Below are 71173 nucleotides of genomic sequence, written 5' to 3'. Positions count from 1 at the left end.
CATAATAACTCAAATCGAAAAAAAAAAACACACCTTTCCTTTTGGCCTTGATCCTGGTGCTGGTTGAAATCCCTGCTCCCTCCAAGCTCCTAGAAAAGAATATAAAAAACCTGGTCAGTTCCAATTTCAACCACAGAAAGAGGCTCACACAGTTGTTGCTTTAAGGCTCAGTGTGACTAGGTCAAGCCAGCAGAGTGCAAAAGATGACAGCCACTCACTCTTCACTGCCCTTGCCCTCGCCTTCACGCTCCTGTGAAGCCAGAGAGTTTTGATCCTGGTCTGATCCACACAGCTCCTCCACAGAGCCTTTGGGGGTCACGCTGTCCAGCTGGCTCACCACCAGCTGGTTCAGGTTGTCGGGGTCCGACAGCCATTTCACCAACAGACCCAACCCTGAAGAAAACAGCCAACATACTAATCCTACAAGCACTGTTTGTCATGATATAAACACTAAAATCAGGAGGCACAATTTTTTACATTTCACAATATTATAGGATTGTAATGAGTCATGTTTTTGAATCCTCTTAACACAGCTCCAGCTAGTAATAATAGATTCTGGAGTTTTAAAAAGGAATAGAACATTTTCCAAAATATGCTAATTTGCTTTCGTGCCATGAGTTAGAAGCAGCTGGTTATCTTAGCATAGAATTAAGACTGAAAACAGCTCGTCTCTGTCCAAAGATAACAAAATCCACCTACCAGTACCTCTAAAGCTCACAATACATACATGGTACAATACATCATGATATTAGGCAAAAAATCAGGATTGTCAATTTAACTGCATTTATATACCCTGTATAATTTACCAACTGCTCCAATTTCTTGAAAAGACTGAATTATGTGTCTATTAGCAAAAAATTAGAAATGATCGGTTTCTAGCTGCCAAGATGCACATAATCTCTCAACTAAAGCTGTAAAAAGCACTTATTGTAATTGAGCTAAATGTATAATTGCAAAAAACCGACTGCACAGCAAGACTCCCACGAGATAAGACATGTTATGTGTTACTAAAAAAAGAGACAAAAACCTAAAGGGAATTGGCAAGTGACCGCAGAAGAGTGCCTTCCTTTTATGCAGCCCAAAATTAATGCCCTAAACTCTACAATGCCAAAGACAAAAAGGGATTACATACAATACACACTTGTGAAAGAAGTTCTGGGAGGCTTAGCGATTACATAAAAGTGTATTCCTGCGGAGAGAAAATGTAATGCTTTCTTACCCTTTAAAGCAATAACCTCATTTAAGGCACAGCGGTTGACTTCTAGGTCACAGAGAGATTCGGGTAAAAGGTTACGTACTAGGGCGTCAGAAAACTGTCGGAGAACTGCGATCTCCTCTGCTCTGGAGCTGAACAACAGCTCTCTGAAACAGAAACCAATCAAGAGGGGATTATTACAGCCCTGGATCATAGATGTTTATCACCACACATATCTGACAATTACTCCATCTAAATCTTAATGCGATATACCATTCATCATAAAAACAACCATTAGGGTGTCATTCTAAGTATAGTCTTGTAAAAGTTGGGTAAATTATTCACAGGTGATAAAAAATAGAGGTATCTTTAGAGATCAGACACATTACTGAGTGCAAAGTGTAACTGAAGCAGCATGAATTGTGAGAGAAAGTACGTGTAAAGTCTCACCTGTCAGACTGCTTCGCATTATGCAAATGTTGGGTCAAAATACGAACGGAGCCCACGATGGCCTGGCAAACATCAAAGTCTTTGGCTCGCCCAATGATCCGGTTGATTACAAAGTCAAACTCTCTGCTGAGCACCTGGTGCAGAGGCTGGTTCTTGCATGGCTCAGGAAGGCCGTACCAAGGCAGGACCAGCTGAGCGTAGGCACACTCAAACACTGAGGAGAGCAGTTACACAGGAAAGTTAACACCAAACACCCCCGCTCTCCCCCTAAACATCAAAGTCAAGGACCGCAGCGACTTTAAAGCTTATTTGGTGAAATTCAAGCTCTTTTTTTTTTTTTTAATACTTTCTTCTTAGGTCAAGAACTCCTGTCCAAACTATTCAATTCAAAACTCAGCACAAATATCCATGACAGGATTGCCCTCTGAACTGAAGATGGGTCCCTCTAGAGAGCATGTTTTATTTACAGCAACATAACAGTATTTATACATCATACAGAGGAAAGCTGAGAAAAACAGCTTAGAGCGCTGATGTGGGATTTCACACAGTCACTTATGTCTGTAGACCATAAGATTTTTTTTAAAAGCTTTGAATTATTCATATTTTCAGTGACTTAAGGCATACATAGACTTTCAATGAAAAAAGGCACAAAAACGGGTTAGAATAAAACCACTTCACATGTAAATAGACTATTATTGTTTTACATTTTTCAACTGTGTTCGTTTGTATAAATAGGGAAATAACATTTCTCACAACCTAAAGCTGTTCTATAATAATATGTTGCGTGATTTGGATTAAAGAGTTGTACATTTCTATATAACCTTTAATATATAGCTGAGTTTGTGTTGGCAAAATAGATGTTATGTTTTGGGGGTAAGGAGAGTTTAAAAAGGTGCAAAGACAAAAAGGAATGCATAGATGATTCCAAAGGGTTACCGGGTCACGCATTTGAACGTGAGTGCTATATTTAGGTCAACCAGTGGTTTTTAAGGTCTGACTTGAGGAATTGAAATACATGTTTAAAGACACTTATTCTAAATGAGCTGTGATATCAATCATACAGACTGACACAAACCAGTTTAAGAAATGCTGCACAAAATAGATGCAAAGTAAACACAGTTGATAATGAAAACCATTTCCTGCTTAACACATCGCAGCCATCTATTGAGGTTTTTTTCCATCCTTTCACGTCTTTCCTTAAAGCCCTGTACTTGCTGCATGTAATGTCAGCTCCAGCTGCTGTGTCTATGCAAAACTGCCCTTTTCAATTGTGTCAAGTCAAAACAGGTGTACCGACACAGACAGTCAAGAGCAGAACATGGATTTGGTTTAAAACATTTTCTCACATCTACATTAAAAGGGGTTTGTGAACTGCAAAGACAAATGTGTTTACGCCACTGTAAAACACATCCCTCACCTTGCCGTAGAGACATCTTTACATTTTGATACTGAGAATCCAGTGGTTCAGCCTGTATGCTGCTTCCTCCATCTGTCAAGTCACCAAACAGCTCTCTGTCAACAGTTTCCTGGAAAACACAAAACTATGAGTCAACTAAAGTAGACCTACCAGGGAGTGCTAAACAGGTGACAGAGTAAGGTATGTAATGAAGAAAACAAGTTCTTCATGCCTCAGTATAAACCAATGCACCTCAGGCAGTAAGATTGATAGGCTAACTTTTCAATATTTGACTACTTTTGCATATCACACAGCTCAGGGGTTTTTAGTAGCCTGACCTGTAAACACGGCAGACAGGTTAGATTACTCACATAAACTCTGATTTAAAAAAATATAATATTACGTATGTCACTTATTACATGTCACCGAAACACGACTAAGTTTCTGGTCATGTAGCGCTCGTAAAAGCAGCCTTTCCGATAAAGGACAAAGCAAAAAAAATATGTATTTAATACCTGGAATGGGTTTTCCTTTGTCTCTTCATCAGTTTGAGTGCTGCACTCTCGTGCACTGTTTCCGAATAACAGTGGAGTAGAAAAACAAACGAGCAAACATAAAAAGTACTGAGTCACTGTGCAACCACAGTCTAAAAAATACCACATCAAACCGAGGGTTACGGCGATAGAGAAGCGCCATAGATACATCTTCTTTTCTTACAAAAGACTCTCCCTAATCTCTCTGACTTTAAGACGATGTGTGTTCCACATGGACAGAGGTGGATTGTTCACCCGCATATTTAGCACCGTGAACTACACGCCTGATTCCTCGTAACCTAAATTGAAACTGCGAAAAAAGTAACTTTATTAAACTGGTTAAAGCTGAACTGTGATTGGCTGCACGGAGTGCGCGTGGATGCCATCTACAGGTAATAGCTTTACCTGAAAACAGGAAGCTCTGAGGAACAGGTGGTCCCATTTAAAGGCAAACTTCTTTAACATCAAAACTCTGCCACACAAATTTTGTATGTGAAATAATGTATAATTTGTCCTCTTTGGCCAAAAATTATTATTTAAATGAAACCACCTGAAAAAAGATTAGAGGGGAAACCACTGTTAACTTAAAAACATCTGAACTCACAAGATACTCGTTGTTTTGTAAAAGGTCTCTAGCCCAAAAGGTTGGAAACCACTGGTTTTATATCTAATATTAATATAAATTAATAAGTAGTGTTAAATTGGTATTGAATTAATTAATTAGGGTTATTATTATTGTACACATTCTTCATACTTTATACTGTAAACATTTGTACACTTCATCCTCTTTGTTTCAAATACTGTACATTAAAAAAAACATGTATAACTTATTGTTATTGCACACTTGTCCATTTCATGTTTATGATTCTTGACATTTGAGGTAGTGCAGTCGTTTCTATTCTTTTCTCTTACCATGATTTTTGTTATGCACCAAAACACCAAGGCAAATTACTTGTATGTGAAAACCTACTTAATAATTTAAGGAAGGAGCAGATAGTAAATTACCACAAGGTGACGCTAACACTGCTCTTCAACAACTACTGAGGAGTAGAAATTTGACAACATACGAGGCAGCAAAGCCAACTACAGACAACTGCCAAAACGTATGCCTGTAAAAGAGGAAATGATGAATATACACCGTGAGAATGACAGTAAATACACAACACACAATTAGGAAACCCTCATGGTTATGGATGTATTATGGAAAACTTTCAGACAGACCTTTAGGTGTCTTATTACATTTATCCCTACAATGCTCTTCACATTATAAATGTATCTGTTAAGCAGAATGGCTGGAATACTACAAGCACATACTTTGCGAAACATGTCTAAATCAGTTGACACAGTGGACCATGAAATCCTGGTTGCTCGTTTGCAGCAGTGGGTGGGCGTCAGTGGCACAGCACTGGAATGGTTCAGGTCCTACCTGTCACATCGGACTTTCTGTGTCGGCCCTGATGACTCGGTGTCCTCCACTGCTCCTCTCTCATGTGGGGTCCCACTGGGCTCAGTGCTTGGCCCTCTTTTATTTTCTCTCTATCTACTCCCACTTGGTTCTAGTCTCAGGAAACATGGCATTTCTTTTCACTGTTTGCAGACAACAGCCAGAGCTACGTCACCCTCAAAAAATCTGATTCAAGCTCTGTTAACCCACTGCTACAATGTTTACAAGACATTAAAGCTGGGATGTCCTTACATTTTCTAGATTTTAATAAAGAAAAGACCGAAGTCATGGTCTTTAGTGGCAGTTCCAAGACATTGGAATGGGCTATCTCTGCACATTAGACAGGCCTCCTCTCTGTCTCATTTTAAAACTCTTCTTTAAAACCAACCTCTTTTCTTTGGCTTTTAACACCAGGTACAGGGTTGATCTTATGTGTATACATGAATATTTTTACCATATGCTGGCAGTGCATTTTTAGTTATTTAAATCTTTCCATTTTTTTCTTTTTCTTTTATTGCTTTAATCTTCACATTTGGTACCTCATATTTTTTATTGTGCTTTTACTGTGTTATCTATTTATTCTGTATCATTGTTTTTGTGCAGCACTTTGGAAACCTTGTGTTTGTTAAACTTTTGCTATATAAATAAAGTGGATTGGATTAAATCAATCAAACTATCAAAAACCCTACTGCCTTGTGTGGTTTGGAAATTACTGAGGTCATGACCCAGTGAATTTATGACGCAATTCAGTCTCACAGCTGAAATTACGCAACAGGCTGCCTGACAGAAGGCTTTTAATGTGAAGTGCTGAATCTCCAGTGATCCACAGACCTCCATGTGTAAACATTGACTATATTTAAAGGTCCTCTAAGCGATGTCATGCAGCAAACATCTCCTCACTATCAGCTAGAAGCCTGTCTCCTGAACACACTAAAAACGCGGCCTCTGTAGACAGCCCAGGGTCCACAAAAGGCAACAAAAACATGAAACTTAAACAGTGTACCACCCAATAATCGACAATTTACTGCTAATACCCAACACCAGTGTACTTTTATCTAAGTAACATTTGGAACAAAGGACTTCTAAGTGATTATTTAAGTGTGATATTGCTACATTATTATTAAGTAAAAAATCAAAGATCTGAATACAGTATTTTCTGCTACAACACCTCAAAGTCAAACACAAAGGAGTAACAGCAGGTGTTTCTATTTGCAATATCAGGGACGTTCAGAGTAAGGGCTTAAGGATTTACTAAAATGAATTTAAATGTTTTTCACCTTGTTAATTTGAAAATGTAACTCTCCCTGACCTTAATCTTTGAGACCCTTTTCAATCACTGTGTGTCACACTTTGTGGTTTGGTCTGCAGTTATCTACATAGGTTTTCATGTAAATGTAGACTTATTTACGCATTTTTAAATTATCAATAAAGATGTTTTCAAGAGTTATGGCCTCTCAATACTGAGAAATATTAATAAATGTATAATTGCAGCCTACTACTATACTATAAATAAACACTATTAAAGACGGCACTTGTCTGACTTGTTAACCCCAACTTGACCTCTAGGAAGCACAGACAGACACACACAGATTCCCTAATCCTTGTTAAAGTTGTAATGGAGCAGCTGTTGAAAGAGGCTTGCTGATTTTCAGGATTAACTATGTGCTACCTGCTGAGAGGGACTTTTGGGGATGGAGAGGTCAAAACAGTATTAAAAACTGATTTCTCAGGTCATCGGTTACGTCCAAGACTTTCAGAATCACTGAAAGATTAGACTAGACCCTGCTGAGTAAATCATGTAATCTAAAAGTGTTGCTAAAATAAGTCTATGTCCTCCGTTCAAGTGTGCAAGACACAGTGACTACATACTTAGTTCACAGGATGACCACACACACATTCATCTCAATGTAATAAATGTCAGATTCAGAAGTGGTATTTCACTCCTACTGTAAGTAGTAAGTCTAATAGACACTCACACTAAATACAGTGAGAAACATTCATCTGTGGTGTCAAGAACACAATGGTTTAGCGCCTTCGTTAATGATTTTGAACTTTTCATTTTAAGCATAAATCGCATGGGAAAAAATATGACAGAAATAAACATTTGATGAGCAGTTAAAGTGAATTATGTTTCAAAGCTGGACTAATATTTTAGACCTTAACATAACATATTCTCATAGACTTTATTTATGTAGGCACACTTAGGGTAATTATAGTTGCAGTGACTTAAGAGGATTTCTGTAATGTTAAAAGGCAGCCGTAGACACAGAACTTGGTTGTACTGACAATTTTGCCAGGTGGCTCTGTGACCTCATATTTTGATAGACTACAATTTGCTATTATAATTTAGAATGACCAATAAAAAGTTCATTTTCTGTCCTGTCGTGTGTAGGCTACAATCATGCGTTGCTTTTACAACAGGTCAGCATCAGGAGGAATTTAATGTATGGCATCCCTTAAAATACACATCAACACCAGCCTAAAACCTTACTATAAACCCTAGGTGTCCTTTGCTTCTTTACTGTAATAAACAGCTAGAATTGAGTTTTTACGCACTTTAATTTGACAAGAGCTCTACAGATCACTTGACCATTATAATAAATAACTAGAGCAGGTGTGTCATACTAGTGAATGTTCAAACAGCTCAAGGTTAAAGTTATCAGTCACCAGTTGGGAGTCAGAAGACACTTGGCAAGAGATGAAAGTAAATTTAGAAGGATGGATTAATCCACCTTGCAACAGATAATGGTAAATAGATAATAGTGAATGGTAAAGCTTGCAACTTCCTGCGTGTCACTTTTCTGCAAGTATGGCTTGGCTAAAATATTGTCAGGTCAACTTCCTCAGCTGATTTTGGCTCACCTCCAACTACAACCTGAGAGCCCTCTGCAACTCTATGCTTACATTTACATAGGACGCTGCCAAATGGATTCGGGACGCAGAACGTGAGCTGTGACACTCGGCCACTCTGTCTGTAAGGTTACCCTTTATACTTTCTATCACAGAAACCAGGAAGGAGATTCACTCAGTAGGTTGTTTATTTCTCTTATTTCGGCAAGGTTCCTGTGTTCAGGGAATGACATTCTGGTAAGAGGCAAAACAAAAAAACATGGGCCAACAGAAAAGCGCATAACAGCTTCCCCCTGTGCAACTAGTAGAAAATACTAGTTGGTCCCTATAAATATAGCCTGGCATTTAATTTCTTCCAAAATGTACAAGATATGTTACAGTAAAACTTCACAACATGAACATACAAAAACACCTTAGAGGACTTTCTTAAGCTCATCATACAAGACAAGCACAAAGGCGCCACCCATGCCTCTGAGCACATTAGACCAGGCTCCCTTGAAGAAGGCCTTGGGGCCCTCATCACGTGAAATCTTCTTCCAGCAGTCAATGGTGCCAGTGTACATGATGTCGGCTGGGGGGGGGGGGGGGGGGGGGGGGGGGGGGGGGGGGGGGGAGAGAATTACAAAAGATTTCACACGTTTATTCTAGCATCCGCAGCAAAAACAGAAAAATCTACTTTTGATACTTTGCGTGCATTTATTACCTCCTTTGCGTCCAGACTGCATCATCATACGACGACGGACAGTGTCGAAGGGGTAGGACACAAAACCAGCGCATGCAGTCACAGTCTGAGCAATCATCCAGCTTATAAAAATGTGTGTGTTCTTGGGGTCTGGAAGCATGCCTGTAAGAAAAATCAGGAGGGTTAACAAAAGTCTTAAAGGCTCCAGTGAGACAAGGTACTCAAGCTTTTCAATGACTGATAATGAAAGCTCACCCTTTGCTGTGTCGTAGACGCCAAAGTAAGCAGCTCTGTAGATGATGATGCCCTGTACTGACACGTTGAAGCCTTGGTAAAGACCCTTGATGCCATCAGACCTGAAGATCTTCACCAAACAGTCTCCCAGGCCTTTGAACTCACGCCCCTGTCCGGATTTGCCAACATCAGCAGCCAGACGTGTTCTGGCGAAGTCGAGGGGGTAGACAAAACAGAGGGAAGTGGCTCCGGCAGCACCACCAGAAGCTAGGTTACCCGCAAAGTATCTCCAGAACTGTGTGCGCTTGTCCACGCCATCGAGGAAAATCTTCTTGTACTTATCCTTGAAAGCAAAGTTGAGGGCCTGAGTGGGGAAGTATCGGATGACGTTGGCGAGGTTCCCTCTCCAGAATGAAAGGAATCCCTGCTCTTTGGGGATGCGGACGACACAGTCCATAATGCCCTTGTACTGTGTGGCAGCTGTAATCTGTTTGCTGGCATGCTGTACCTGTAATTAAAAGTAGAGATATAGTCATTAGAGGTTATAATATAAAGGCAGGATAAGCAGATCAAGTTTGACATCAGCCTATTTCTTCATCAGTGTGAATGAACCTGTTAACCCTCTAACTTGTCATATCATGACCCCTATGTGTCTGTCTGAAAGACACATTACTATCCATGTGCAACTAGTAGGCTACAACTCTGATGGCATCCATTCAACAATTCACAGCCCCTCCTGCTGCTGCTGCTGCTGAGCAGAGGCCCAATGCAGCAATGGAGTGCCAAGACGCAAACCTTGCTGTGACCTTGGCTGGTTTTTGACAAGCCAAACTAAAGACCTGTCATGGAATATACGCATTTTTCAACACCATAATCACGGTAGATGGCCCTGTCTGGCTTTTATAACACTGCATTATTTGCTTTGTAAGACAGCAGCTTACTGGCTGTGTAGCATATTACGTAACAGGTCTGATGCGCCTCATTACTTGTCTGTGCCTGCAGCAAACTCTGGCAGAGCTGCTCTTCACTGTATTTACACTCCAGCTTCTACTTTTAACAAGGCATCAGCTTTACATGATGTCCTTTACGACGACGTATCATTAGGCCTACACCTTGTTAAATTTACCCTTCATCCCTTTGAAATCACTGAATGAAAATGCTGCAAATTAACAACTACAGTTTTGCATTGCACACACGAGCACGATAGGATCTAATTACAGCAGCAACTAATTAAGCAACTAATTAAAATGATTCTGTTTGCACTCGCCTGGAGAAGAAGCTTGACTCTCTCGATGGGGGCTACAGCTGTTTTGGAGATGGCAGCGGCGATGCCACCAGCCAAGAAGTCCTTGGCGAAGGAAATAGCTGTCTCACTCATCCTCAGATGTTATCAGACACAGTCCTGTTACTTTAGTCGGTGGGGTTTGCCAGTGGAGTTGAAATGGCCGACTCCTGACTCGAAGAGAGGGGATTTAAGAAGACTGAACGCGAGAGAAACCGTGAACTTCGACTCTCGCGTCTGATTGGTCAGCTGTTGGAGAAGTGGGCGGGGTCGACTGATGTCCTCTGATTCAGATTTGGTGCTCAAGTAAACTCACAAGACCAAACAGTTTAACTATTCTATTTAATTAGTTGTCTAGATATCCCGATTGAATCACATCTCAACAGAACTGTTCCATTGTTTTAAGTTTTTTGGAACACATTTGGCTCAAAATCATGTCAAATGTCCCTTTGAAGCAGCTTTAAGGCTATGGTGGATAAAGGTCATCCCATCTGTTCATGTCCTTTAGTTGTCACTCACTTTCCCACAGTATGGAGGTGGACATTATTGAATCAGCTGACTGATCCAACCATACTAACTAAATATCAAGTCGGCCTGATCGCCCCAGAAGCGTTGCCTTTTATCATAAATAATCATTAGACAAACGGAAATTCATTGAAAAAAAGGTGCACTAGTAGCAAAGTGCAGACAGGTTGTTTTAACTATAGGTCAAAATGGAGTCATTCACTGAAGTAAAAAAAATAAATAAAAAAAAATGAAGAGATAGGAAAGTGGTCCTCAACAATGAGGACTCAAGGTTAACTCACATTATAAATATATATAAGACGTACAAAAATATACAAAAAGAACACCTTTGGAGCGAAAGTTGTCTCAATGAAATTTTAATGTTTTATGCATGTCTTTCATCACAATCAATGTTAGTACATTTAAGTGATTGATCATACTCAAACATAAGAAGCATTAACATTTATCCATTCATCATACATTACAAATAGAATCTATCACACCATATGGCACCATTTGATATCAATAACTGAAATGAGCCCCGAAATCAAAGGTTAATGCTCAAGGCACATAATGTTGGTTAAAAAAAGTTATGGAAAGACATGAAGGGTGAGGGAACATTTCACTAACAAATAATACCATCAGATGAAATAACAATATTTCTGAAAGAGGTAGACCGTTGCTGACAGGACATCATTTAAATAGATGGTAACGCCTTCTATGAAGACCTGAAACCTGAAATGTTATTTAATTATCATAGACACAACAAATATTTCAATTTGCTGGTCAAGTGTGGTCAGGGGTGGGCAAAAAAATCGATTCACATTTATATTGCGATTCAAGCTCTACAGATTCAAAATCAAATCATAGAATTCCAAAAATCAATTCATATTTATTTTTTTCCCGTTTTGGATACTATCACATGGGAAAAGTAACAGCATTTACATACTGTGAATCGTTTTTTAAAATTGAGAATCATTTTTGAATTGAAAACCGATTTTTAATCGAATCTTGAGCCTAAAAATTGATAGTGAATCGAATGTAACATTTTCTGAATCCCGCATCCCTACAAGATATCTTCTCATGTCAAGTTTCACCAGCGGTTTCTGAAAGACGACTCCCCTGACCCAAAGTTCCTGTTTTTCAAGTAGCGCTTTGCGTCTTCCAGCTCGTACGGCCCGAGGCTCTGGTCGACCCCCGGTGCAAGTTTGTAGCTCAGGGGTGAGACGATGTACCCGTTGCGGTAAAGGCAGCCCTGCTTACACATCTCGAAGCAGGTGAAAAGAAGGCCAAAGTAGGGAACAATCTGTGAGGAAAGAGGTTGGGAGATAGAGATGAGTTTCTTTCAGTGTGATGCTACCAACACTTTGTGTGAATAAATTGACCATAAATCCACACAGAGAAGGTTGTGGTCTGATTTGGGTATTACCAAATAAAAAATGTAATGTGTCTACAACTTATTTTCTTTCAAGTTGACAGTTGTGGTGAAGGAAAAAAAAACTGCTCATGACAAGGCCTTCACTTTGTAAAACAGCGTCCAACTATTGAGACATTTGCAGCTGAAATTGGAGAGTGGAGCATGTTGTTCCAGAGACAGACTTTGCTCACCTTGCACGTGATCTATGAATTACACACTGAACATTGCTTTCCATCCCCCCCCCCACCCTGTCCTCACTCTCCCTTTTGCGTAGGCCATGGGTTAACATTCTCCCAGTCATAAAGTCACTCATGTTCCTGAGCGTGTGCAGTTATTTTAGTTCCAAGATAAAGTAGACAAGTGCTTTTGATCGAGAGTACAATATATGGCAGAAATATAAATAATAATAATAATAATTATTATTATTATTATTATTATTATATTAAACAAGTGAAAAGGTACCTTTATTGTGTTGGCAGTAAGGCCATTCCACAGTGAGAGGACACCCTTGTTTTTGACAACCTGTATGAAACAGTCCACCATTCCACTGAAATGGACGTCAACTCCACCAAAATGGGGAAGACGGGCACTCTGCGCCTGAGAAAAGAAGAAAAGTTCAAATGAACAGCAGTGAATCAGAAAAATGTCATTATGTGTACAGATAGAACGCATTGCAATTTAGAGGAAGGTTTAATTAAGTTATAAATCAGCAGTGTTTTGCCAATTAGTGGTGTACTGATTGGACTTTTATGGCTATGAACCTGCTCAAATTGGCTAAATGTAATATTTATTTATTAAATAAAATAAGCAACACTGCTACAAAATGAAATATAGGGACAAGAGAACCATATAATAAACACAACGTTTAGTCTTTTCAAGGGTAAAGTAAAAAAGTTGAGGGTGGTAAAAATTAGGGTTGCAAAATTCCTAGGAATTTTCAAAGTTGGAAACTTTCCATTGGAACGACCAGGAAGATATCAGAATTAACGGGAATTAATGGGCATAAATTAAATACATAACCCATCACTATGAACCTATGTTTGTTAATTGTAAAGCCCACTTGTTTTTGATAGGCTGGAAGCAATAGACAGTGCTGATGGTTAGATTAGCATTCATATAACCATAACCATAGTAAATTAAAGGCAGCATGCTAGCTACCTTAAGATGAAGGTCAATGGTTTGTGCTACTACTCAGTCTACTGAATCCCATTGCACAAATCATTTCTAGAATCTAAATTCTACAGCAGATTGAAGCTGATTGAAGACAGACTGAAGACAGTACTGGATTTGAGCTCTAGGACTACATCCAGGCTATGGTTTTAATTGCTGACAATAATAACTTGTATTAGAATCTATTAAAGTTCTACTGACAAGAAACTCAACATGTGTATTCTCTGTACATGCCTGTCTGCTTATTACAAAACAAAATGTTTATGTATAAGATGGAATTTGTATGAGTTACCCAACATTTCCAGTTAATTCTTGTAAATTCCCATTAATTCCCATAATTTCCCATTAATTCCCATAATTTCCCATTAATTCCCATGAAAGTTTCCAAATTAGAATGTTTCCAAAATTCCCCAGCTTATCTTTGCAACCCTTGTTAAAATACAGTCACACGGGAGATGAAAACTTGGGAGCAAACCTGGTTAACAGTAAGATGAAACTTTATAAAAAAAGATATATAATTATGTGAGTTAACAGCATATTAAAGGTTAAACTGTAAGAGACAGTCACGCTGACAACTCTACAGGCTGACTAGTGTGTGACAGAGGAAATGTTTCTTTAGAAGTTTCAAGGTTCCCAAAGGGAACACATGCGGCCATTGAGGTATTAGATTGTTCAAACAGCTAAATTTGTCGAGGAAACTTTAAGTTGGCCCGTGAGTTAAACAATACTTAGCTACCCTAAGCTTCTGCAAACATCCTCAGCTGTTTCCCTATCATCTATTCTCTGCCGGACTTTTAATGTTTAACTGTTAAACACAGACAAGAGCTGAATCCCCAAGTTAAATCATTATTGTTCTTTGTAGTAAGGTGACATGGTTGTGATGGTTTAGTGAACTGGACATATGCAACTCTTACCTTGCTTGCTGCTGTCTGATAGTAACCGGCTATCTTTAGAGAACTTATCTATAGCTTTAGAAGACCTGGGACACATTCACATTCCCAGCTGCTGTTGAACCTTGAGGTAGCTAATAATAGGCTGATAAAACCGGATGTAGTATTCTGTCCTTTGCTGCGCCATTGTTATTCCCCATATGTCCTCCCCAACATGCAGCAGGCATTTCAAACATCACTTCACGGGAAAGGAGTGCAGACCAATGCTATAAATAGCCATAGCAGTTAATAATTATTTTGAGGGTCAATTTAAAAACTGCTAAAGATATAAAACATTTTAAACTTTCCATGTTCAAAAAACATTGAGTGATCCAGAAAGGCAAAACTTAATTTAGGTACATGCCCAAGGCCTCCCCCCCGTGGACTAAATGTAGTAATACAGCCAACACAAATGACCTATACTGTAAATCTGTTGTGTTTACACTTTTTTCCCAAATAATTTCAGCCAAGAATGATGAGAAACACTTTTTTAACGTGTCATAGTAGATACATTTAAGGAGGATTAGTTAATTTAATTAACACCTATTACTACTAATAACACCTATTAAATAATTTCCTGCATAATAATAATAGTAATGTATTCTTTATTAGTCCCGCAAGGGGAAATTACAATTTACACTCTGTTGTTATTACACACAGGCCTGAATTACATACACATGCACTAATGAAGAGATGTCCGAGTGAGCCCATGGAAAGGAGCCCCGAGCATCTCTCCAGCTAACAGTCCAACACCATACTTTGGTCCGTTCAGGGATTGAACCAGCGACCCTCCGGTTCCCAACCCAACTCCCTGGTGACTGACTGACACCCTATGCAGTTGTATTGTCACGTAGAGTGATCTTTAGAAATCTTGCAAATTTATACTTCCCTTTAAAAGATCATAAACATTCTTAATTGATCATGAGCCTACTGACCATTAGTTGGATAACTGACTAGGAGAAGCAACGTGAATGTTGATTTAATGGGTTTCTCCCTAAAAAATAACCTACATGGAGAAAGCTAAGTGTTTGAGGGGTTAATTACCTGCATCTTCCGTTTCACTGTTTCAAAAGGGTAGGAGAGTGTTTGGGCCACTCCCGCTGCGAGGCAGCCATTAATGAAGTTCTGAAGGGGAGTGAAGCGAAAAGGAGGCTCCTGCCAAAGTTTGTCCAAGTTCATGTAGACTGCATAGCATCCTATGGAAAAGGGAAATGCACCTGTACACAAATGAAGTGAACTGTAAGTTATAGTAAAATATATCATTCATGAAATGTGTGCTGCAAATGATGGGAAGACTGCAGACAAAAACTCTTGTCAGGAGGAAGATAAATATCTTTGATGAGTGGATATTAAATATTTTGAAATATTAGAACTACATGAGTGCTAGGAATATGCAAACACACCCAATAAAGTGAGGGAAAAGCCCCTGTAGAGAGCAAGCAGCCCTTCATTACTGTAGATCTTTGAGAGTGTGTGAGCTACACCGATGTATGTGGGCTGTCTGCAGTTCTGAACGATGAGCCTGGTCTCTGCCACCTCCAGAGGGTACGTGGTCAGGGCAGCAGCAATACCAGCCAGTCCGCCGGCGAATATGGCTTTCCACTGAGAGATGAAGCCCAGTTCATCCATGTGAAGGTGGACTATCCTGGACACAGAAGATGGCAAAATGAAGTGTACAGATTGCATTGATCAGAAAGTGAATGATTCTGTCCTTTGTCTTGGTTAGTTTTTTGATTTGCATTGATAGATGATCTCATGGAAAGTTCCCCATGCCAATCTCTACGTATGGTGAAGGGCATGCGATGATATGGGGTTATTTTAATTCCAGAGGCCAAGGGAACTTTATGAGAATGCATAGTATCCTGGATCCATAAAATAACTGGCGTTGCTGCCTCTATGGGAATTTAACAGAGGGGTGTGTATACTTATGTCCCCTGTATTTTAAGGAAGAACATTTGTTTATTCACAAAGAAAATTGGTGTCCTTAAAAAGGTTGGATTTTCCTACATTTATTGAATTAAGGCAGTAAGATCAATTTCCAAGATGTTTTTTATTCCTCTTTAGCATGGCTGTGTAAAGTTATTCAAGCCACTGTTTGTGTATATATATATATATATATACATACACACACACACACACACATATATACACATACAGTTTATATATACACATATACAGATTAGTTTAGATTAGATTCAACTTTATTGTCATTACACAGGTACAAGTACAAGGCAACGAAATGCAGTAAAGGTCTAACCAGAAGTGCAATAGCAGTATGTGCAGGATATACAATGGTTCCATAAGTGCAGGACATGGATAAGTACTGAATAAATATAGAAATGAATACATTATATATATATATATACACTCACCGGCCACTTTATTAGGTACCCCATGAGTAACGGTTTGGACCCCCTTTTGCCTTCAGAACTGCCTCAATTCTTCGTGGCATAGATTCAACAAGGTGCTGGAAGCATTCCTCAGGGAGTTTGGTCCATATTGACATGATGGCATCACACAGTTGCCGCAGATTTGTCGGCTGCACATCCTATGCGAATCTCCCGTTCCACCACATCCCAAAGATGCTCTATTGGTTGAGATCTGGTGACTGTGGGGCCATTTGAGTACAGCGAACTCATTGTCATGTTCAAGAAACCAGTCTGTGATGATTCCAGCTTTATGACATGGCGCATTATCCTGCTGAAAGTAGCCATCAGAAGTTGGGTACATTATGGTCATAAAGGGATGGACATGGTCAGCAACAATACTCAGGTAGGCTGTGGCGTTGCAACGATGCTCAATTGGTACCAAGGGGCCCAAAGATTGCCAAGAAAATATTCCCCACACCATGACACCACCACCACCAGCCTGAACCGTTGATACAGGCAGGATGGATCCATGCTTTCTGTTGTAGCCGCCAAATTCTGACCCTACCATCCGACTGTCGCAGCAGAAATCGAGACTCATCATCAGACCAGGCAACGTTTTTCCAATCTTCTATTGTCCAATTTCGATGAGCTTGTGCAAATTGTAGTCTCAGTTTCCTGTTCTTAGCTGAAAGGAGTGGCACCCGATGTGGTCTTCTGCTGCTGTACCCATCTGCCTCAAAGTTCGACGTACTGTGCGTTCAGAGATGCTCTTCTGCCCTGACCTTGGTTGTAACGGGTGGTTATTTGATCACTGTTGCCCTTCTACTCAGCTCAACCGTCTGGCCATTCTCCTCTGACCTCTGGCATCACAAGGCATTTCCGCCCACAGAACTGCCGCTCACTGGATGTTTTTTTGTAAACCCTAGAGATGGTTGTGCGTGAAAATCCCGTAGATTAGCAGTTTCTGAAATACTCAGACCAGCCCTTCTGGCACCAACAATCATGCCACTTTCAAAGTCACTCAAATCACCTTTCTTCCCCATACTGATGCTCGGTTTGAACTGCAGGAATTCTCTTGACCATGTCTACATGCCTAAATGCACTGAGTTGCCGCCATGTGATTGGCTGCTTAGAAATTAAGTGTTAACGAGCAGTTGGACAGGTGTACCTAATAAAGTGGCCGGTGAGTGTATATATATATATATGGCTACAGTAAAAGAAATGGACAACGTGACCCCGTTGATTTCAACGGAGACCAGTGAAGGCTATTAGAAGCAGTTTTCTGGTGAGGGCTGAGCGTTACTGCGCAGCCTCCAACTGAGCTTGAAGACGTAAAAGGGACGTGAGCAACTTGTTTGAAAGTTGTAGCCTTCTGGCAGCTGTGCCAAGAGAAATCTCAGTCAATCAGATTCTTGCAGAGAGTTAGGAGATAACATAGGCACAGGCTAAGTATTGCTAACTAAAATGCTAGTTAACGTTAGTAATTAAACCTAAACAGCTAATGTAAATCGAAACTGCCTACGAGCTTCTCCTCTACTGTTCGGTAATTCATCTACTACTATGCGACAGTTATTCGCGTGGTTATGACACAATCGTTAGCCTACTTTTACAAAAATGTCTGCTACGGAGCAATAACGTGAGATACAAGGTAATGGAGCCATTTATACATTTTCATCTTTCTTTAGAAATAAACAATGAAAAACCAAAGGCTTTAAATCCTTCAGATGTAGAGTTATTTGCTGTCAAAGTGAGGTCAAAATGAATGGCAGTCAATGGGATGCTAACGGCGGGGGGTGGGGGGTGGGGGGGGGTGCTAGGTTGCATCTTAATGGTGCCACAGGACTACGCTTGTCGATGCTGGCTTACCCCCTTGCATCTACCCTAGTTCATGCGAATGGAAAGGTAAAATTTCAAGCCAATACGTATACTTGGAATTGATGGTGGTGGTAAATATTCATGAAAAGGTTTGTGAACGGGCAACACCGATTTTGATAATGAACAACTAAACACGTCACACACTGGACCTTTAATGTACTGGTTTTGTAGTAAAGTGTCTTTGAGTAGGCTACTTTTAAAGGCTTTAAATAAAATGTGTTATTATTTTTATTTGACAGATGGAGGTTTTTCAGTGCACTCATTCTGTTTATGTTTGATGTTTCGCGTGTTTGTATTGTCCACCTGATTGTCCTATAAGCAGAACACCTCCCTGTGAATGTATGTTTTTGTTTCGCTCCAAGTGTTTAGACAATTAGTTAATTAATCGATTAGTCGACAGACAGAAAATCAATTGCCAAACATTTGTAATAATCAAATTCATTCATGAAACAAAAAAACACTTTAGTATGAATTACTGTCGATGGTGTGATAAAGAGTAGACCTAAACATGGTGTTCCCTCCAAGCTCAGAGTCCTTGCCTTGTTTATCATCAGGCAAACAAAAAAAACAACAGTTGCTGAATGCTGACATCATGACGATCAAGTTCATCATGTGCCCAGTAACTATAGTAGCTCGATCTTCCTCAGTACAATGGCTCTTTAAATTCACCTCTCAGTTGGTTGTCTGGCTTTCATCTGACACACCACAACACATAGAATCATAGGCTTCACCAAGATCAAAACATAGATTACTAAATCTAAAATGTTCATTTGGGCAGAACAAGACATTTTAAGATGTCACATTGGGTTCAGATTTGCGTGCGTGCGTGCGTGACAAAGATTAAGAGGGGTTTTTTTGGAACAAGGGGCAGACTGTACAGTACAGTAAAGGGCAGGTGTTTGAGCACACATGAGAGTATAGGTCTACCGACTGCGGCAGCTTCACTACAGTCAGTACAGTAAATATGTATGACTGCGCGCTGGATTACTGACACGACTGTGGGTCCTCGCTCCCTGCATGTTATTCAGACATGCGACCGGATGCATTGCGGTATGTTTTGTCCTGTTAACATGACAGAAACAGGAATGGCTAGAATATGCCCTGACCTCAACCCCACAGGCAACACTTCGTGTGACATGATGAGAACATATGGCCCCTTCTCCGGGTATCAACATACCATACTACACACATACATATGGTTAGGCCTTCGACTCGCACACATTTTCGTTATTAATTAATTTATTATGTTTACTGTTTAATCAATAAATCATTCGCTTCATACAATTTCACAAAACAGTAAAAAAAAACCTTGGCCTTCACAGCTTTCCAGAGCCCAAGTTGTCATTTCCAGCTTTTATTTTAGACCAAACCTGGTCTCGCATTGTTAGACCGAGCGCTGCGGAGTAAGACCCAAAAGTTGCACTCAGGCCAATTTACTATCATAGATGACAAAGTTAGATAACCAGCAGACATTCACATTAGATACCTTGGAACGAGCATTTTCTGCTTTAAATAATATAGTATTATATTATAGTTATAAACTCAATATACAGCAGCAATTATTGGTGATCGACTTATTATTCATTGCTGTCACTAATATCGGGCTGATATAGGTGGTGGTGGTGGTGGGGGGGGAACCTGTGAGACAAAACTCAGAGCAGGAAGAACCCCTGTCACTTTAAGTATCGACTGAGCCAATCCAGCCTTCTGATTGGCTAATAAAATAGAATGTTTACATTTGGTAGAACAGGAAGTACATTTTTAGCTGCAAGGATGAAAGTAAACAAATCATTTAAGCGAACCCTTTAGTTATTTTATCATGTCAAACAATTAACCCGATGACCACATATTCTTCTACTGATGTTATTATGTGTTCTCTAGTTGTTGGTTTTTACACTGTTTGCCTAACAAACTTGCTAACTCGGTGTCAGCTGACCAAGATGGCTAAGCTAACGTTAGTTTGCCACCATAGATGGGTTACCTATCGTTTGGCAAAAACACTGAGCAAACCACATGAAAAACAACCACAAGATATGTTTTAGGTCGATACAAACCAAAACGATTTAGATTAAAGCTTTACTTACTTTTTGTATGTTGTGAGATGAACTGCGGTGTAGGGGAACAACCGCAGACAAGAGGCGAGGTTTCCTTTCCAAAATCCTCGAATTCCCTCATGCTGGTAGATGAGGGCAAAACTTTGCCAGAAACCCTTCTTGCAATAAAAAGTTCCCACCTGACTTTTAATTTTAACCACCTCGAGGGGCGACGTGACGGTTTTACTGAAAACCCCGGCGAAACCGACGCACATAAAGCTCTGAGAGCTCGTCAGTCTGTCGTCTTTTTTAACCGAAGCCATCACCGATGAACTGTCCGCTTCCTGCGACACTTTTACTCGTCTCTGAAGGATAAGAAATGATTTGTGTACGCAGAACAGATATGTAACTGTACAGTAGAGGAGGAGGATCCGTCTCTTGTCCCCACTAAGCGGTGTTATGTGACAAAAACACGTCACTGTATACCGGAGGTGAGCTGGAGTCACGTCTCGGTAACACAAGGCGGCGCTCTTTGACCTGGTTTTAAAATTCTCAGAAGCCCTCAAATCCATTATTACTTTCTTTAACTGTCTATGATTATTACACACAGTACAGTGTGTTGTCCTTGGCCCCGATGTGTCCCCGTACTTATAAACAGTGGAAGAGGAGTATCCACACCCTTTATTCTAGTAAAAGTATTATCAGCAATATGGACCAGTGGAATGTAATTACCAGTAAGCGTATTTACAAAACTAGCCTACAGTTTTAAGGTACTTTACTTGAGGATTTGTATTTTGTCCTACTTTTACCCAACTACAGTTTGGAAGCCAGTATTGTACATTTTACTTGACTACGTTTGCTTAATAACTTTAGTTAGTTACTTTAAATTTTCAAATTATTAATACAAAATACAAATCAACTAATAAATCATTATGGATTAAGGTACGCAGCAGTATGTAAATTTGTTGATATTAGCCCCACCTTTACCTACTGCTCAATTAGTGATGCCTCCTGATTAACGCATCAATATACAGTATAATCCAGTGAAATTGTATTAACATATGACTGAAATGGGACATTCTGCACAATGAGTACTTTTACTTTATTTTTGATGCCAGTATAACATTTACTTAACCCTTGTGTTGTCCTCTGTCTGTTTATACGTTACCTGTTTATGAAAGATAAAGTATAAATTATCCCCCAATTCTGCGTTACATTTTCTTAGCCAACTTTATTCCAACTTGTTATCACTAGTTTTCCACTTCTTGTTGGAATTCAATGGTCAACAAACTTCATTATTATACCTAATTTCTGAGCTAAGAAAAGCAAAATTATGAATTATTTTGACTAATTGTTAACATTAGAAGATGGGTATACTGTAGCTATGTCAAAGTTATGTCAGTATAACGTTACTGTTTTGGAACCATTTCAATGTTTTGGAACCATTCATGTTATATTTGGGCACTATGGTTGAAAGAAACCCAAATTTATGATATAGAAACTTTGAAAATGGGTCAGATTTGACCCAAGGACAACATGAGGGTAAAGTAGAGAGTAAATATTTGTGTTTTTCTTCCACTGCTGACATGGACATAAGCATTTTAAAAGTACTCATTATGATGAAGGGCCCTATCCAGAATGTTATTTATTAAATAGGGACTTGTAAGACCGGACACATAATTTTAATTTCTCTTGAAGGTCAAAACGGCATGTTTTCATATTGTAGTTGTAGTTGAATTAAACCAGTCGTCATTTTTTTCAGGTGACCTTATGAGGGGTGCCTTTGATTGTAACCTTACATTTTAGGGATTGGTGGGATGACTCTATGTCTCTATAGGTGGCCCAATACTCCAAGTTTTTGATTTGTCTGTATGGCAAGTGGGGGTGAAATAATATAATATATACAATTTAGGCTATAAACTGTTCAACTGAAAGTACATAAGCATGTTTTTTGGAGGCTACTCTAAGTACCAGTTAAAATATATTTTTTTATTTTATATCTTATGTTCTTTTTTTTGTTTGTTTTTAGGAAAGTTCATTGAGAGATAAATATCAATTTTTAAGAGAATCTTGGCCAAAATGGCATGGCATTATTTAAAAATGTAAACACACTTGTTGGGGTTGGCAGTAGCTCAGTCCGGGGCCAACTTGGCCAAAGTTTAGAATGTTGACTGGTAGCTGGGGGACCTGCCAATTCACTTACTGGGCATTTCCGATGTGCCCTTGAGCAAGGCAATGCACCCCAACTGACCAGCCAACGTGGTTTCCCCTTCGCTTTGACACAGCTCCTTTGTAATGCATTTTCATGGATCTTGTGTGTATGTGTGCATGTGTGTGTATTTTGGGCCTATTTGAGTAATACAACGACATCATTTGAAATGTCACCATTAAGGGATTAATAAAGTGCTTCTGCACTTTGAACCAGCTTCCTGTTCAGTGATGCTCAGTAAAAGAGGGGAGATGTAGTGGGTTGATTTTTTTTTTTTTAATACTTTATTAATCCCACAAGGGGAAACTACACTTTTCACTCTGTTGTTATTACACACAGGCCTGAATTACACACACATGCTCAGGACCTACACATGCACTAATGGAGAGATGTCAGAGTGGGGGGGTTGCCCATGGAAAGGCGCCCCGAGCCGTTGGGGGTTCGGTGCCTTGCTCAAGAGCCCCTTGGCAGTGCCCAGGAGGTGAACTGGCACCTCTCCAGCTACCAGTCCACCACCATACTTTGGTCCGTACGGGGACTTGAACCAGTAACCCTCCAGTTCCCAACCCGACTCCCTATGGACTGAGCTACTACCACCCCAAAAATATCCTCCTTTTTCATCTGCAGTGCCACTGTCCAGCATTAATTTTCTTTATTGTACCAAGAAAACAAATTATTTACTGTCCAACTGTATTAATCAGCAGAGTTCTTGTCTCTGTCTGGTTTCAGCACCGTGTTTGTTTTTCTCCTGGTCTCTGCCTGCCAGCAGTGCCTCCCTCCCTGCCGGGCTGACAACCTCAACTGCGAGGAGCCTACCTTCTGTCTGCGGCTGGACCACTTGGCTCCTCCACAAAGGCTATCTGGAATAACAGAGCCTACCAGAGGAAATGACAGCCTGATCACAAGAAGGTTCCCTAACTCCCCCACTAGCTACCTACTGGGGTGGAAAAGGGTGTGTGTGTGTGTGTGTGTGTGTGTGTGTGTGTGTGTGTGTGTGTGTGTGTGTGTGTGTGTGTGTGTGTGTGTGTGTGTGTGTGTGTGTGTGTGTGCGTGTGTGTTTTACTGGCTTTTACCTCTGTAAAAATAGAAGTAATTTTGATGCAGTGGAAATAATCGGAGTGATGAGAAATGAGTTTTAAATGAATTTATGTCACCAAAACAAAATAACTTATAATACAAACAAAACAAAGAGGGATCAGTAACATCACCCCTGTTGTACTTAACAACCAGCCTGTGGAATTTGTGGAACATTTTAAGTACTTGGGCAAAATCATTGATCATACATTAAGTATTAAGTATGTATTTAAGAGAGCCAACCAGCGCCTGTCAGGAAACTGAGGAGCTTCAGTGTTAGTCAACATAGACTTGATATGGCATACATCGGCCTGGTAGAAAGTTTTTAACAATTAAATATAACCACTTGGTATGGCAACCTGAATGTAAAAAACAAAACCAAGCTCTTCAAAATTGTTAAAATAGCAAGGAAGGTGACTGGCAGGCCTTAAGCAGCTCAATGATCTATTTGACAGTGCAGCACTCAGAAAGGCCAGACAGATATCTGTGGATGTCTCACGCCCATTAAACTCTGAGTTTGAGTTGCTCCAGTCTGGCCGTTGATTCAAGGTCCTGAGGGCGAGCTGGAATATTTATAAGAGGTCATTCATTCCCCATGCCATAGAGGCACTGGATGAAAAAAGAAAAAAAGGTGGACAATAATCTATCTATCTATCTATCTATCTATCTATCTATCTATCTATCTATCTGTCTATCGTTAGGGGTAATTGAATTGTTTTACTTGCAAATCAATCCAATCTTTAGAGCCAGGATTATAGGCTGGTAAGAGATGGTCATTTACATCATAACCGTGCTCCAACAGAAGAATGCCGAAGTAGGCTTACTTTTTTTGCTCCCCAGAGCAATAAAAGAGCCCACTTTGAAAATGCTTGGAAACTTCTTTGATCTCACTGTCATATGTGTGTGTGGTTTGTGATGCACAAGATAATGGGATGTCTTTTTCTAAAGATAAGTAGTGTGACGCTGTATCTTATCAATAAATGCTTCAGCAATCAAACAGGACACCACCAAGGATCTGTTGCCACTCTGTCTCCACCTTGCCTTTACTTACCAGTATTCATAGAGAATACACATAGAGCACTCTTCCTGTATGTATATCCCTCTCCTGAATGAGAACTTCCTCTTTGCAGAAAAGCAGTGCGGGAGCAGCCTGTATGCCTTTGTGTCTCTGGGACTGGCACGTAGCAGTAGGTGTAGGCTAGCTGAGGCATTGTCATTCTCTGGGTATCATGCGCAAGTCAACCCTTGATCTCCCACTTTGAAGTGCATTGCTGGAGGAGACTGTGAGCAGTCATCTGGCATGACCTCACAGCAGTCAGAAGAGGGCGCCTGATACCAGGGAGGCTGCATGGAGGGCCTGAGTCGCTGTCATCCTCACAGACTGCTGTAATAAAATTCTCACCTCATTATCTGAGACAGTCACATCACAGACTTGTGTTGGCAGGGGAGGGGAAAGGGAAGAAAGGGTGGGGGAAGGGAACAGGCTGGGTGGGTGACACCAAAGCCTGTCTGTATTTGAGTGTGTCTTTTTTCTAAGGGTGGGGGGTTGTATTGGTGAGAAAAATCAGGCATAAGTACAATTCACTCTGGCACCATGTTGACACCTCTACCAACAAGGCTCAGGCCAAACTGCCGCACTCCCCGGCTCACTTAACAGGAATGGGAGACTTGTTATGCATAGGAGCCTAATTTTGAATTAATGGCTTCTGTGATGGGTTAAACTGTGAAAGGTTGTCAGGGTTTGTTAGGAATAGTAAATCCAATTTTGCACCTCATTACTGGGAACAGTCTTTAATACAACAAACACCAAAACTACTGTTATCTCAGCCCCGCAGACCAGTGAATGTGCTTAAATACAGTAAATTTGTGTTATGATTGTTTCAAGTGCTGATCCGTAAATGATTATACTAATGTGAGATTAATATTAGCACATGTGCGGTGACATCTTCAATGGAGTTGGGCATTTGGTGTTGCTTTTTTGGTGTATTTTTTTTTAAATTTAATTTAATTTGGAATTTGTACAAAAATTGGCATATTGTTTTGTGTGATTTGTATTTGCCTTGGGAAACTTAACAAGGAATGATGCATTACCTATTTAGTCAGGATGTAGATGACCAGGAGGCCCATTGTCTGTAAGGATGCAGAGGAGAACTTCTGGCAGCTGGTGCCCTCTTATCTTTCTATGTACAGCCAATAAATCAATATCAAATCTAAGGAAGAGGAAGCCAGATGGCCGTCTCACAACCCACTTGGGCCAGGGCGCTCTCAGGGCCTCCTTGGCTACTGTACCACCGGTGCATGCTGCAACCCTTTGAAGACATACACATTCAACAAGCAGCTCAATGAATGACTAAAGGGAACAAATAAGCTGTTACGACTCTGCTCAAATCAGTGTTTGTGTTTCCATCCACATCAAAGGCCTCAGTCTGTTTGATATGCAGCCCCCACACCTTGATCCGAGCCATGTACAGGTAGAGGGGAGGAGCAGTCCATTGAGAAGCGAGAGGGTCATGTGGCTGCTTCTCTCAGCCCTGGCTCGAGGGTAGTTGACCCAGACGAAGGGTCTTGTGGTGTCTCTTGTTCCCCAGGGAGCTATTGCCCCTTACCCCCATCACTTGACACATTATTTATTGGGTGGCCTATTGATTACATGTTTTTGAGGATTATTCAAAAGAATTTGGCACAATAAAATACAAAATAGGAAACATCTTGCATTTAAAGAATTAAATGAATATAATGTTAACTGAAGTAAAGACCGAGTTGTGCAGTAATTGACGGCTGCTAAGAGAGACATCCTGCCAGACTCATCTTGATTTCTGTGTAAGCCAGGGGTCAGGTTAAACAGTAGTTTGATTGAATGGCTGTTCACAGGCCAGTGTGAAATGCCAGCTCTATTGCAATGTGGGAGTGGAAAGGAGGGGGTTTCTCTGGCCTTTGTGTGGCCCGCGTTCTTAGAGCACGGACCCATTGTTAGAGGCTGACCAGCCAGCCCCTCAGACTCTCCTTTGCCCTGCTTTGTCTCGAGCAGCGTGACCATTTCCTTCATCCAGGTCAGGGCAGGGTCGTGACTTTGGACACCAGTCCTCCCTGTCTGTCTGCTCAGCCTGCATACTCATAAATGCATAGAACACTGAGACAGACGCATGATTGTCACATGTCAGTGTTTAAAAAAGTAGCAGTGTTGGAACAGGTTTTAGCCTTTTTGAAACAAGGATGACAGCAAAAAGATCAGGTCTCATTCTGGTTAAAATTCACAGAAGAAATGAAAATATACCTACAACATAAAAAAACGAAATTCAATAAATAAGCAAGACTTGTGTAGACATTTAAATTGATCTATGTGCAATACAAGTCAATATAACACATTAATGATTAATATATTTTGCACGGCGAGACATGTCTCACTTTCTCACTCCTTTTTGTGAGTGTGTAAAACACAATACTACATGCACAGAGCTGAGATAACCTCTTTACTGCCCTGAAGTGTCCGAGTTATGCAACAGTGAAGTTTTAGAAAGAGTGGACAGTACCCTCCCTCTATCCTGAGGCTGGACCTGCCTTATCATGGCCTGGCCATCATGGTGATAAGAAGAGGAAAGGCCAAAGGGCCATAAGGAACATGTGTATGGTTCAGGTCAACAGAGTGAGGAGGCTGGTCTCAAAGGGGAGGGAAGGTGGACAAGAATATTATCTGATAAGAATCTCCAAGGGCTTTTGATCTCTGAGGGGCTGATACTGGGCTACAGGGTGCCATGCTGGGCGGACGAGCTGAACGACACAGCAGGTACAAACAAGCGAGCCCTTGAAGATCATCTGGGGCTAAACATATTTACGCAGGGAAGACTGGAAAGACTCTTGTGATGCACACACACACAGACACACAGGCTTGTAGTCCTCAGGATTTCAAGCTGTAGTAGAATTTTTTCCATATTTAGACAGAAATCACAAATAATCCATATCCAATAAGCCCGCTGAAGAGATGCTTGAATGTCACAGTGTGGTCTAGTGTGGTTTTGTATCTTAAGTCACAGATTAAAAGCCATTATGTGGAGGCCAGACAGGACCTGGGGCTGCAGTGCAAGCTGTGGCCTGAACCAAATGCCTCGCTGTCTCACCCAGGGCAAGATGGAGGAGGGATTTTTTTCAGCTTGTTGTGGCCAAAGGGGAGGTTAGCAAGCTGCTGCAGAGTTAAAGTGTCCTTGGTTTCTTAGCAACAGTTCAAAACAAAGACGCAGATACACATGTACTTGTCTTGAAAGCCCCACTCTCTTTCACTGAACAGGGTCTAGTGAGGTGTAGTACTTGGAAGTTAAAGAAGAAGTTTGACGATACTCAATATATATATTTAAATTGTCAAAAATTCTCAGAAAACGACCACCTGGGTTGCTCACCTTGTAGAGTGGCGCCCATATGCAGAGGCTCAGTCCTCTACGCAGCGGTTCAGGGTTTGGGTCTGACCTGCGGCCATTTGCTGCATGTCTTCCACCTCTCTCTCCCCCTTTTCTGTCTACAGATGTCCTGTCTATTAAAGGCTAAAATGCCCAAAGAAATATAAAAATATTAAAATTAAAAACAAAAATCCCCAAAAAAACAATAAATAAATAATCTCATGAGACCAAAACAAAAAGAATGGTCTGTGTAGATTAATACCCTGTGCTATCTACCTCCATCGTCCAAAAACACATAAATGATGAACCGTTGCACTAGTATATCTTCCTGCTGCAGTAAATACTCACCAGAGCACAAAATGTCTATCAATCTGCAGCTGAAAATAGTCCAACAAATGCACAAATTACTCTTGTGTGAGTGATATACAGCCCAGCCCTTTAAAAAAAAATATACACGAGTGACCAGTTTCAAAGATGAATGTCTTCAGTACAAATGAATCAGGACTGTGCTGTTGGTTATAGCCTTTTTTTGGGAATTTGTTGACAATAATATAAATATGTATGAAAATGATGTGGTTGTTTTCGGCCACACAGGCTTTTCTTTTTTAGAGAGTGCTAATTGGAGAGGTATCATTCTTTCCTCACAAACTGAAAATAAGGATTAGGATTTCTTTTAAATTTGTCCTTAGTTCACATCAAGCCAAAGAGAATGACAGCGAAGTATCAGCGACCTGTTACATCCACGCTCCAATTAAAAGAATTAAGATGTAAGGGGCCTTCATTATCTGCTCTCTCTGAAGGACATCAAAGGCTGTGGTGGAGTGAGAGTGCAGCTGCCCTGACGGTGTGAGTTTCTCCTCTCTCACTCCAGAGGAACTTGTTTGTGTTGAGGATGTTTACTGATCCCAGGAAAGACAAACAGCCTCTTTCTTGTTTGTTGGTACCGCAGCTCAAACAGAGTGTGTGGGTGTGTGCGAGAGCGAGACAGAGCTTCAGGATGTATGGTATTGTTAGGTTAGTGTTTATCCTGTCTCTGTTTTCACACCACTTCCAAGTTTCCCATCAGAAAATGACCAAATTCAGCGCCGTGAAGTACAATTTGACAAAAAGGGGCAGCCAAGGCAGCTGCACAAAAACATCTTAAATCTGCATAGTCGTTAGAATTTCTGATGATGTTACATTGGCTTTCCTTCAGTCTAATAATCGACATGTCCATTAGCTCGCCATGTGTAATCAAATGACAACAAATTGCCATTAAACTCTCACATTTCTGAGCAATTTATTGCAACTTAGTTATGATACCTCATCTAAACACATGGTGTCACTATTCTCATCTATGCTGTTAGAAGTTAGAGGAAGCCCTCAAACTCAGTCCACATTTATCAAGTATCATTGTGCTGTCAAGTTGTTGTAAACAATGTTTTTGGCATATATTCGTCTAACGTGGACAGCCAAAAGTGTCACCATAAGCGCTTGGGGATTTGTTTGTTGGACTTAAGTGGAGTTACAGTTCTCCAGACCTTAAGGTGTACAGTCAAATTTAGTTTTGTGATTTACTGCTATGTCAATAAATAATTATTTTCATTGCAATATCATTCAAATGTATTCATTTGTAAGAAATACATTTTTTATGGTTTGTGTCAGTGAATACAACATGTACATTTTTATTTTAAATTTAGGCAGGAGGCAAGAAAGGATTAGGTTAATATGTGATGAAATTGATTTTTAATAGAAAGTATTACGCTTCCCATTAATTCAGTTAATACGGATACGGAAACAACTTCCTGGCTGTCCAGTTGACATCTGTATTGCCACAATGGAGTGTTTCGTTCTGTGAGCTTGTATCAGCAAATGTCACTTTGTACTACTGCTATAAATCCCGGGGGAAACAGGCTTTCACAGAGAAGTTTTATGGCACAGAGACTTCCCTTCCATTCTGCAGGGGGTGCTTTACGCCGTGTGTTCATGTGTCAGTCCTTTTAACTGGTACAGTCCCAAAACTAGTAGTATTTTCTATTCAGCATCATCCAGGAGTTTCCTTACATATGTTTGGTAAGACAACAAGTTTGGAATGTAGGCTGGTATGAAGTAAAGGTAAAGTCATAGTAAAAGTAGCAATACTGTGTAAAAAACCCTCTGTGAGAGATTGGCATGATTTTATTTCAGTTAACCCAATAGTTGGTTTCATTTGCATTCAGAGATGATTTTATGGAAAGTACCCCATGCCAATTTCTAGGTATGGTGAAGGGTATGCGATGATGTGGGGCTATTTTAATTCCAAAGGCCAAGGGAACTTTATCCGGCTGCAGAGTATCCTGGATCCATGAAATAACTGGCCTTTAAAAATAAAGATCTGCCTCTATGGAAATATAACATAGGGGTGTGTCTACTTATGCCCCCTGTATTTTAAGGAGGAACATTCATTTATATACGATACATTATTCATTCAAAAAGAAAATTGGTGTCCATAAAGGTTGGAGTTTTCCTAATTGTATTAAATTAAGGCATTAAGATCAATTTCCAAAAGATGATTTTTGTATTCCTCTTTTTAGTCAATTATAGCATGGGTTCCTAAACTTATGAGCAGCACTGTATACTGTATATGTCAAATATAAAACTATACGTAGTACTACACTGCCAGTTACAAAATATAATATATTTATTCACTGTATGACATCTTTATAGACTAATAAACTCACCAGTAGTGTACTAACAACTGTGGTGGACATTAACTAAGTATATTTACTTAAGTACTGTACCTAGGTTCAATTTTAGGATACTTGTACTTTAATTGGGTATTTCCATTTTATGCCACTCCACCCCATTTCAGAGGGAAATGTTGTTCTTTTTATTCCGCTCTCTTTTGTGCAATAGCTTTAGGTACTTTGCAGATTTAGTAAGTATAATTCAACTAATATATTATGATGTCATTATAGGTTAAGCAGTAATTAAAATTAGCCCTATCTTTACCAGCTGCAATATATGTACAAGCGATGTACAAAATAATCTACCACTAATTATCATCCACTTACAGGCTATTCTGAAATGGGCCATTGTGCATATTAAGTACTTTTACTTGCTATATTTGCTGATACTACTTTTGTACTTTTACTTAATTAACAATTGGATGCAATGCAGTAACCTATTTTTTTACGATGATATGTAATTTTTACTTGAGTAGAACTGTTTAATGCGTTTGTGCTACACAGAACAAACATGCTACATAATATGGGCAAATGTATTGTTTCCATGGACTATTCTGCATGCAAGACAATAACAGTTCGTTGTCATTTGATTGCAGACTGGCGAGCAGCTTCTGTTATAAATGACTGAAAATTACATAACTGCATTTTTCGATACTTACAGTAACTGGGCACAGTACTGTCTACACCTGCATGGGCTTCTTCCTGTCCTGCGGCGTTTGGCTTCCAAGTATGTTTGCTCGAAACTGGGAAAGTCGCCCAGCCGTTGCCTGTGGGTTGAACTACACCTGGGACATCAGGTTGGGATAATTCAACGACAGCATTGCGGTAAAGAAAAATGTCAGAAAACCTCGATGGTGTAGATGCTGCCCCGGTGTTTTGTGGAGGCTGTTTTAAATTCATTATTTATTGAGTTCACAGTGTTCTCTTTGTTTTAGCGATACGTTAGCTGCTTCCGGAAAACAACCTTCACACAGGTAAGGCGAGTTTCGGTCTCTACTTAAGATAACACTGTCCGTTTATGTACCCAGACATTACACAAAGCTGTTTCTCGCTGTTGTGGGTGTTCAAGGCTCGTGTTTAATGGTTCAATGTAGATGTATTAGAGCACATATTCACTCCGGAAAGTGAGTTTCCGTGTCCAAGGTGTGTAGCAGTTAGCTCTTTCTCAGCAGGTTATATGAGCTGAAGGTGAAGCCATGTCAGGTTTACGGCTGTTATTTTGTAACCGAGATACCGTCAACCTAAGCGATACCCATGAAGGCTAACTTTTATTACCTCCTCTGTCATTTGGATCTGTCACATCGTGGTGTAGTGATTAGGACCAAACCAGCAGTCATGGGCTGACATCAGGGGGGCAGTGAGTTATTTATGGTCCCAGTGACAACACACACATCCAGGCAGGGGTGAAAAAGTGATTACAAATGTCCTTGTTACTGTTATGGAGTAGCTTTGTCATGTATAAAAGTGTAACTCTGAAGTTCCTGATCGCTACTTTCATCTATAAATACATAGCACATGGATTATGGAATATAGGCTACTATTGTAACATATTGTGTAGGCTATTCTATAGATATTTATCTCTTCTAATGATTATTTGTATATTTACTTTGTATTTACTGTTACCGTGGAATGCCTGGATAACTTGCTGCTGTACCACAATCATTTCCCAACTTGGGGTCATTAAAGTCTATCTATCTATCTATCTATCTATCTATCTATCTATCTATCTATCTATCTGCCAGTCAACATCATTGGTGGAAAGGAGCTAAGTACATTAACAATTTTGAGTGTACTTTACTAGAGTATTTCCATTTAATGGTGCTTTATACTTTACAAGACAGGGAAATAAACTAGTTACTTTATTGCAGTTACCTCAATGCTGTAGTTACTGATGAAACAATTTTACATACAAAACACATGATCAGTTTATAGAACATAAGCTACAATAAGTCTTTGTTGAAACCAAGAGGGGAAATGTGTTGTTGCAGCAGCACAAGGACAGAAATAAATATTAAATAGAGAAAGTAAAAATAGTAAGAGAGCTATAAAACTAAAATAAGAATAGCTGTAAAAATAGAAACTAGACAAAGGAAAAGATAAGACAAAGACACGTTTAGAAGGCAAGAGTGACATTGTGGTGTGATGTGATTAATAGCAGCAATGTCAGCAAGTCTAGATGAAAAGGTGGACACTTCTGGCATAAGAGAGAAATGGGGAAAATCTTTAAATATCCAGATTACAAAGGAACAATGGAATCATAGTTTAAAATACTACATAGGTTGCACATCTTCAAATCTAAGATAAGTAAATGGTTGCCCTATGATTCTTCTCTATGCAATAAGTGTCAAACTAACAAAGCCACTCTAGTTCACTGTTATATAATGTGTCCTTTATCAATACCATTGCGATAACATAACATTGTGAAAATAAAGGTACCTTGAGGGAGAACAACCACTAACACTGGTCAACATGCAAAAAAAGAGTCACAAATGCTAACATTTGACATATTTAGTGTGATTTTGTGCAGCTATGCAGTTACTTTAATGACCTGTTTTTAAAAAAGGAATGCTTTTGTACTTTTCAACTAGAGTAATCAACTTCACCTTCAGTAATATACAGTATCAGTAAAGTAACAGTACTTTAGTGTGACCAAAGTATTTTAGTATTTGTGCCACGTCTGCAGTAGCTGTTGCAAGTACACAGACAACAGTTTTTAAGATGAATTGTTGGTGAGGAAAAAAGAACACGTTGTGAAGGTTACTAAAATCTAGATCCCAACCAGCTTTATTTGACCATTATCTTTTTTTGCCAAAAATCAATCATCAGCTGAGTAATAACACTCATTTCTGTTTGAGTTGGTTGTTTTAGTGGATGACTTTCACTGTTAGGAAATGTGCACAAGGCTTTTGTTTATTAGTTACCTTCTGCCCTTAATGCTGAATACAAAGGCAACATCCTTGGCTGATAATGCCATTGGTGGTGTTTGGTTGATATGTGCAGGTAGGGGGTTGTACAGTCGCAGTCTCAGCAGCCCTGTGAATATAAGCTTAACCTCCTTGTGTGACCTGCGGCGAGACACTGGTACCACCACACCATGTGTGTGTCTGAAGTGAGGCTGAGAATCCAACTGGTGTAGTTGTATGAAAGTACGAACTGGGAAGAAGTTTGGTTGGAAAACACTTTGGAAAATAATGCCACTCAGATGGATTGTGTTTTTGATTTATTTCCTGTACACAGAAATGCAATGCAAATGTTGGTCATTGTATTTAGATGACTTTGCATGTTGTTACTATAGCAGTTACATAATGTTCAAACAGTGCTCAAAGTAGATAAATAAATGGTATTTTAATTTAATTACTGATCAGAGAAAATACCTACATAACTCATAAGTAACATGAAACTTAGGCCGCCATAAAAGTTTAATCTTAGACGTATTGGAGCTTTTTACTTAATTATGTCATACATTAACACTAATGGCTAAGAGTCATTCTTGTCTGGATAGTAAGTTGATTCATTTTCCACTTCATGTGCAGAATTTATTTATATTGGTAGTCCCAGACATTTGCGTAAGGCAGAGGTAGACTTGACACACCTCCTGTCTCATGGAGTCATCTAGAAATTATTTGGCTTCACCTGCGTTCACTGAGGGTGTGGCTGCACATGTGACTCACTCATATCGACCATCAAAGTGAGGGATTTAGCTCGGCTTTAAAAGAACGCCACCTCTACGGTAGGTAGGCTAATCCTCCGGGAGACTGGAGGACACTGTTGGTCCACAGACATTTCCCTCTAAAGCTTAGATTGTCACATGATTACAAAGCATTTGATTTGGATAAGGCGTTCCCTCATTAAGGCTGGTTGTATTGAGCAGATATGCTTTGGTTGGCTCTTAACCTGTAAAAACACTTTCATTGTCTTGTTGTGTTAGTTTCATAAACATGGACTTCAACGGTTTCTTTAAATATAAATATTTTAATAATTTTTTAAAACAGATGATTGAAATGAAAATATACATTTATGTGTATATTATACTTCAGCCAACGATAACACACCATCCTTTCTGCATCCATCCCATCAAACCATTTTTGACTTACTATTTTTTTTATGTTGCTCGTTCTGTATTGTTTATTACTGCTTTAATGCTTTTCAATTGTTGTGTTGCTGTAAAGTGCACTGACACCATGTTTAATTTAAATTTAAAATTTGATTGATGATTGATTGATTTACACTTTTCTAGGGCTGCAAGCAATTTTCATTATCGCTTACTCCTTTATTTGTTTGATTAACCAGTCAATCCTTGAGTCTAGTCAGAAATAATAAAACATGTCTCAAGGTAACATCTTCAAATTGCCTGTTTTCTCTAACAGTCCAAACCCCAAATATATTCAGTTTGGAGCTGCAACTAACTTTTAGTTTAATTACAAATCCTGCCACATATTTCCTTAACCATTTGGTCAATTGAATTTCCAGAATTAAATTAAAGAAATGCACATAACAATTTACCCTAAGTCTCAGGTGTCTGACCAACAGTCCACAACCCCCAGATATTCACTCAATAATTCACTTAACTTATCTAATTAAAATGGAAGGAGTCCCTGACTGTCCTTCAATTTTTTCGACAACCATCAGTTTATTTGATCGATTTCACACTTGGCCGGTGTATTGCCGAGGGTCCCCAAGGAAGTGCAGTGTTGAGTGTGAGCTCTTGAGATCTACGGGACATATTTATTAGTAATGTATAACTACCACCAGAGGTACTCTGTGTAGCATATTAAGAGGGGACCTCTATTAACTGTTACACCACTGAACTACAGTTAACTAAAGAACAGGTGAAGAAAGAGAGACCAGAAAGGTTACACTGTAGCAAACTCAAACATTTCAAGGTTCACAATGAACACTTTTTGTTCCCAGAAATAGCCTGTCCAAAAAGCTAGCTGATGGCAAATGACGCAACCACTATGTCATTTAAAACTTGTTTATTATGTTTAAAGAAATGGCAGAGCAGATTCCGAAAACAAATCCAGTGTGGCAGGGTTTACATTTTTTGATGTAAATTGAGGGAGCAAAAGCAATATCGGCTCAAAAAAATCGGCAGCCTGTATCAATCATCAGCTAAGGCTAATGCGGGGGAAAAAAAACAGTATCGGCATCGTACAAAAAAATCCATATCAGTCGATCCCTACACGTAAGACGAGTAGCTTTTATTGATGTCATCCTGTATCCTTGAGAAACATGGATATATACTGCTGTGTCAGTGTGGTAATGGTGGACAGTGATAGATAGCTTCAGAGCAAGCCACCTTCAGATACAATAAGCGGGAAGGTCCCAGTAATCTCCAGGGTCGCTGTATGTCTTCCTGTGAAGATGACCTCTTCTCTGATGAAGACATGTTTCATCCTCTGTGAAATCCATTGGGTGATTTCTGTGGTCAACTGAGACTCCCTGTTAGTGCACGTTACTTTATCACAAAACAAAAAATTAAACCTTGGCTATAAAGCGACATATCCTTTGCAGTAGGGCAGCATGGTGTATTTAATGTGTGTTGTATTGTTTATCTCTTGTTTCACATTTATGCACCACGTAATATGATTTCCAAATAAATAGAGCACAGACTCTTTTCTACTTTGTTTCCCTCTCTGTGCTACAGGATCCATGACCCCTATCCATTTCAGGACAAGGTATCACTTGTACAAAGTAAAGACAACAAGAGAAAGAAGGCCAGTTTGTGTGTGTGACCTCAACCAGTGTAATGTATGGGGAAAGGCTGTTATGAGTTTTGTGTGTTTGCAATCAGTCATTCAGCTGCGGAGAGTACTTTAATGCTTTACCTGTGGTATTGCAACATCAGCAGTCTGAGCCCCCATCCCCCGAACACACACACACACACACACACACACACACACACACACACACACACACACACACACACACACACACACACACACACAGAGGCAGAAGGAACACTTCTGCCTCACTCTGCCTAGTTACAACAATTCCCCACTGCATTCCTCACACCGGTGCAGTCAGAGCTCATACACATCCACGCTGGATGTACATGCACACACACGTACACACACACACATAATTCTAAGTGTGTGCTGCTGGAGAGGCAGGACTCTGGTTTCATTAAGGCTTCAGGCAGCTGTGAGGTTAGAGTCTTGTGTTTGTGTGCAGTGGCTAATGGGAAGATATCAGCTCGGGTGAGTCACTCCAAGACAATAACCCTGAAGATAAAGCAGCCTTTTTGTGCTTGAAATCTTGGACTTGGGTCACATAGAAAAGGTAGTGTTGTGGCTTATATTTTTCATTTTCATATGTGGTAATGTACAAGAGAACAGTCTTCTGTACTCCTTTATGTTCTTAGGACAAAGTGTCTTAAGGTGATATTTGGTGGTGGATCTTTAGCCTCTCAGAGAGCATGAACTCTTCTCAAATCATGCCATTTACTGCAACTTAATAGTGCTTTTTTCTCCCAACCATAATGAGCCGTTAAGTCCAAGCATGCACTGTTTAAGTGGATGCAATTTATCTTACCAGCTAGATTTTATGATCCTAACCTGTATGAGAATGTGTATTCAGTGTAATTTATGATATGTCAGTTTATTTGGATATATTTGTTCAGATATGGATTAAAAGGAGAAAAGAAATCTCCAAAGAATGTGATCCTAATCAGCCCTCTTCTTTTGAGAGAAGTAAAGGAGATTAGGAGCTGCACAAAGGGATGGAGACCACTACCGATTGGGTTCAAGGGGTCATTAGTGATTGGGGTTGCATTTCTGCCAAGTTCATTCAAAACTCTTATTCTCGTGTAGTGCCATGCCTTTGTTCCTTTCCATTAGCAGGGGTTTGACTTTATTCCTTTTACTCTTGCCTCATTTCACAGAGTTTAGCCCTTTCAATGTGGAGCACGGTGACTTTTAGCTAAGATGAGAATTCCTTTTGTCCCTCAGGAAACTAGCTGAGAGGAAGCAGCTGCAGCTTGCTGCCATATTGCTGCTGCTCTGTGGATTTGTCATTTCCTGTGGCTCTAGCTGGTATGAGTAGAAATAGTCCAACTTCTGTACTAGGCCTTACTGTGTTTCTCTCTCTACAGAAAATCAAATGAAGACATGGCGACAACATTGTTGACTGGATCATTGTTTCACTCTCCCAGTTTGAATGGATTTTAGCCTTGGCCATGCAGACATAGACTTGTGAACAGACCGTTTTTAAGGAGATAAGAGGACGCTGATTATTTCCAAAGACGTTTGGACTGATCTTCAGCCAATGGCTACAACAGAAACCAAAGTTGCCGGCAGCAGTAGCACTCCGGGTCTGTCATGGGCGCGGGTGTGTAAAGAGTGTGGCCAGCAGCATGAGGGCTTGGATAGCCACCTGTATGAGTACCAAGATGAGGTGGATGATGAACTGGTTTGCCACATCTGCCTGCAACCCCTCCTCAGACCTATGGACACCCCTTGTGGCCACACATATTGCTTTCATTGTTTGAGCAACTTCTTGAAAGAGCAGGACTTCTGCCCTGTGGACCGCCTGCGACTGCAGTTACATTTATGCCGTCCTTCCAGTCTGCTGGTTCGGAACCTGCTGGACAAGCTGACTGTGATGTGCCCCCACTCTTCAGAGTGTCAGCAGCAGATGCAACGCTGTGAACTGCAGCCTCACCTACACAACAGGTGAGACTCTGAATGGGATGCTGACAGGCCATGATCAGTTTTAGTGGATATTGTTAAACCTCAACCTGGCTAAATATATATATATATATATACAAACAAATATTCCCCCTCTATCAAATAGAAAGGGGTGTTCACAATATTATGAGCAGCCTTTCAATGTAATGTAAACCTGTACAATGGTTTGGCAAATACTACTTTTCAAACCTTTGGTAATAGTTGTAGTTTCATAACATTTGTGCCTATTGTGCTGCAGCAGAGGTAAGCCAACAAGTACCCAAATCAGAAATTCTTACCAACGACAGACTGTTTCACACAAATTATTAAGATAATGCATGGATGATAGATTACTATGGTTATAATCCTGAATTTCATCCATTTGTCAAGAGGCACAGAGAGGTTTTTAGCAGGGATTCAAAGCACAGGTTCAAATGAAGGCCAAGGCATATCAGGAAGAATCCGGGATCACATCTGAAGAGTTGTATGTTACGGTGGTGGGTAGCACATTATAGTGCAAGGTGGTGGGCATGTAAACAAAGCAGTGATCACGGGGTAATAATTCATAGCAACATAATGCTGCATATAAAAACATGACAATGACATATTACTTACAAAGTTGAATTAAATTGTCTCTAAGGTGTGGAACTGTCCCATCCTACTAGTCACTGAAAACAAATCCCCCTGACTGGTCACTAAGGGAATAGTTTGACAATTTTGGAATTACACTTACTTTTTCGAGAGATTGCTATCACAGTCATGTCTGTCAGGTTAATATGAAGCTGCAGCCAGTTAGCTTAGCTTAGTGGAAAAATTGGAAGAATGGAGAAAATCTACCTTTGTTTGGGTTTGTCTGCCTACCTGTACCTCTTAAATTCACTACTTCACACATTTGTTTAATCCATATGAAATTAAAGTGTAAAAATGACAAATTTCAGCTGGATGTAGTTTCATTTATGATGTAGAGTGGTATTAATCTTCTCATCTAACGCTCTGCAAAAAAGCTTCCTTACTATTCCTTGAAGTGGATGGATACCTTTTTTTTGTAAGGTGTATCAAATGTAATTTCTCCCATATACATATCTGCATGCACGCATTTACACTTGAAGGCTAACATAAGATCTGAAGTTGAAGTCATGTCAAAATAATTTGGACTACTTCTCAGGAATGTAAAACAACTGTCATCAACATTGTTTTTCTCTTCTATGTGTACTTTCAAAAGCTGTGTTATTCCCCTGTTTGTAGCTGTGGCATTTATTCCCCTAGCTTGGTCCCTCTTTGAACGCATAAACTTGTTATTATTAAGCTTAAGGAGAGGTGCTGGTCAGTTGGCTTGTTTTTCCACATGGCCAGTGTGGTGCTTATCATCCTGGTGGCCAGCCATGACGCATTCAGTTGTGGGTGGCAGATAGTCCTGCTGCAGCCTCTCTGTGCAAACAATATGGAGACAAAGTTCAGGCATATGGAACAAGCAGCAGTCCAAGCACTCTGACTGACTTAATCAGACTCAACCTGTCTCGCCCAGACACCCTGCAATGCAGTGAAATTGTCTATTCATCTGCATAGTGCTTCGCTTCTTAACCTGTGAATGAATATTCTCTTCTTGTCTCCTTTTTGCCCTCTCCAAACACTTTAAGCGTCCATTTTGTTTCACACTCCTTGGTAACCTGAAACATTTTAGGACACCCCCTTTTATTTCACAATAAAATTGTGTTGTTTCTAAAAGTGAAATCACTAGTTGATCACTAGCCAAATCATTCTCTTTACTAGTTTCCTCCACGTTCCTATCTTTCCCCAGATGTCCTGTTTTTAGAAGACTGAGGGAGGAAGCAGAGAAGAGGAAGAGGCCCTCGTGGAATGAGCTAAAGGGGCGTAAGGGTGACGGGGAGTCGTCTGGTGATGCTAAACATTCAGCAACGGTTTCCCGAAATCCCACCAAAGATCAACCTGAGCCTGGGCTGATTAATCCTGCCTATGAAGAAAGTGAGGATGGTATGGAGTCATTTTAACACACTAACAACCAACATTTTATCTGCGATTCAGTCCCACAAGACTGTTTTCTATTCAAATAACAGAGCGTAAGTACAGGGACTTTTCTGTTTTCTTTGTACCCACGTACAAACAAACATAATAATTAAAATCAACACTTCTATTGAAATGTTTCGCAATAGGAGGCTGGTCATACTGTGGCTGGAAGTGACACAGAATAATGTTCATAGAAGCTTCTAGGTTGAACAGAAATAGTTTCCCATGTTAGGATAATTCATAAACTCTTAAAAGTTTGTTTACTTGCAGCAAGTAGAGTCAGTTTACAGCAAATGACTGAAGACATACCTTAACAGTAGCTTTTTACAGGGAAAAAGGAGTAATATTCAAACAAAGAGAGTGTCTCTGGTCAGGCTTGATGTCTCCTCCACATGCCCTGTCCTCAGGGGTTTTCTGTACTTTCCACAAGGTCAGTGAGGATCATGATTATCACATGATAAACGGAAATTAATGCACAGTTTGTTATGCAAATAGTTTAACACTTAAACGAAGCCAAGATTATAGCAAGCATAACTTTTCTAACACCAGGCTTGGGTTAATTAGAGAAAACCTAAAGCCTTGTGCCTGTGTGGATGGTTGTCGAAAGACACGGACAAGATGGTTATGTCTTTAGCCTTAAGGGTTTGATTCCAAGTCTGTCACAGGTGAATCATCAGGCAAGTTGTAGGAACATGTAACACCTCACAGATGTATTAACCAAACAGTTTCATCACCTGGAAAAAACCCTAAAAGCAACCTGCAAGCCAGAACCAGGGGCCAATTTCCACTAAAACATAGTACATAGACATAGCACCTGGTAATCAGTGTCCACAGAGAAGTTGGCATGGCAGGCATTATAATTTCTATTTTAATGAAATTACTGTTTTATGCTCGTAAAATCCCTTAAAGGAAATACAATGAGCTTACACTTTTAAATTCTTAAATTAAGCTTTATATTTATTTATTGTTGATATAGTATATATCAACATATATTAGAGCAATGACACTGTCCAACGCCCTGTTTAGCAGAGACACTGAGGGACACTGTCCAACGCACTGTTAAGCAGAGACACTGTGACAGAACGTGGGAGACCGTGCGCAAAGCAGGGGACATGATATCATATTTGGTATCTATTCGTACTATCTGTGCTAACTGCGGGGACTTTATTTTACACATTTCACTGCTGTGCAACTTCAAAAAAGTGTCCTGCGCATGTCTCAGCCTAATGTCAGTCAGAGCATGTGAATGCAGCGCCCACTTTTCATCAGTATAATGCACTGTTACTCCGAGATAATTCTGGTTACCCCGTGAGTCCAGTAGTCCCTAGCAAGAGAAACAGCGGGTGTATGTTTTGCAGTCCTCTCCTTTTCATACAACTTGTGTATTCTTGTGATGGTGCGTGTTGAGGGAATCTCGTACCCGCCGTCGTCGTTGCGATTTTCAGACCGATGTTTCAGACTGGAAGTACTCCGGTGATAAGAAAATTCGACTTTGCAGTATTTACAAAGCCTGTGAGCAACAAACTTTTACAATTATAAAGAAATTATTGTGTGCGCGATAAAAAAAATTGTCGGCGTTAATGAATTAATTAGTTAACGCGATAATAACACGTTAACTTGCCCAACCCTAATAAATATTTGCACAAAAATAGCAACATGTTGAATATTCCAAGTAATGCTATCTCTTGAATACATGCCTTTGTAGTGCTTGTGGGACTAAAGCTACATCTACACTAATACGTTTTTGTTTGAATATGCTTTGCTTCGTTTACGCCTCGTGTCCACTCTACCCCGCTGTTTCCAAGCCCCTAAAAGCAGACATTCGGAAACACTGCTTAACCTGTTCAAGTTTGAAAACTCCAGCGTTTTGTTGTGTTCTGGAGGGGCAAAAATTGAGACCTTTGGAAACTACAACGCAGACACCCATGTCCAGGGGTGGAGTGGGGCACTAAAATCAACTGCGAAAATTCTGCCGGAACCGGCCCACCACCGGTCCAACCCTCCATTTATCAATAACACATACAAAATCTATTTTTTTAAACCCAAATTATGCAATGTTTCTTTGTGTGGAATTCCTCCATCTGTTCTAACGCCAGCCAAGTCTACGCATTTGGGAAGGACTTAACGGAAATATGAGACCTGACCACTAGATGGCACTAGACAAATGCACATTCTTGACAATAAAGTGTAGGTTTAAAGCTGTTATTGGTTTTCTATTACTAAACAGATGCTGAAATATAACATCATATACTTCTCATAGCATTGTCTGATCAGCATTATCGCTCGGCTGAGTCTGACTGAATTCTAAAACTGTGTGAAAAAACGGAACAGGCGCACATACAATTATTCTTTTTACAGCATAATGATAATTGCGTTCTCCCAACAAAATATGACCACTAATTAGTCAATACCATACCAACATTTTGCTACTTCAGAATAAGGTTATATCTGCGTTCATATAAGTTTTTAGATATTGAGGTTTAAAGTTTTAGCATTGCAAATAGCAAAAGGACTAATGGAGGACATTACAAATAGCAATACTGCCACTCATTCAGATAAAACTGATCATAAATGTTTTGTTTATGAAGAAGGTATTTCAAACCCAAGACTGGTTACTTAAAATGGAGCTCATTTGAGATGGTGTTACTTGCATTGAGGAGATAATCACTACCAAATAGGCTATCTAACCCGTTTTAGTTAGTAGTCGCTCATTTATCTCCCTACGTTTCTGTAAATACACTTGACCTGCAATCGGTTCATTGGATAAACGCATTCCCTATTCCCATGAAGCTTTGTTCCATTCTACGATAATTTAAGAAAAACAAACAAATTAAATTGTTGTATTTTTATTTGTGACCATGACATTTCTGTAACACCTGAATATGAATAATTGAATTAAGATAGGCTAGATTGATGGGAGAGGCTACACCAAATCAGTACGTTGACGGGAGAGATGAATGTTCAGGGTAACCAAGACTGAGATATAGAGAGTGAGCAAGTGGTATAAATATTGTTTGAACTTTTTGTGTATGCTGATAGTGGGAGTCCTAGAGATTGTCGTGGAGAGTATGTAATAACAGCAATTTTAAGGGCCCATGCACAGCTGCTTATGTCTCACGGCCCCTGCCCATGTCATTCAGTCTTATCAGTTAGGCAGGATGCAGTCTGGATCAATGGACTATTCTTTTAATTATGTTTTTTTCACTCCCAGGTATTAACGTGAATAGTGTTAAAACTTCATATTGGAATGATTGATTACCACAAACTGTTTGTTTAATAGTGATTTAAAAAAAAAAAGAAGAAGTGAAATCAGCCAACAAGAGCAGAGGAGTGGGAGTGTGTGCTTCATACAAATTAATAAACAGTTATATGTATTCTACTTGTCTTATCTGTTCGCCATCACTCCAGACAACACCCCCTTGCGGTCCAGTCTGGTGGCTGAGGCCAACGTGGTGGAGCTGTTCAGAGAAGAGCCTGAAGAGGATCTGGGCCTTCGCATTGTGGGGGGGAAAGACACACCGCTAGGGAACATAGTCATCCAGGAGATTGTCCGGGACTCGCTAGCAGCTCGTGATGGCAGACTGGCCCCGGGGGACCACATCTTAGAGGTGAGAGACTCAGAAACTAAATGAGAAAAGTCAAGTACTCATCTTTTTTTCAGCATGGGAATTCAGATGTATAGTAGTGGCGTAGCGTGACACGGTTCAGTTCAGCATATTTTTGCATAAACAACTTGTCATCACATTCTCATGGTATTGTGAACATGGTGCTTGCAGCAAGTTAATACAAAGTAGATATTCAAGATAAACCGGTTCTTAAGTCAATCGTTACAAGGCGTGGTTAATGTGTTTATAGCTTTACCTGATTAAAACATTCCATTTGATTACAATATCTTATCTTAATTTGTCCAACCAAGAGTCCAAACCCAAAAATCTTCAATTTTCTATAATGTAAGAACTTGGAGTCATTAAATATTTGGCATCTTTGCTTGAAAATTGATACATTTTTACTTGCAGAATACTTATCTGTTAATCTTCTAATCGTTCTAGCTCTAGTTCCACTATGCTATTCCCATTTTACAGACATTTTATTATCTAAATTATGGAGTTTGGTGTCAAGTAAATATTATAAACATTTATGAACTACTTGAGTGTGGTTTATTCACAGTAACACTTTTGATTTCCACAGAGGAGATTGGAAGTTCAAAATATAACTGAAGATTTTAATAAGTTGCAGTTTCCTGTCCTCCAACAATGCCCTCCTTGTATTTCTACCCTCCGGGTCCCCTGGAACATGGTAGCGCTGTAAACCGATCTTATAAACTATTTGAGCTTCAGCTCTGTTGCTTTTCCACCGTAGACAACCAATCCCAAACGTGGAAATGCAAACAAAACCCTGTCTTCCAGCAGGCTGCCTTCAGGATGTGAAACATTAGCTGCAGTTTTTTTTGGCTTTGTGGAAAGCTGGTGGATGTAAAGAGATATGGTGAGGACGAGTGAAGATTGCATCACTAGGATCAATCTTTGTCTTCCCCTTGAATCAATGCATTGAAATTTATAAAGGCCAAATTTACATCAGATTTCTGAGGCATATTTTGTTTTGAAATGTTTTAAACAGAAGAGGCAAGCTGATGACAACTTGTATTTGTACTTGTAGCATTTGTTTTGGTTCTGATCATTCTGGTGAATCTCACTTTTCTGCTCAACAAAACCCATTTTCTAACTTTCTATAGTGCCAGCATCTACAAACAGTGTGTACTGCAATGTTTGTATTAGGCTGCTGCACCATTGACTGTTGTTTCTTCTCTCTGTGACGTTTTGTCTCCAGGTGAATGATGTCAGCCTGGCTTCAGTCCCCCACGCCCGGGCCATCGCAGTGCTGCGGCAGCCTAACCTCCTCAGGCTCACTGTTATGCAGGAGAAAGGTTTCAAATCAAGGGATCCACGGTCTGATCACTACCCTTCCTCTTGCACCACTTCCACCGCCTCCCAGCCTTCTCACAGTCCCCATGGCAACGCTACCTCCAATAACAACCCCGGCACGGTCCTGCAGGTGACTCTAATGAAGAGTCAGCGCACCGAACCACTTGGCATCAAACTCATACGCAAATCTGATGAGAGTGGCGTTTTCATCCTGGACCTGCTGTCTGGTGGTTTGGCAGCCAAAGACGGAAAACTGAGGAACAATGACAAGGTGTTGGCCATCAATGGACATGACCTGAGGCACGGTACACCTGAGAGCGCTGCCCAGATCATACAGGTACAGTATATTAAAGGACCGAAGATATGATTTTGTACATTTTAGCACATTAACTACAAATAACGCATGCAACATTATCAAATACATTTTTCTAAAGCATGCCAATTCTTATTATTAAAGTATGTTTAGTAATTAGGATAATGTATTTGTGAGCATGGACTAGTTTGAGCTCATTTCTGTTGGTGCATTTAAGAAATTACAGACAGATTTGAGTTGATTGTTGCCAAAAAAGTATTGCACATATGATGTTTAAAAAAAAAATTTTTTTAAACCAAGTTAAATCATAAAAGACTGATGTTCGGCTATGGCTAGTTTCCCATCATCACATGGGGTTTCCCACAAACACCTGAATGCAGACAAACTAAATGCTTTCAGAAGAGTCACTGCTTTCAATGACTTTTACAAGGATTTAACAATAACAAAAAAGGTCTAAAAGCAGCAAGCCTTGTTCGCTTGGAAGTTACATTAGCTGACTCTTTTATCCAAAGCAACTTACAATTGCTATATGTCAGAGGACACACATCTGGAGCAACTATGGGTTAAGTGTCTTGCTCAGGGACACATTGGTTGATGTATCGCAGCGGGAATTGAACCCTGATCTCCCACACCAAAGGCATGTGTCATATCCACTGTTTCATCACCACCCACCCAGTTAGAACGTTCATTACACCACACAACAGAAAAGTGATAAATAATAGTGACCAAGATGTTGACGATTGAATCCTACAAGTAGTTGGGCAATGCTGTTGCACGGGGCTGTCGTTACCATATTTTCGTGAAAATCACAATGTTGCGGTTCATAATCCATTCATGAGCTGAATTACACAGCCAAAGTTCATCCATTTTGTTTGCTAAAGACTGATGCATTGTGATAGCCGATAAGGAGTTAGCCTACCATTAGCACTCCGGGTTCTCTTGGTCTCAGACAAAAATGACTGGATTTTATTTCAACTCCACAACTGCGGGATATCACTTAAATGCCTGTGCATTCACCGATGTATTTGCATTTCTGCTTTGCTTGGCCATAAACATTAATATTGATTTTGAATACACAGTTGCTGATCAAATGTAGAACTATTTACCTCGTCAAAAAAAATAGTGGTTGTGTGTTTTGAATGTCGTGAGCTTCTCTCTGTCTGGCTCACTTAGTCTTTCCCACTCTGGGTGTTGGACACTTGGATAGATACTCCCCTTTCCATGGAAGTTTCATCCCCCAAGACAGATAGGAAGGATGGAGAGAGAGCCTGAATGAGGCAGTAGTACTGTACATTTACAGTAATGATGCTTTGTTTACTATTCTGATTGTGTATTTGGTATGCACCATTCAATTCAAATGTGACTGTGAACTTAAATTAAACAGCACATTGTAGTTTCTGTATTTATCACCAAAGCATTTATCATGAATTTTAATGGGGATTTAAGGTGTGCACCCCTACATTTTCTGTCTTTGTCCCTAAAATTTTCATTTAGGGGCTACCGTGCTCCTAGTAAAAAAAAAAAAGAAGTAGTCTGGAGCCCTGGATGCTGCCAGATAGTCATGGCATGGAAATGGTCGGCAGTAATATAAATTAAATGTTGTTAATTGCACAAAACAAATAAAACTTTCAAAATGAAAACCCCAACCTTTTTTGTGTACATTTAGGCGAGTGAGGTACGTGTGAACTTTGTGGTGATGAGACCTGCAGAGAATCAGGAGGAAGGAGGAAGCAGCAGAGAGGGACAACACAGCAGAGCAGCCAGGAGGGCACCTGAGATGCAGTACTTCAGGCGCCGGTCCACCTACATGAAGGTAACACAGAACATTTCCTCGCAAACTAATGGTTGAATAACACGGTTTGTGTCTAGATTTATTTGGGTTCTTTCCAGCTGTTGCAACTTCCTCATACACCACTAACCGCAATGTTGTTCGCAGTATCTTACAAACGTTACATGTTTCTGTTTACACAGTGTAATTGTGATGACCGCTCCTTTGTCAGTCACACTCATTTGTACCATACACTGTCAGTAGGAAGAAAAGCAACCCACCCTCCCCAGTCGGGGGTGAGAAGCTTTGAGAGCAGACACCTGCGTCAGTGATCGGAGATGAAAGCCTCCCTCTGTCGTGATCAAAAGGCCTGGGGTGCTGCTCACTCTGCTGCTACAGGGCCACTGGCTTGTTGTTTTTTTGGTTGTTTCTTTGGGTGGCAGAGGATCAAAGCTGGTAACAGTTAGCTTTCGCCTGCAGAGTTGAGCCTTTTCGTGTTGCTGGGGGGGGAGGGGGGATGGGATCCCTGCTGGGGGGGAGGAAGAGCCCCCTCCTCCCCCCAGCTTCCCTTCTGATGGTTTATAGACTCCAGAGAGAAACAAGGAGGCTGGTTGAAGCTGTCATTTTCCACACATCTTTTCCACTACGAGAGCAGAGTGTTGATCCTCACACGTTACCTCTACCCTTACCTCTCAGCTCCTTCTCAAATGTTTCACATTTGTTTCTACGAGTGGTTTTGTAAGAGGAATCAATTAAGTCAAAGGATCCTGGAGGTGTGTGTGTGTGTGTGTGTGACAAAATGAGATAAAACAAAAATTGTTGTGGAGAATTTGTGAAACATGGCATCCTGAACAAGGCCAGCATATTTTATTTAAAAATCCATACGTATGTTACATATGTTGATCAATATTAATGACTTGTTGTTGCTTGGTATTAATTGGTATTAACTCACCGTTCATAAAGGATCCTCCAGGTGGGTTTTCCAGCCAGGAGAAGACTGTGAGCCTGAAGAAGGAGCCTCGGCTCTCCCTGGGCATCACTATTGCCGGGGGGCGGGACATTCGCAGCCGTCTGCCCGTTTACATCACAAGTGTGCAGCCTGTCGGCTGTCTTCACCGAGACGGCACCATCAAAAGAGGTACAAAGCAGCATCTGGTGATGTGTGTTATTGATGTTTAATAAGGAATTTGTATTTGAAGCTTTGAGCTTCGCAATTAGTCTTTGCAATGTTATTAAACTGGCAAGGACTGCATCTAACTATTTTAATTAAGGAATAATCATTTGTGAAAAATGGCAACGTCTTTTTGTTTTGTCTGACCGAAAGATAATATATTTCCTATTATGTCTGACAAAGAAAATCCACAAATCCTCACATTTAACTTGCTGGAACCAGAGAATATTCAGAATTTTTGCTTGAAAAATGTTGAAATTGATGATTCGATTATTAAAAATAATTGCTTATGAGTTATCTGTCGATCAACTAACCAATTCATCAACTAATCTTTGCTAACTAACCGTTGATAAATGTAAATGCACAGAAAGGAGTTGTGAGTGTATCAAGAGTAGGTTAGTAATTCTGTGGGAACATTTTGAATAAATACACTCAAGTTAACATCAGCAGGAACCTGTTTATGGGAAACCATTTCCAGTTCTGTTTGCAAATCCATTACAATGTGACAATTAGCTAAAAGAGAGGGCAATTCTCTTTTCACTTGCTTCTGTTCAGCGACACAATGTGGACACTTAAACAGAGGATGTATGCTAAAATAGAGGCTTCACACTGGCTTCTTTAGGAGAGGTGTGGCCTCCTTAAAGTACATCCACATTAAGACGTTTAAATTTGTAAATGCATCCCTTTCTCTCCGTTTTAGCCCTTCTTCCAGACTAAACACTAAACAGTGTTTTTCTCCTCCCAAAATAATTTCTCCCAATCGTTTTTACACAATTTAGATGGCTTCATTTAGACATAGTCTGTTGTTATCCAGTCTCATCCATATGGTTAAATTGACAGAAAATTGAGTACACCGTTAATTAAAAGAAATTCAATTCAAAACTACTCCTCATGTTGAACACAGAGATCCTCTTAAATAACCAGAGAATTTCAGTGTCTGTTTACAACCTCATCTCTGTCTCCTCAGGCGATATTCTGCTGAGCATCAACGGTGTCGATCTAACCCAGCTGACCTACAATGAGGCCGTTTCTGTGCTAAAGGCTCAGACTGCTCAGTCCCAGGTGACCCTCCGTGTCATCCAGACTCTCTCCGAGGACTCAGAGGAGGACACAGAGGCTGCCAACAAGGACGAACTGGACACTGTGGATGACCCACGAGACGACGCCCTCAGCTGGACACCGCTGTGGACTCGCTGGCTGGGACTACCCAGGTAGAGCCTGCATTCTACTTGTCCACTTGTGTATTCTGTTCATTTTGATGTCAAAGAGTTAGCGCTGACTCTGCCCTCGTCCTTTCAGTCCCATGCACTGGTGCCGGGACATTGTCCTGCAGAAGACCAACAACGAGAGCTGGGGCTTTAGTATCGTCGGTGGCTACGAGGAGAGCCACGGCCAGCAGCCTTTCTTCATCAAAACCATTGTGCCTGGTACACCTGCTCACTTTGATGGACGCCTCAAGTAAGTTAAGCCCAGTTTGACACCCACATTCCGGAATGAGCTCCTGCATCCTTTTATCGCTCTTACTCTCCACGTTAATGGTCTGTGGTTCCCTTCCAGGTGCGGTGATGAGATTGTGGCGGTGAACGGAGCCACAACAGTGGGAATGAACAACTCCTCTCTCATCCCCATGCTCAAGCTGCAGAAGAATAAAGTCACATTGACTGTGGTGTCATGGCCAGGGAGTCTTGTGTAGCGAAACACGCCTGCCCCATTCACTCTCTTTTCTTTCTATTACCCTCTTTAATTGCTTATAGCACACACAGATCCTCGCCCTGTTCAGCTGCATTCTTGACTGGGCCACTCACTGTCCCTTCCGTAGGCAACTCATAGTTACATTTGCATTGTTGTTCAGTGTTTTGATCAGTTATGTAAGACAGAACGTACGTGATTAAGAACCCTTCTATGTACAACGTTTGTTTCAGTGTCCTCTCACTCAAATGGCAGATGATTGCACCAAATGGGTTTAAGCAGGGTGCAGGAATGATGACAGTCAGTGACAATCAAATATATCCTACGGACACTGGAAGGATGGTTTTGCTTTTTGGAATACAATTTTCTAACATGAATTGTTTTGCTTTCCTGTTATCTTTTGTGTGATTCACATAAACAGCATCCAAAGTGTTGTTCTTACGATATATGTAGACAGTTGTGATAAGAAGATGGATGCTGTCTGTAAAGACTCACGCCAAAGACAGAAACATCATCCTGTCCTGTAGCTCTCATACCATGTGTCACTTGATCTACTTTATTTACATTGCACTTCCAAGACGTGCAACAGAAGCAGGAAGCCGTGATGAGAATTCAAGTAAATTGAGACAAAGTGACGTTAAGGATAACATCAACAGCAACTGCAGTGACCAAAACCACCTTTGGTTTTAACAGGGAGGTTGGTGAATAGACCTACAGTCCCTTTTGGTTTAAACTTAACAGGAAACCTACACATACCATTTAATCTGAATTGCATAGGTAGGAAACAGCTTGAGTTGAAGTTTATTTTCCTAGGTAGCTGTTGATACTACAAATGCTGCAATAGAAAATACACTTTTATATTGTTTAAAACAGTGAGCTGGTCTATTGAAGCAACTGATTCTGTGATGAATGTTTGGTCTTAATCAAACATGTTAGACCATAAATTACAAATTCAGCAGACTTGTCCATTGAGCAGTTCTCTGTATTTATTATAAAATGATATAATACTGAATGACTTTGATAAGCAGGTGCCTTGTAGACATTGAAGGACAAACAAGAATGTATACTTGACATAAATTTTCACTGTACAAATTTTTTTCCCCTCACTATTTCCTCCCATTATATTGTATTCTAGGAGTTTTAAAGGAGAACGGCCTTGTTCAGATTTGTGTTACCTCGTTCTTTTTGTGTCAACACATTCCCAGTGGCCTTTCTTGTGTCTTAATTGAGACCAGACTTATAGAATAATTAAGAATAGTTTTGAGTCAGAGTGGCTGTGACATACAATATATACAGTAGGTAATGTGTGTATTAACCCGTCCACTGTTTCATTATGTTCAATAAAATCTTAACAAATCAAGCTGTTCTTCTGTGAATCACGGCTTCTAACTGCACTGTGGGGGGTGTCACATTAAGCGGTATGAAGGCAGAGCAGTGACAACAAGATCCCAGAGAAAAGTTCATCAGTGTAGCAAAGAGCAATGGACATAATTTGAGGTAAAAATAAAATATTACAGATTCACTATTTGTCCTGGCTAAAAGCTCATATAGTGTCAGGAAAATGGTAAAGAATCACTGCAACTCACATGTCAGTGGGAATGTAAATTTTACTGGGCTTCACAAGCTGCTACTGGTTACAATCTCAGAGTTTCAGAAGGGTTTGGTAGTTGTGCCACTTTTACCGATAAAATATCAAATTTTGAGTGCAAATGATTGAAATCATTTAGCCCAGTCAGTAATGTCCAATAAACTGTACAGTCTGTTCATGGCTCAGTCTGACCCCTAGTGGATGGAAACTGAAAAGAATACAGAAGTCAGCTAGGTTTCTTACTTTTTTTTAAATTTTGTGAAACACTTACTAAATGATTTTTTTTTCCGTATGAATCTTAAACTCATCATCAGTCAGGATATGTACATGCAAAATTAAAAATTATCAAATTTTTGTTTTTATAAAGTCTGCACACCGTTTGGGTACAAAGAATCTGGATTACATGAAATGTTGGTTTTGGAGTGCTACCGCAGTTCAAGTTTGTGAATATTCTGCATGTGTAACACATGACACAGTTACAGTACACCCTCTCCTGTTCTATTACACACACACACAAACCCAGACACATTTGTGTTTGTACATGTAGATACACAAGGCAGCAAGACCAGCACAACTTGCTGCTAATGCAAAAGGTACATACAGTATGTAAGTCACGCAGACACTCAACTCTCATTTGGTGGTAGAAGAAGTACTCAGATCCTTTAGCTAAGTAAAAGTGGCAATACCACAATGTGCAAATACTTTGTTTCAAGTAAAAGTCTTTCAACATTCTGCTTAAGTAAAAGTACACAGGTATCACCAGAAAAATGTACTTAAAATACCCAAAGCAAAAGTACTCTTCTTGTTGCAGGACAGATTACAACTTTATCATTCTATTGGTGACGTCACATAAATTGTAACTATTAGCTTTAGAAAAATGCAGTGGAGTAGAAAGTACAATATTTCCCTCTTAAATGTAGTGGACTACAATTATAAAGCACTATAAATTTGAAATACTTGTGTTCAAGTGGAACCAAATAACTTAACACATTCATTACAATCATTTTAGATGTAGGTGCTGTGTTTATGTTGAAATCCTAAATTTATTAAAATAAACTGTTAAGCTAACGTGTATTATATATTCAGAATGTTATACTACCATTACAAATTATATTGGGAATTAACTAAAACTATTAGTGGAAAGTTTAAACTATTGAAGTACTTGTGCAGTAAATGGTCACTGACAACTAAACAGGGAAAGACTGTGTGTGAAAACAAGAAAACAAAGGGCCATAAAACCAACCAGACTAAGTGAAGCCCACCACTTCAGTATTTGGGGGTTGTGGTGTGATCAAGTAAAGACATGGTCCAGTATTCTCTGACCACTGATCCAAAACATTAGAAAGTAGCAGCATGTTATGGTAACAGCATTCCTGAGTTTAACAAATGTGTTGACTAATTGCGGACTGTCATGTTAAAGTTAACGATTCAACACCTTGTTAAACATGACAAATAGCCACATTTCCGTGATGGGCTTTGATCGATAATAATCTGGTTTTACTAAGATGACACAATTATTGACTGTGACAATAAATAATGAAATGATTTCAAATGAAAAAGGAAGCAAATGAAATTCAAAAATCAATTTATTTCCTCTCTCCGTAGGGATTAGGTTCACCATGACGAACATTTACAGGAATTGTAACAGGGACAATACAGGGAGGAGGATTTAAAATCTCCTTTGTACAAGAGAACAGATTTCCCAGTCTTCTCTGTGTGTTCACCAACTATTCCAGAGGCACTCCAATACAACACACTGCAGCAATCTCTTCGCTAAGATTCAGGAAAATAAAACTAACACTGGACAGAATGACTGAAACAAAAGAACCATCTGCTCGATACGCCATGTTCTGTAGACGTATGTGCTTCCTAACACATCAGAAGGAGTAAACGCAGCACAGGGAAAAGTACAAATCATAAAAATAAATAATGCAAAGTTGGGATAAATTTCTTTTCTTTTTTTTTAAATAGATGAGTGAAAGAGACTGGTTTAAGTCATAATCTTCCAGCTGCACATTAGAGATGCAACCATCTCCAGTTCTAATGGATGACAACTCCTTAAATGTCATCTTTATTGGCAAAGACCACATGGTAACATGCACTGCTATGGATGAATCTTCAGGATGCATTGTCAGAAATCCTGACTTTCTACTGGGCTCAAGTGCAATAATCAGTCCTAACTCTGGCATCATGTACATTGTAACTATATGGCTTACAAGGTAAACAGGTCCATATAAACTAGAAAGGTACACAGACATCTTTCATCATTTAAAACTATGGTACAGCAATATATATTGGCAAAAAACTAAAGAGCTAAGTAACTATGTAAACAATAGTATACCACTGTACAGCTTATTCTAAAACATGGTATATACAGGTCAAGTTATTACTAGCTAGTTCCCATATACAGAGGGTCAAATGTAAAGAGTTAACACAGGGTGAGGGCGTACACTGTACGTTAGGCAATTTCAACCATCCCATCTACTTGCAAAGAACTGGATTCAAAGAGAGGAAACCCAACAAACAGCACTTGAATCTACAGACTTGTTGACTTACCCAGTGCCTTCCCACTTCTCTTATATGTAGTTATAAAAAGAACATCCTACATAAGGCAAGGATAGTTAAGGAAGGTAGAGGCATCACATTCTTTGCAAGGGATTTCTGATATAATAGATGGGATACAGGTTGAAGGTTCTTTGGGGTTAATGCACTTTATGAGGAGTTTCACTTGTTTGTCACAAAAAAACACATCCGAGTGCAACAAAGGGGACATGTCTAGTTCTGTCAGGAAGAAATATGTGCAAAATCTGCTCTAAAGCAAAGTGACAGTGTTGCAAATTCTAAAGTACAAGGTACAGGGAGATGTACAGGGTCATCACGAGACATTGGTGCAGACCCTTATTCCAACATACTGTATATACAAGGCACTAAGGATAAGATTCAAGGGCCACGCATCCAGTCTTTTACAGTAACAGCCTCCTCAGTCCGGTCGGAATATAGGATATTTGGGTAAGAATTCTATAAGAATTACCTATAGAGAGAAAAATACAAAACAAATCATTATTTAGGACAAATGCAAGATGTTTAAACATAATGGTAATGCTGTATTTCATGGGTCCTGTCATTTCAAAATAACCTTGTAATTTGGTATTAATTACACAAAAAAGTTCAAAGTTCTGATAAACCTTTGTCTCCTAAAAATGACATCTATATCTAATGGAATAAGGAAAGCCTAATTCAGATCGTATTACTGATACTGCCAATTAATCCCAAACTATTTAGGTAATACATTTTTTTAATAATTACTTGTGCTGGCTCAACTAAATATCTATGGATGTGTTTGGGACTGACAAAGATATTTCATATTTTACTATTTTATAATATTTTATAAGATTAATGATCGATTAATCAGGGAAATAATCTGCTGCTTGATTGCTAATGGCAATAATCAAAACGTTTATAAAGTTATGCAATAATCCAATAATTGATTGTTGTTTTGTTGTGACAGTCTACTTACATATTCCATCATATTACTGCTTTCACATTTTCTTTTACTGAGTTTCCAGTGCAGACCCAGCTGATGAGGAGAAGAAAAGACACAGACAATGAATGAACATCTCTCACACACACACACGCACGCACGCATGCACGCACGCACGCATGCACGCACACGCACACACGCACACACACGCACACACACACAAATCTGTCTGAAATCTCGGCTTAGTGTCGGGGGAATTTGAGTACAGGGCTGTCTGGTCTCACCGGGTCAAACTGTGGCCAGACACCCTGAAGAGCTTCAGGGTGCCTTTGTACAGCTACTAGCTGTAATTTGTTGCTGCGAGACTAAACAAAATGAACACAGCATTTTACTGCTGACCTCAAAGTCCTCTCAGACCTTGTACACCAGATCTGACTCAGCTTTGAGGGACGTGTCCGACGGGTTAGAGTTCACAAAGCAGATTAATGGTCATTATCCATCACGATGATACTCAGACTGCACATTGACACAGACAATTAAGCACTTTCACACAGGTGCTAATGTGCAATTTGTCTTTCTTACCTTGTGGTATAATCGGTTATTTTCCCACTCTAACAACTTATGAATAGACCGTCTTGTCTGTAGGAGTAGAAAACAAATGTGTGTACATTAATGCAAGCAAATGTAACACTTTCCAAGTAAACGGCCACAGTGTCAGGATTTATGGACTGAACTCCCAATTTACCAGCTAATAATTTCCACTTTGTTGCCATTTATTCTGAGAGGTAACACCACCTCAAAATTACCCACCCTTGACCAGGGCAGGAGAGGAGCTGTGCAGTGCAATGTGTCATTTCTACACAGAGCCACTAATTGAACATGACTTGTTATTACCCTCTACACTTAGACCAATGTGGTTGAATTGCTACAACAGCCCCTGAGTAATCAGCGCTGATGTAAGGGAGAGTTAAACTGTCCAAATCGTGTCACAGGAGGTCTGGAACTTACTCTCTTGTTGAGGCAGATAACAGGCCATAGACTGCAGCCTACTGTACAGCAACAGCACAGGCAGCCGCAAAGAAGCCACTTCACATTCACAGGCAAGTTCTTCTTCAAACAAGCATTCACCCTGCTGATGCTGGTTTTGAATTCCTCTGGCGCTACCTAAAAGAAAAAAAGAGAAAGAACGGATGTGCACATACCAATATAAACAGCTTCTAAAGGCTCTATACAGTGGGGGAAATAATCAGAAAATTTTAACCATAACCAAAATACTAAGCGAAGGAGGGGGAGAGGCAAGTGTTTGTAGGTGGTACTGACATGAAAGATTCCTAAATGCTCAAAAGATAACCTGTGCACAAGGATCAAAGAGCCTTAGAAACCAACAGGTAGATATTTGCAGATGTTGTCCAGAGATGAGATGAGATCTCTAAATACTATGCCTCTGACTTACTAACCAAGCTCTTGACTGTTCAAGGCAAGGAGGGACTCAAAGGAGAGATAAGCTCAGTGCCTGTGGCAGTGCCGGCCAAACAACTTGAATGGATGCTCATTCCTCGCAGAGTCTGTACGCCATAAAACAGGGGTCGTAATCTTTTATTACAGGATGCAAAGGTCTCTTTGCAAACAGCCAAAGACCTCAGAATAAAGCCCAGCAGGGCCTGATCTGCAACCTTCAATCATCATAATTGTGACCTCATCCATCACATGTCACCCTGGGTCACAATACTGAAGGTACTTTTTATTGCACCACACTTCCCTCGGCCTGCTCTTACCCCTGCAGCCTTTTTGTGTTTCTGCGTCCGACCCAGGAAGCTTTCCTTTCTTGTCTACGGCAGAGTCTTCATTTCATTATTTTATCACCAGGAGCTAGACCCTCAAAAGCACTGGGGTCCCTGCCAACTGATCCCCATAGACAGCTTACTCATTGACAGAGCTGGACAGCAGCACATTCAGGCTCTTTTCTATACACTGTGGTGCGTTACTTGAAATGCAGCTCCGTCAGATCAAAACCACTCTGTGAGGTTTGAATAGGCCAGCTTGGGGAAGTTGGGGCCGTTAAAGGCCTAAAAGAACAACTGAATCACTGTGGCTTTAATTGCTTAATTCTTCCCACATGTAATTGAACAGAAAGCAGCCTGCAAGAATGAAGCGCCAGAAAACTGAAAAGCAACTGTACCTTTCCCGTGAGAACAGAGGGAAATTCTGTGTCAAATCTGTTGCTCAGTCCAAACCTGAAAAACACAAACCAATTGTGAGCATTTATATGGTGATAAAAATGTATCTAAGACAAAATACAAAATCTGCTATAACTATGAACATGATGAGAACAAAAAGAATCCAGAGCAGAAATGCGCTGTCTGATTACATAATGAGACATAACATGCTTATTCGCAAACTAGTAGTAGTACAGAACATTATGATTGTAAACTTTGATATTATTAAAATCACACACACACACAACTACAAAAGGACGGCACAATAAAGACTTATTCATATTGAAGTTCTTGGTGTAAAGAGAGTAAAGATGCAGGAGCCCCAGTGACTAGTTTCCACCAAACCAATAAATACATTATTTTCAATCAAATCACTTCAAGTCAAACATCTAAAAAATGTAATTAAAAATTATAACTAGGATGATAAGTCTAAACTTCCAAGCTTTCCGTAAGCAGTTGGTGTTTTATTTAGGCTAACTCCAGCGGCCAGTTCTCCCTGCAGACTCCAAGTGATTAAATAATTTGGCATTGTATCCTCACATTTATATTATCAATTATCTAATTCACAGATAAGACAATTCATTTGTGGTTGAAAAATTGCCATGTCCATGTAGAATAAAATAAGACTTGGGAGCAATATAGCAGTGTGCAAGCATACTGTCAGTCTGCTGACAGACAATACTGTTGTTTCTTGTGTTTAGCTTTACCAGCTGTTTAAGGGTTTCATGTAGGGCTTCAATTTATGATTATTTTCCTTATTGATTAATCTGCAGATTATTTTGTAGGTTAATTGATTAATCGTTTGGCCAATAAAATGTTAGAAAATAGTGAAAAATGTCCATCCTTGTTCAAATTCCAAGGTGATTTATTTAAATGTCTTGTTTTGTCAATCAAAAACCCAAAGATATTCAGTTTATTATGATATAAAACAGAGATAGGCATTTCTGCCATTTATGCATGTAAAATTACTTTCATAATTAATTTATTATCAAAGTTGGCGATATTCCTCTGTTCGACCGATTGGACTAATTGTTGCAGTTCTACTTCCCTAGGTCAAAGCTCAATAGTAACAAATATGAAAAGTAACAGATGTCATTTCGCTTTAAAATTGAAGTCCTCATTATTTTTGTCTTATTAGAATCCAGACGCCAAGCTGGCTAAGAAAGGTTTCCAGGTGAGACTCAGTGTCTGCTGGTCAGGTTAATGTTGTGATGGTGAGGGACGATCTGACAATGAGGACTGTTATGAACCTTTTCAACTTTTTTTCTGAATAAAACTCACTGCACTGCTACATGACGTCACAGAGGGGAGTGACGTGTTGAAAGCTCTAGTTTTCACCACGAAAAAGCGCAGCCTCCATCAAATGTAGCTATGGCGCTGACATCCACATGTAAACTACGATCAAACTTGCAATAAAAAAACGCTTTAGACAACAATTGAGCCGGTGACATTGTGCTCACTTGGCAGCTCACTTCATAATGTCTTGTGATGGTGTAAAGTTATGAGTCTGCTCTGTAAAAACGGTACAGCAACAGACTTTTAGCTAGCGGCGTTAGCTAGCAGGCTAGCATCAGCTAACAGGCTAAAGGATGAAGACAGCAAAACAACAAAGCGACACCGGGAGAGACAGGAGCGACAAGCACGGCTCTGCTTACACTGTGATGTGCCCGGCCCCTCGCATCACCACGGGCTCCGGACAGTATCTGGGCAAGTGTTCCTCACTCACTACGTGCTCATCTTCTTCGTCTTCCAACTCATAAATGGTATCAAAGTCCGCCATGTTGGGTAGTAAGACGCTCATGACGTCTCCTACGGGGCTGCGCGCTGACGCACGAGAGCGGGCGCGCGGAGCCAGAATTTGTGAAAAGCAACCATTGCCCCTCTGTGTTCAGAGGCACCAGCGCTGAACATTATCAACAAAACTAAAAAATGACACCAGTGTGAGATGAAGAGGGATATAAATAAGTGTAATCTGTTAGACCCATGACATATTGACTGTTTGTAATATTTTTTGAAATTAGGCTATACATAGGCCTAGGCCTATAGACTGTTATAAATTATCGCCTAGCCCTATATGTCCCCGCGGGTTGAGCATTTACTTCTTGACACATGGGACAAAGTAAGGAAAAGTCATCCTCCTAAAATAGCCAGTCTAGCCAAATGACAATCAACATGTCACTTCAACTAATTACGCATCCTGCCTAACTTCTAGCAACCTTAAACAGACCTGTATGCGAGTTCTAGGCTGAAATGTTTACAATGTAGATCATTATATGTAAGTGTCCTGACACTGAATGCAAAATGAACGTGCACCTGCTGATGTACGCTACCCCATTTGACATGAATAGCTCAAAACAAAACAATTCTATTTAAAAAGAGTTTTAAAACAGGACGAATTAACCCCCATACTTTCAAACGCTTTATTAATTTGTGGGCACTTGTACTTGTTGGTTTTGAGTCACTAGTAGTGAGGCAATTTTAGAGATAACTGACCAAAAAAAAATCAGCCTTGCATGTAGGCTAACAAATGTGATTAAAAAGTCAAGATCTCTCAGTCTATTCAGAAACGAAATCTACCAATTTTGTTATTATTAAAAATAGATGCATTGAATTGAGATAACGTATGTCACAATGCCCATTGCTGCTTATAAACCTTGGTGAGCAGTATATTGTTACACGTCTCTGTTAAAACATTATAGATATTTAAATACTTTTTAGGAGTAGGCTACTAGTAATACACAATTAAAATAAGCAAAAGAATGAAATCAATTTTGCATACAGTTAGGCTACTTTGAGATTTTAATTTCTGTAAGGTTTAACCCGTTTTGAACCTGCAGGCTGTAGGCCTATATCTGCTGGTGAATACGCTACCATACATGTAGAAAAGCATTTTTAAAAGGAACTTTCCAAAAAAAAATTCCGAAACAAGAAAAACAACAGGTGTACTGCAAAAAAACAACATTTTATTTACATTTTGCCATCAAACGACCGTTCTACCCGTATCATTAACAGCTATTCCCTGCTTTAAAGCGGATTGTGCAGAAAAATGTGTGTAAATGATTTGTCAAGTCAAAGCCGTTTGTGTGGCACGAGCTACATACAATCCAGTTGAAAACTTCAATAAAATGTCCCTGAATTCTCATTTTATTCACATACACTTCAACACATACAAAAAAAAACAACGATATTTATATCTTAACTCACAAACAATTTAAAGCTTTTAAGTTTGAAACACGTCAATTTTTTCGTTTTTTTTCCTCCCACGTTATTAGAACTATTCTATAAAAAGCAATATTTCAAGAGCCTCCAGCATTTCGTTGCTATAAATCAATTCTTTATCCAGAGCTGTGTGCTTCAGAACGAGAGTTCAGCTCCTCTGGCACCCTATCAAGTGTCCTGTCAGCGTGTCGGAGTGCTCGGTTATGGTTTTAGATGAGGGTGAACTGTTCTGATTCACACTTCACTTCACACGTCACTTGCTGTATATTCCTGATAGATGGCAAAGTGTTCATTCCCTGAGGAGGGTACAGAGAGTTGTGGATTTCTGAGGGACTGAGAGAGCCCGGCACCGGCAGAGGGCTCACTGAACCCGGGTCACTGTGCACAGACCCCCCGCTGCCGTCGGACTGGCCCAGCTTCTTCTTGATCATTTTCCTCTCTTTGGCTCTGCGGTTCTGAAACCAGATTTTCACCTGAAGAGGCAAAAAGAAAAGGACATATATTAATACGTTTGGGTGTGGGCTACCTTATTTACTCTCCATGCCATTCCATAAACCTTAATGAATACTAAAAAATAACCTATAACCTATATAAATAGATACTCCTGGATAGAAAATGAAAAAACTAATCACTAAGAATAATGAACATTAAATTCATATTTAGGTCTGAGATAACTCGTTTAATCTCCATTCCAACCCTTGTAATTTATTGAAGTTAAATCAAAAGATATGCCTATAGGCAAATAAAATAAACATATCAATAAATAACAATAATAAACATTTAATATCTTGTCCCGTATAATCTACATGCAATGCCTTACTAAAAAATCTATTAGAAGATAGATAGAAAAATAATGAATAACAATAAAATATGTAGGCCTGAATAATAATTTGCCATTATTTGTGTTGTCATTTCAAAATGATAGAACTATTAAAAACCTGTATGTTTCCAAATATGAAATGATACATTATATAGGCTAGTATGTTTATTTCATTATCAAACATAGACTAATTAATTTAAAAAAAAACTGAAAACCTGAAAATGCATCAGGGGATAGTCTATCTTTACATATATCCAAGGCAAATGTATTCTGTCTCATGAATATGCAGAATAACCAATATTTTGATGAGAATATTGACATGTTTTCTGGAGGCCTCATTTTGGAAGTTACACATCTGAAAACAAGCTCATGTGGTGTGCAATAATGCTCACACAGGTGTCACACATTCAAATGATGTATTGCATATTTTAGCGCTAATAATACACCAGGCAGAAGAATTTCATTCTGATATAGACGTACCTGTCTTTCCGACAGACCGAGGTTGACAGCCAGTTCAGATTTCCTCCTGATGGTGATGTATCTGTTGAAATGGAACTCCTTCTCCAGCTCCAGCCTCTGATGGTCTGTGTAAACTACTCTGTATTTCTCCCTCGTTCTTGTTTTACCTGCGAAGGCAACACGAAACACAAAACACAGCATTAAGATTGTGCTTTTTTTTCTTTTTTTTTTGGTTTTTAGCTGCCATGTGGTTGAACTGGAAAGTTTACACAGAGCAGGCTGCATGCCAGAACCGGCCTATCTGCACATAGCATCTTTATTAGCTGTCTCTAAATCCACATCTCTTGGCTTTCTCTACAGATACGCAAATTGAGCTTTTTCATCTTGTTTTGATGACAGCTGTAGTACAGTGAATTTCAAACAGCCAGCAATCAGATCCTCCACGGACAAGTTAAAAAAGACACATGACACGTCTGTAGCGACTGTGGAGTTGATGCACACCATTCGACAACATGGGGGTTCATTTCAGTTGGATTTGTCTTACAATCTGATTGCATGTTAAAGTCAAATGCAGGCTATGTTGGCTTGGAAATAAATGGCTAACGATGACAAATCTTATCAAAATAAAAAAGAAGCGATGGAGATGGAGACCCATAATCCTCAAATAAACCAAATGCATTTAAAGACTATAAGTTAGTGTAAAATATTAGGTCCGTTTTATTACGGGCCTCATAATCAACAGATTCAGAAGTGATTTGAAACAGCATTTCACGCCACTGTAAAGGCCTACAGTTTGTGGCTACTACTCCAGTTTTGAGACACTGGCTGTGAAAAACGTCACCGGCAACATAACTCTTGGAGAGGAAGGGAGGTTGGTGCATATCAAAGTGAAGAGGTGTTGAAAGCAAAGGCCACCGCCTGTATATGACGGATAACACTCAAAACACCAAACAATGTGGCAGGGAAGTCGACCTCACATCTCCAGGAATAATGCCATTAACATCACAACTGGGCCTGGCGCCGATTCCTCACACTTTTTTATTTCCACCACATGAGAGAAAACAGTAGACTGAGCTGTTGCCTTCAGTCCATTTTCCCATCAGAATTGAAATAATTTATGGACACGTTTGTTTGACTGATTCTTTCTGCTGAGTCTGTCTGATTTTTTTATAGAGACGTATTGAATTATAGGCTATCTATCAATAGAATCATTCTATTAACATGCTACACTGTTATTAATCCAAAGGTATGCAACCCGCATAAGCAAGTGTCAAAAGACAAAAGTTTCCTCCTGTTCGTTCGTTTCTTGTCGAGTTCTTCCACACCTTCTATTTTGACATTTTTTCAAATGTAAACATTTTGGCCTTTCGATTCTTTTGCTTCTAACTGCTCTAATTCGTAAGAACAAAATATTTGAAATGGCATGGAGCTGCCAGAAATAAAAAACAATTAAAATGTGTGCGTAATATCCCATTTTGGACACAAACTCTCGGTGCTTAAAAACCGAAAGGTTTTGCTACAAGACCAAGGCATAACATCATTTTGGCACAATGTTTAAGATGAGGAGCTCACCTGTGGAAGATGATTGCGCAGTTTTACTCATCCACTGGAATGAATTGCGCCTTTCCCTATCTGGAGAAAGTTGTGCAACATTAACGTTCTCCGGCGGCGGTTGTAACACCGCAGATCCTGGAGGATGCATATGACTGTACTCAGATGAGCAGTAAGGAACCTGTGCAGGAGAGGAGTTGTTCATTGGTGTAGGAATAGTATTAGGTGGTCCCAGACTATATGCACCCCAGTCTTCCCGTGGTGCGCCATAAGTGGGTCCCCAAGTCCCCGAAGACTGTGCGTGCGTATCCATGTTTGGCACATGATGGTATCCGGTAAAGTCGGGGTACTGAGGTGTGGAAACAAAGTTCTGTGGAGGCAGATTTATGCTCGATCTTCTTACCGGCCCCTGGTGATACATGCCGCTTTCTTTATCCAGGATGTATCCCACATACATGATTTGTACAAAAAACTATTATAGATAATAAAAACAGCAAAGGCGATGATGTGGCCTATTTCAAGGCGACATTGCTGCCCTGAAACTGAAATCCTCGGCTGTTTATGTAGTCCAAATGGGTTCCCAGTGTGAAATGCGAAGTAGTTCCAGTCTGTCTCCAGTCTCACATGATGTGTTTCTGTTGACAAGATGGTAAATGTATACTAAGGCCTACTTGACGTCAGCCAACTCCTCAACTCTTGGAGATTTGCATTCAAATGAGAGTGATCGGTGCTGCCGGCCCAGCTGTCCCCTTGCTCTTCTCCTGCAGCGCGTCATCCTCTGACAGTGGGCCTATCCCGAGCAGGAGATCTCCACTTCATGAATACATTAACACCATGGCCTATCAGGTGCACATGCTACTCGAACCTACTATAAACTGAGGCAACACGTCCACAAACGCACCAAGCAGAAAAGGCCTATGAGTAATTTCCCGTAGAGATATCTTATTGTATTGGTCTTGTTAAAAAGCATTCACTTTCTAGAGACAATTAATTGCATCAGAGCCCACCACATTAGAATAGAATAGAGACAGCCACTTATTTTGCACATTAGTCATCGAGTTTTATCTTTCCAAACTAAATCCAACATGTTTTAATGCAACCTGCTATTATGGCAATTCAACAGTTTCCAACCACGCTTCACGCGTAAATCCAAATTTATTTATTAAGAGATTCACTTGCAAACGAGGTGCAAAGTATGAGAGACTTTCTCTTGAAGCAAGCCGGACCTTTCGTATTCCGTGTTCACACCTCAAGGTCGCACTTCACAGCTAATTCCGGTTACAAGGAAACTCCAACAACCCCCTCTGTGACAAACAGCGGCCCTCGACACTCTCCTGAAACTACAGTGCATTTATTTTTTCTGTGATCGTGTCTCATACGTGTCACGAGTCTCGAGGAACTAAGTTGGCTGCCCGATAAAAAAAAAAACCTGAGTTTAAAAAAAACGCGTTTGGACACAGTCACTTTAAAGTTTTATATTGCCACTTAAACTGCAAATTAAATGTAATTAGGCCAAATTCAGTTGATGAAACAACAAACTCAGTGAGCATAAAACCGAAATTCGCAGACGTGTTTAGTAAAATTATCCAACTTTTTCTCAACAGCTCAATTTCAGGCCCAAGTCTGAGCCTACTTTTGTGGTCTATTGATTATAGTTGGATGACTTTGTATTTGGGGAGCGCTGCTTCTTATTCTCATATTTATTTATTGGTATGTTTCTGATTAATTTGGCAGGTGTCTGAGGGCCTATTTAGCAGAACTAATTGGCAAGGTCTAAAAGTCATAAATGCAGATGGCTGTCTCTGAAGCATCTGTTTATTGACCACAAAATATTCATGAGACAGTGTAATCGAGTGGGCCTCTTACAGTCCACAGCCAGTCACTTCTCTGAAGATCAGCTGTCTGTTTAAAGAAAATATCAAGTATGACCAGTTGTCACTTGTTTTCCTGGCTTTGTGGTGTCTTCAGAGACTTTACACGGTAGTGTCGTGGCAAGCTGTCACAATCACTGCTCAAAATAAAAGAAAATGGGTCAGTCAGAAAAGCCTAAATGAATGCCTTTCCTCTTAAAGGAACCTGCATATGTGTATGACTTCCAACAGTTTTTCTCAAGGTGACGTATGAGACTTCACGCACAAAGATGCAAATTATGAGGAGACAGGTCAGGTCACGCCTAAGAGAAGAATTTACTAATTGAGTGACTTCGTTGCTTTCACATCTCTTTTTTTCTTGATTTTAAGACTTCATTCGGTAGTTTTCTTTTATTACATTTCCCAGACAGATTCCACCACTACATTGTACTGCATTTGTCCTTCCACAGTGTGTAGATTATTCAGATTCATTGCTGCCCTCTTGTGGATTCCTGCAAAACTACAGCTGCTGTAATTACTGTAAACTGGTGATTGTTGAAATCTGCCTGACCAGCAGTTGTGGAAAAAGTAACCAAGTACATATTCAAGTGCTGTACTTAAGTACAAGTTTGCGATAATTACTGTTACTTTACTTAAGTGTTTCTACTTTCTGCTACTTTAAACCTCTACACTGCAATTCAAAGGCACATGTTGATTTATTTATTCAGATTCATAATACAATTCAAAGGCACATATTTATTTATTTATTTATTCAGATTCATAATACAAAACACTATCAACAAATAAAATATGAAGCATTATTAATTGTGAAAATAAAATAGGAAAATGTAAGAAATTCCCTTCCCACGCTTGCATTTTAAAAATACACAAATATGCCCAACTTTTAACAGTGATTTGCACATTTAATGCATCAATAATTATCAATAATCCAATACTAGGTTAAAATATAAATTCTGAAATGGGCCATTCTGCATATTGAGTACTTAACCTTTGGTAAAGTAAGTAGCCTCTCTTTTGATGGTAATATTTATGTAGATTTAAGTAGGAATTTTGAACGCAGTACTATCACTTGTAACTGTAGTAATTCTACGCTGTAGTATTGCTACTTTTACTAAACTATAACATTTGGGTCTTCTTCCGCCACAGTTACCGGACTATTGACCTCAAGAGGGCAGCCTCCACCAACAAAAACATTTAAAGATGTATACCATATTGTACATCACAGTCAGAGTTACACAACATGTAATACAAAATGCATTATACAGGCTAAATTATTCGGAAAGATCCACTGTTACAACATGCTATCCCACTGATTTCATGTAATAGATACATTTTAATTAATATTTTTTATATCATGATAACAATAACAATTATCAAAACCATAATGGGATTTATTGCCAACGCCTTAGTGTTTGGAGCATACATGCACATATTAAATAGGAAATAAACAATGAAGCAAAGTACTTCAACCGAGAAGAAAATAAATGTAGAATACAAAAATTACAATAAAAAATAAGTAAGACTGTTTCTTACAACATTTTTAAAAGTAATTGTGTGTGGAGAAAATTTGTCAGACATTTATGGCAACACCCTGATGAGTAACATCATAAGAGGAATTTTGAGGAAAGAACTTCTAAATTTGAAGTAATGTCATCAGGTGACATTTACAGTAACTTCTGTTTTATGATATCTCAAACCATTTAAATGCACATGCACAGCTGTGATTCAGAAAATATGCTCATTTATCATAATGGCTGTTGTCATAGGGTGCCCTTTACTTCTTTTGTTATTCAGAGCAGTTATCATTACAGTCAGATGTTCAACAAGAACAGACATGTTAAGAGGTGAATGCAAAGAAATAAAATGGGAACTTGGAATTATGTTATCTGGGTAAAATTAAGTGAAATAAGAGGGGGAGGATGTGCTGTGGGTTATTTTTCGCTTTCTTCTGTGAGTGTGGGGGAAGGTAAGGGGGTCTTGTGCAAGGTTTTTCGGATGTTTGATGAACGCATTTTGATGAGATAATCTATGCTTATGTTTTATTGTGTTTATGTGCGATGCATTGCCAGTTTTTGTTCCCTCGGCTGCCCAGGACACATTTCTTCTATAGGAGACAATATTGGGCTAATCTTGTCTCTCTTATCAATTGTATTTGAAATTGGATTTTTCTCTTAAATTTTTCCTGAGACTTGTTGTTTAAGCCTGAAAATGAAGTAATTGTGGCTTTATCACATTTTATATTTGATTCACTGTGTAAGATCTCTGGTGGTGAAAACTAACTAAGTAACTGGATTGGCACTACATTTATCTATTAACTTTATACTTTGCACATTCATATTAATGATCCACAACACAGGGTTACCCTAACCCCCCCTTACCCTAACCCTATATATAAATGATGATGTATTATTATGGATAAAGACAAGACTGTATTGATTCCTTGGTGAAATTCACAAGCTACCTGGCTAAATATATAGTGCAATCACTTCATCCAGGGCACTGCGTTCTACCCTAACCTAACCCCCTTACCCTAACCCTAACCCCCTTACCCTTACCCTAACCCTAACCCCCTTACCCTAACCCTAATCCTAACCCCCTTACCCTAACCCTTACCCCCTAACCCTAACCCTGAACACTTCATCCAGGGCACTGCGTTCTACCCTAACCTATCCCCTTACCCTAACCTAACCCTACCCCCTTACCCTAACCCAACCCTAACCCCCTTATCCTAACCCAACCCCTAACCACTAACCCAACCCTAACCCACCCCACCCTAACCCCCTTATCCTAACCCACTAACCCCCTACCCCCTACCAACCCTAACCAACCCCTAACCCTAACCCTAACCCTACTAACCCTAACCCTAACCCCCTACCCTAACCCTAACCTAACCCCCTAACCCCTAACCCCTATACCCTAACCCTAACCCAACACCCCGACCCTAACCCTAACCCTATACCCTACCCTAACCCTAACCCTAACCCCTAACCCTAACCCAACCCTAACCCCCTACCCTAACCCAACCCCAACCCTAACCCTAACCCCTAACCCTAACCCGAACCCTAACCCTGACTCCTACCCCAAACCTAAACCCTACCCCCTAACCCTAACCCTAACCATGACTAACCCTAACCCTAACCCTACCCTAACCCTAACCCTAACCCTAACCTAACCCAAACCCCCTAACCCTAACCCCGTTACCCTAACCCCGTTACCCTAACCCTAACCCCCTTACCTTAACCCTAACTCCCTAACCCTAACCCTAACCCTAAATGGGTTAAATGATGATGTATTATTATGGATAAAGACAAGACTGTATTGATCCCTTGGTGAAATTCACAAGCTACCTGGCTGAATATATGGTGCAAATCACTCTAATCTTTATTAGCTGAATTATTATCCATTGACATAAAATAGATTATTCTGAAATGGGCCATTCTGCATAATGAGAACTTTTACCTTTTGCACTTTGAGTGTCTTCTGATGCTGTTGTACTTTTACTTAATTGACGTTTTAAATGCAGGATTTTTACTTGTAACAGAGTTTACTTTGTTATAAAGTCCTAGAATGTATTTATTTGGATATCAAATTACATTCTTCACTTCTCAAATAACTAGCTGATTAAATAATGGTAGAATTTATTTACAAAATGTCAGTGCAGTGTTTTTTTAACTAAGTGTTAAAAATCGGGTTTGTGGTCGGATGTTTGGAAGCACAGTAAATATGACCATGAACAGACAACACGTGTGTTCACTAGATGGTGCAATTGAGTTAGTTATGAGCTGTGTTCGGTCTTCTACTGGATGTGATGGATGGATGGATGGATGGATGGATGGAGGGATGGATGGATGGATGGATGAATAGATGGATGAATAGATGGATGAATAGATGGATGGATGGAGTAACACTTATGCATAAGAGAACAAATAAAACCCTAAGGAACACATGGTTATGTGTCTCAGCGCTGAAATATGTGTGCTATGTGTGAGGCCAGCAGTTTTTGTCCGATCGAGTCTGTGAAGTTGCACAGATGGATAGCTGAATATACTGATGCTTATAGAGTGCTTTGCAAAAGACAGACAAGGTGACTGTGAGAGTATGCAGGATGTTTTGAAGGGTCATGCTGGGTTGTCTGGTTCAGACCCAATTGCACTGTGCTGCCAATTTGACAGTTAGACAAATTGTTTAAGCCCTGAAAAAGCACATCCCCAACAGTCTGTCTTGTCAGTAGAGCACAAGTAGTCACTGTTTCAAACCAGTTTCCATTTTTTAATTAAGACTCTGATCTAATTGCTCTTAAAAACTTGGGTTTAAAAGGAATGGATGATGAGGAGACGTGCATTCAGTGTCTCACTCACCCAAATGTCTTTTAAATGCAAAGTGACAAAAGGCCATTCACTGAGCTCAGCAACGTGTGCATGTAGTAGATCAGTGACAGTCAGCACAAGAATTCAGTTTGTTGCATAACTTCATTGATGTTATGAAAGTGTCCAGAGCGTTTCTCTGGAGGAAGGGAGGTAAAAACCGGACCATCTGCTACTATTCCTAGAAAAACTGCCAACACGGCTGACGCACAGGCACAATTCTTAGTTTCTCATGCGTAATGTAAAACACATGTAAGCAGGATACTGCAAACACAAGCCATGTTCAAGTGTTTTGATTGATTCATTCAGGACATGACAGAAATAGATTGTGAAAAATGTTGCCGTTCATGAGCGGTTGATGTCATGTCATGTTTTATTTTTAAGAATGAGCCAACATTTCCTACATCCTGGGGGCAGGGGTGTGGAGGAATTTAACTTTTTGTTAAACTTTCACTTTGACATTATTCTGTGGAAGATGATAACATCTGAAGCCCAGAGGTAAAGGATAAACATTCACACAGGAAGTTCACTTTAATTTTCAGCCACATCGTTATCCCAAATTAGTTGAATTTACTAGAAATTTGCGCGGAAACTCGTTGCCTTAAACCGTTTTTACACAAGGTGAAACTTAACAGGTCAAGTTGTATTAACACAGAGTGGTAAGTTGGTGCAGTAGACAGATCAAGTGTCATTACATCCGTATTCATTACTAACAATCATTAGTAAAGATAAATAATATATAATAATCTTTTATTCATGTTTCCTAAAATAAGCACGTTAAGTTAAAGCTTTAGTGTGTAACTTGATGATATTACAGTTTTCCTCAATTGCTAAAACACAATTTCTGAAACTTGCTCCATTTTCTAAAAAGATTAAACACAACCTCATCTTCAAGCACTATTTACAAAACCTCTGACTCCTCTTGCAAAATGAAACGTTTGCCTCAAAACTGTTTTACCTATGTTCAAAATCAAATACTGCTCTCAAATCATAAACAAAGTGATCAAACTCATACACACTATCAAGCAGTCAGTAAACAATACACCAAAAAATAGAAAACACATTGTTCAAAACATGTAGTTCTCAGGGAGAAATAAATGTGTAATCTCAAAACAAATTACATATTTTTCTGTCAGTGTCTTTTGATGAACGAAAACATGTTCTATCATAGTAGCTTAAAATTGATCAGAACTGACTACTCTGCTTTGCTCTTAGCAATTTTTTTGTTCTTCCTCCTCCTTGTACCCCTATTTTTACAGTACTGTACCCTGCAATTCACAAACTTGTCCTTTGTCTCTGTGATTCTGTAA

At 39.7% G+C, this 71173-nt stretch overlaps 6 protein-coding genes across 9 annotated transcripts in view; 1 reads left to right on the top strand and 5 right to left on the bottom strand.

Moving 5' to 3' along the window:
• Positions 1 to 3959, bottom strand: part of si:rp71-46j2.7 (uncharacterized) — a 10488-nt gene extending 6529 nt beyond the window's left edge. The window contains exons 1-6 of the mRNA XM_032527287.1: positions 3557 to 3959; positions 3063 to 3171; positions 1646 to 1859; positions 1220 to 1362; positions 219 to 393; positions 34 to 89 (exon numbers count right to left, since the gene is read on the bottom strand). Coding sequence (XP_032383178.1) covers positions 34 to 89; positions 219 to 393; positions 1220 to 1362; positions 1646 to 1859; positions 3063 to 3171; positions 3557 to 3745 — 886 coding nt within the window. The 5' untranslated portion in view covers positions 3746 to 3959. The remainder of the gene's footprint in view (positions 1 to 33; positions 90 to 218; positions 394 to 1219; positions 1363 to 1645; positions 1860 to 3062; positions 3172 to 3556) is intronic.
• A 4075-nt stretch (positions 3960 to 8034) lies between these two features.
• Positions 8035 to 10315, bottom strand: slc25a5 (solute carrier family 25 member 5). The gene is made up of 4 exons (XM_032527294.1): positions 10052 to 10315; positions 8806 to 9292; positions 8572 to 8712; positions 8035 to 8439 (listed from the first exon to the last, which is right to left on the bottom strand). The coding sequence occupies exons 1-4, from the start codon at positions 10160 to 10162 to the stop codon at positions 8282 to 8284; spliced, it is 897 nt and encodes a 298-aa protein (XP_032383185.1). The 5' UTR covers positions 10163 to 10315; the 3' UTR covers positions 8035 to 8281.
• Positions 10316 to 10931: 616 nt separating this feature from the next.
• Positions 10932 to 20853, bottom strand: slc25a43 (solute carrier family 25 member 43). Its single transcript, XM_032527292.1, has 5 exons — positions 20415 to 20853; positions 15490 to 15731; positions 15131 to 15303; positions 12450 to 12584; positions 10932 to 11876 (listed from the first exon to the last, which is right to left on the bottom strand). The coding sequence occupies exons 1-5, from the start codon at positions 20684 to 20686 to the stop codon at positions 11664 to 11666; spliced, it is 1035 nt and encodes a 344-aa protein (XP_032383183.1). The 5' UTR covers positions 20687 to 20853; the 3' UTR covers positions 10932 to 11663.
• A 10463-nt stretch (positions 20854 to 31316) lies between these two features.
• lnx2b (ligand of numb-protein X 2b) lies at positions 31317 to 51654 on the top strand. Of its 4 annotated transcripts, XM_032527289.1 has the most exons (11): positions 31317 to 31564; positions 31675 to 31713; positions 37833 to 38412; positions 40205 to 40398; positions 43840 to 44039; positions 45259 to 45690; positions 47333 to 47479; positions 48398 to 48572; positions 49573 to 49816; positions 49905 to 50063; positions 50163 to 51654. In XM_032527289.1, exons 3-11 carry the CDS (start codon positions 38006 to 38008, stop codon positions 50296 to 50298), a joined length of 2094 nt encoding a protein of 697 aa, XP_032383180.1. In that variant the 5' UTR covers positions 31317 to 31564; positions 31675 to 31713; positions 37833 to 38005; the 3' UTR covers positions 50299 to 51654. The 4 variants fall into 4 exon arrangements, with proteins under 4 accessions (XP_032383180.1, XP_032383182.1, XP_032383179.1 ...); XM_032527291.1 differs by having other exon boundaries at positions 31413 to 31713; positions 40205 to 40389; XM_032527288.1 differs by having other exon boundaries at positions 31415 to 31713.
• A 1796-nt stretch (positions 51655 to 53450) lies between these two features.
• On the bottom strand, positions 53451 to 59422 carry chic1 (cysteine-rich hydrophobic domain 1). The gene is made up of 6 exons (XM_032528394.1): positions 59235 to 59422; positions 57543 to 57597; positions 56372 to 56527; positions 55946 to 56002; positions 55400 to 55459; positions 53451 to 54913 (listed from the first exon to the last, which is right to left on the bottom strand). Exons 1-6 carry the CDS (start codon positions 59378 to 59380, stop codon positions 54863 to 54865), a joined length of 525 nt encoding a protein of 174 aa, XP_032384285.1. The 5' UTR covers positions 59381 to 59422; the 3' UTR covers positions 53451 to 54862.
• Positions 59423 to 60561: 1139 nt separating this feature from the next.
• Positions 60562 to 64313, bottom strand: cdx4 (caudal type homeobox 4). Its single transcript, XM_032528338.1, has 3 exons — positions 63650 to 64313; positions 62099 to 62244; positions 60562 to 61271 (listed from the first exon to the last, which is right to left on the bottom strand). Exons 1-3 carry the CDS (start codon positions 64083 to 64085, stop codon positions 61008 to 61010), a joined length of 846 nt encoding a protein of 281 aa, XP_032384229.1. The 5' UTR covers positions 64086 to 64313; the 3' UTR covers positions 60562 to 61007.
• Positions 64314 to 71173: the final 6860 nt, after the last annotated feature.

Source organism: Etheostoma spectabile, chromosome 10, assembly GCF_008692095.1.
Source record: "Etheostoma spectabile isolate EspeVRDwgs_2016 chromosome 10, UIUC_Espe_1.0, whole genome shotgun sequence".
Taxonomy (NCBI): domain Eukaryota; kingdom Metazoa; phylum Chordata; class Actinopteri; order Perciformes; family Percidae; genus Etheostoma; species Etheostoma spectabile.
This window is presented reverse-complemented; position numbering and strand designations above follow the sequence as displayed.

Coding starts and splice junctions, on each gene's coding strand:
- slc25a43 (XM_032527292.1), bottom strand. CDS start 20,686: ATGGCTTCGGTTAAAAAAGACGACAGACTGACGAGCTCTCAGAGCTTT. Junction 15,304..15,489: donor CTTTTCCCTCACTTTATTGG/GTGTGTTTGCAT, acceptor ATTTGTGTACAG/GTGCATTTCCCTTTTCCATA. Junction 11,877..12,449: donor TTACTGCCAACACAATAAAG/GTACCTTTTCAC, acceptor CTTTCCTCACAG/ATTGTTCCCTACTTTGGCCT.
- slc25a5 (XM_032527294.1), bottom strand. CDS start 10,162: ATGAGTGAGACAGCTATTTCCTTCGCCAAGGACTTCTTGGCTGGTGGC. Junction 9,293..10,051: donor GAGTCAAGCTTCTTCTCCAG/GCGAGTGCAAAC, acceptor TTTTAATTACAG/GTACAGCATGCCAGCAAACA. Junction 8,440..8,571: donor GCAGTCTGGACGCAAAGGAG/GTAATAAATGCA, acceptor CCCCCCCCCCAG/CCGACATCATGTACACTGGC.
- cdx4 (XM_032528338.1), bottom strand. CDS start 64,085: ATGTATGTGGGATACATCCTGGATAAAGAAAGCGGCATGTATCACCAG. Junction 62,245..63,649: donor TGCGCAATCATCTTCCACAG/GTGAGCTCCTCA, acceptor TTGCCTTCGCAG/GTAAAACAAGAACGAGGGAG. Junction 61,272..62,098: donor TCGGTCTGTCGGAAAGACAG/GTACGTCTATAT, acceptor TTGCCTCTTCAG/GTGAAAATCTGGTTTCAGAA.
- chic1 (XM_032528394.1), bottom strand. CDS start 59,380: ATGAGCGTCTTACTACCCAACATGGCGGACTTTGATACCATTTATGAG. Junction 56,003..56,371: donor TTATCTGCCTCAACAAGAGA/GTAAGTTCCAGA, acceptor CTACTCCTACAG/ACAAGACGGTCTATTCATAA. Junction 54,914..55,399: donor GCAGTAATATGATGGAATAT/GTAAGTAGACTG, acceptor TTCTCTCTATAG/GTAATTCTTATAGAATTCTT.
- lnx2b (XM_032527289.1), top strand. CDS start 38,006: ATGGCTACAACAGAAACCAAAGTTGCCGGCAGCAGTAGCACTCCGGGT. Junction 45,691..47,332: donor GCGCTGCCCAGATCATACAG/GTACAGTATATT, acceptor GTGTACATTTAG/GCGAGTGAGGTACGTGTGAA. Junction 49,817..49,904: donor CGCTGGCTGGGACTACCCAG/GTAGAGCCTGCA, acceptor TCGTCCTTTCAG/TCCCATGCACTGGTGCCGGG.